This window comes from Macaca thibetana, chromosome 8, assembly GCF_024542745.1.
Source record: "Macaca thibetana thibetana isolate TM-01 chromosome 8, ASM2454274v1, whole genome shotgun sequence".
NCBI classification, from domain to species: Eukaryota; Metazoa; Chordata; class Mammalia; order Primates; family Cercopithecidae; genus Macaca; species Macaca thibetana.
This window is the reverse complement of record NC_065585.1, coordinates 51,211,986-51,272,933: the sequence shown is the minus strand read 5'-3', so window position 1 is coordinate 51,272,933 and position 60,948 is coordinate 51,211,986. Positions and strand designations below refer to the sequence as shown.

The window sequence follows — 60,948 nt, the reverse complement described above, 5'->3', positions numbered from 1 at the left end:
GCAACCTGTTCCATTCTCCCTTGACCTCCACATCCTAATAGTTAGGAAGTCCATACTGAAAACAAAAGGAATTGGTACACCTGAGGCCTAGAGAAGACAGTGATGATCCAGGAAAGCTAAGAAGAGAAAGTAGAATTAGAAATGGGCAGTGAAGGGGAATAAAAGATTATTTTTTACAAGCAAGATTGGAAAACCTTAAGGGTCTACTGTGGAAAGCAGAGGAATGAAATATTAGGAAGGGCCTGCGCCATTGGGTTTCAGGTAAATTGCAAGATAATAAATGACATTTCATTGAGTGGTCTGCCAAGTTTTATTATTGTTCATTCCTTTGTATTTTTGGATATTCCCTGAATTTTTTCTGAATCACATCAGGCATGGTCCAGAAATTTTCTTTAAATGTTATTACAGCTTCAGTAACTTGACAATGAATTTCTTTGAAATGCAGATAGTTCAAGGTGGAAAAAAGCATACCTTAATTGATTCAAAGAAACAGAGGCTTGGATAATCATATCATTTATTTAGTATAAACCCAGACTAATATTCCTGTCTAGGCTGGGGCTTAGCTGGAAGAAATGACTTTAAATCTGAGAACCTCAAAGGAACATGGAGGCCATTTTATTCAATCTCTGAATTTCCTTCTGTGACCCATAGGGACTCAGCATGTTTCCTACAAGAATACTGACCAGTCGGGTGGGCACGGTGACTTATGCCTGTAATCCCAGCACTTGGGGAGGCCAAGGCAGGTGGATCACTTGAGGTCGGAGTTTGAGACCAGCCTGGCCAAGATGGCAAAATCCCGTCTCTACTAAAAATACAAAAATTAGCTGGGCATCATGGTGCATGCCTGTAGTCCCAGCTACTCGGGATACTGAAGCCAGGAGAATCCTTTGAACCTGGGAGGTGGAGATTGCAATGAGCTGAGATTGCGCCACTGCACTCCAGCCTGAGGGACAGAGCAAGATTTAGTATCAAAAAAAAAAAAAAAAAAAAAAAAGGATACCCAACAGCCACAGGCCATGGCAGTGAACGTCCCGGGTCACAGTTGTTGGAGCCAATGCTTTGGGCATTCCTGCTGTCTGTGGCCGTAGAGTACAAAATCCCAACCCAGAGACTGACTTGTCTCAGGAAAGAAAAACAAACAAACAAAAAATACAAAGTCTGGAAAGATTAACAAGCTTGCTTAGTTAAAAAACAAAAAGGTTTATATAGGAAAAAAACACAATATAAATAGAAGTAGAAAAGACAAAGAAAATAATGTTTGTAAAATATATGACAAAGGAATAGTGTTTGTAATATGTTTTAAAACTTCTAAAAATTGATTTAAAGTGAATAAGCCAGCAGGGCATGGTGGTTCACGCCTGAAATGCCAGCACTTTGGGAGGCTAAGGCAGGAGGATTGCTTGAGGCCAGGGGTTCGAGATCTACCTGTGCAACATAGTGAGACTCCATCTTTATCAAAACCGAAAGAAAAAATTATCAGGGCATGGTGACACACACTTGTAGCCCCAGCTGCTGGGGAGACTGAGGTAGGAGGATCACTTGAGCCTAGCAGTTTGAGGCTGCAGTGAGCTATAATCATGCCACTGCACTCCAGCCTGGGTGTCAGAGCAAGATCCTGTCTCTATTATAAGAGAGAGAGAGAAAACAAACCAATAGAAATGTAGGCTTCTACTCTCCCACAAAAACTTGGAGATAGGGGCACTATTTTTCTCAGTGATTACATTTTTTTTTTCCTTGAGACAGAGTCTTGCTCTGTGGCCCAGGCTAAAGTGCAGTGGCACGATCTTGACTTACTGCAACCTCCGCCTCCTGGTACAAGCAATTCTCCTGCCTCAGCCTCCCAAGTAACTGGGATTACAGGTGCCCACCACCATGCCCAGCTAATTTTTGTATTTTTAGTAGAGACGGGGTTTCACCATATTGGCCAGGCTGGTCTTGAACTCCTGACCTCAGATGATCCACCCACCTCGGCCTCTCAAAGTGCTGGGATTACAGGCGTGGGTCACCGTGCCCAGCCAAAACAATGATTACATTTTAAAATGATGGCTCCCAGGTCCTTGGGAAGTCATTCCTAGGCCAAAAGCTGACAACAGGTTTATTTAGCTTTTAAAACAGTTTACATACATCTCAGGGTGGGAGAGAAAGAAAGTGGTCACCCTAATTCCCAAGTGACTTTACAATGAACTCCGTGTGGCAAATGGTGCTGTCAAGCCCTCTTACTTGAGGACTAGTTACTGTTCATCTTGAGAACACGCATGGACGGGGTTGTATCTGCTCGCCTGTATAAAGGGTGAGGCTTCTTTCTGTCTCTGCCGTCTTTTTAGCAGTTTGCCTGTGATGCGCATTACATTCTGGTTTAATGTTTGCTGAATAATAAGACGGTTTCCTTTCTCCTCTACTTTTGTGGAGAGGTTTTCTAGGTTGGCAGGAAGTTTTGTTTTTAGTAATATTTCACTAACAGAAATCATTCATTGACAATGAGAAGGGCTCATTGCTTGGTCCCTGGATTCTCTCCACGTAGGAGAATCTTCAGGGAAGCCAAATTGTCTCTAGAAGATTCCTTGGTGTTATAGGTTGAACTGTGCTCCTCTAAAAATATATGTTAGAGTGCTAACCCCCCCAGTACCTCAGAATATGAACTTACGTGGAGATAGGTTCTTTACAGAGGTAATCAAGTTAAGTGAGGTCATTAGTGTGGGCCTCAACTGATGTCTTTATTTGGATTTTGCATGCAGGGTCAGGCTCACATAGAGGGAAGATGATATGAAGAGACCCAGAGAGAAGGCAGCTATCCACAGCTATCTAGAGAGTCCTGGAACAGATCCTTCCTTCACTGCCCTCAGAAGGAACCAAACCTATTAACACCTTGATTTTGGACTTCTGGCCTCCAGAACTGCCAGAGAAAAAATTTCTGTTATTTAAGCCACTCAGTAGACTTTTTGTGTGTGGGTGGTATTTTGTTATGGCAACCCTAGCAAGCTAATACACTGAGTGTGGAATCAGAGCAAGGAGATACGACTGTATGAGTTAAATCCAAAATGGCGTTGGCTGTCCAAGGCCCTCCCCTCCATGAGAGAAATGCCCTTCACCTGAAAACAAGACAGTTGTGCATCAGCAACCACCGCATTACCTCTATTCCCATCCCCACAGGGCCGGGGAGACACAGTGTCCCATCTTGGCCTATGAGTTTCTTTCTCTTTTCTTTTTTTTTTTGGATAGGTCTTTCTCTGTTGCCGGGGCTGGAGTGCAGTGGCGTGATCATGGCTTACTGAGCCTTACCTCCTGCGCTCATATGATCCTCCCGCCTCAGCCTCCAGAGTGGCTGGGACCATAGGCATGAGTCACTACACCCTGCTAATTTTTTGTATTTTTTTGTAGAGACAGGGTTTCACCATTTGCTCAGGCTGGTCTTGAACTCCTGCACTCGAGCAATTGTCCTGCCTTGGCCTCCCAAAGTGCTGGGATTACAGGCGTGAGCCACCGCATGGGGGCTGGGTTCCTTTTTCTAGCTTTGTGCAGACCGCTCCCAGGTCACTACTCAATTACGTGAAGTCCTGAATGTTATTAAGTTCATTGCAGAGCCATGAGATCAAAGTAAATAACACACTGACATTGAATTCAGATATGTGCTTAGAGATTGCAAGAAGCTTTATTCTAAGGTGTCTCTGTCCCCAAACAAGATAATTCGGTCTGATGGTCTTCACGTAAGTGCATTTTGGGGAGTATACTTTTACATTTAGTTTAAAATATTTTATAAATGAAATTAAGTTGCAGTTTTTGGGGATTTGCAGCATGAAGGGGCAGGCCAGGACTCCCACGGTCCCATGTTGGGACTTTGTGAGGGGAGCAGCCCTGCAGGTGCCTTTGAGCAAAGAGTGAGCCTCCTCTTCCCTCTGGGCAGGTGCAGCCCCACACCTGGGCATGGTGACCGAGATATGGACGGGGTTTCCCCTCCCCTGTGTGCCCCCGTCTCTGGGATGCCTTCGTGCAGCACATAAACTGTACCACCTGCCCAGGGAATGCAGACTGGAAACCAGTGGTGTCTGTAATCAAACTCCATGCTGTTCCACCATAGCAGCAAATCCTGCTGACAGTAATAGAATCGTGGGAAGGGGAGGGTCTCAAGGCAGGTCAGCTTTGATGTTAAGGTGGTTCCACGCCGGCCGCGTGGCTTTTGAAGCCAGGTCATTCCTTTGAACTCTGTAGGCCCTATAGATATTCGAGGAGATTCCCAGGCCTGTCCCCCCAACCCCTACTTCTCTTTCCTGGTCCTGTTCTCCCTCTCCTTTTGCTTTGATCTCATTCCTCTTCAACTCCCAGCTCTTCTGTGTGACCCCTTCACTTGTCTCCACTGCCGGCCGCTCTCCACTTACTGTAGGCTCACATGCTTCCTGATTTGGGGCTTGAGGCTTTCTCCTGTGTACTGTGGCTTGACACCTTGGCTGGTGTGGGAATGTTCTCAACCTCAGCTTCCACAATCCAAGTCCAGTTCTGGGACACTCAGCTGGCATCTGGCAGCCCAGCCCTGCCGGCCTCCCCTTCTCCCCTCTTTCCTTCAGGGTGAGAAACAGATGCAACTCATCTCTGAGAGGACTTGCAGTGGTGTGGAACTCCCAGGAGTTCTGCCCAGTGGCCGGGCATGCTGGAAATGTGCCTGCTCTGTGAAGGTTGTCCAGCCCTGAGATTCAAACAGTATGCAACAGGCCCTTCTATTTTTGAAGCTCCCCCGCTCTGTTAGTTCCAGCATGGTTGCTATTGTGTTCTATTTCATCTTTTACATCAAATAGGTTGATATTTGCTTACTGCCCCCAAAGCCCTGTAACAGTAATATACTTTGAGAATGGAAAGGTTTTCCACACACACACACACACACACACACACACACACACACACACACACTTAATTCTCATAAAATCTCTGGGAGGAAGGCGTTGTTCTTCCATTTACAAAAAAGAAACCATTTACTTCCATTTACAAAAAAGTACTGGGACAGGGAATTTATACTCCTACCCAACCTGAGTTTGCTGGTTTATTCAGTCATTGTTTTGAACTAAAATGTGGGTCTAATACCCGTGACAAAAACAAAAACCCCACACGTCACTGGCAACATGGCACCAGGCATTTCATTTAGTGGAAGATGTGTATCAAGTTGTACCTTCTGAATAACAAAGCTGACCTTTATGGAGGAGATATTTCAGGTGAATGAGGAAAATGCAGTGTCCCAAGTCAATTTCAGAGGTTTCTCCTTGTTATTATTTATTAAATGTCAAGTTTATTCCAGAGGACGCAACACAGAGCACATTTTCTCATATGAAATCTACCACTTTGGTGAACTAGCTACACACAGGGCTCTAGGTATCCTACATTGTACAGCAGCTTCTATCTGCCTGAGGAAACAAGGTCCAGGCAATAGGTAAGTTGAGAAGAATGGAAAGTTAATTGTCTGTCTCAAATTCATTTCCTCCCTTCTTCCTTAGAAATGGAACTTCCACTATTCTGGTACTTGATATTCTAGATATTCTACCTACTCCAGAATTTTACGTTTTTTTTTTTTTTTGAAACGGAGTCTCAATCTGTCACCCAGGCTGGAGTGTAGTGGCGCAACCTTGGCTCACTGCAACCTCCGCCTCCCAGGTTCAAGCGATTCTCCTACCTCAGCCTCCCGAGCAGCTGGTACTACAGGTGCCCACCACTGCACCCAGCTAATTTTTGTTGTATTTCAGTAGAGACGGGGTTTCACCCTGCTGCCCAGGCTGGTTGTGAACTCCTGGAATTTTACAGTTTATATCTTGCAGCCAAGTGTGCTCCTGTGACTAAGTTTCGGCCAATGGAATAGAAATGGAGGTGTGATAAGCAACTTCCAGAAAGTGTTGGGGTGGGGTGAACACACATGCCCCGCATTGGCTCTTCCTCCTGCCAGCTAGCTGGAATACAGATGCAATGCAATGGCTATGTTGGAGGGTGACAAAGCAAGATAAAAAGAGCCGGGGTCCTTGGTGATCATGGTTTGGCTGTATCAGCTGTAGACACCCTTATCTAAACTCCTCTACATGAGTGAAAATCAAACTTCTATCTTCCTGAAATCTCTGTTATTTGTAAATTTTTGTTTTGTTTTCTTATGTATCCAAGGCTATTCCTGATATGTCTTAGAAATCTATATAAATTGTGCTCCTGCTGAGGAACGAAATTCTTTGTGCACTATTTCCCCTTAAAATATTTATTTAAAAAATGAATGACGGTTGGTTGACTTATGAACTAATTTTGTGAGTGGCTCATTCTAGTAGGCTTGAAGTTCCCAAAGGCATCATATTCATTTCTTCATGCTTACTGAGTACCTGCTCTGAGAAGGCCTCTGTACTAGATGCAAGAAAGAAGTTAAAGAAGAGAAAGCAGCCAAGTGTGATGGCTCACGCCTGTAGTCCCAGCACTTTGGGAGGCTGAGGCAGGCAGATCACCTGAGGTCAGGAGTTCAAGACCAGCTTGGCCAACAACGTGAAACCCCGTCTCTACAAAAATACAAAAATTAGCCAGGAATGAAGGCAGGTGCCTGTAATCCCAGCTACTCAGGAGGCTGTGGCGGGAGAATCACTTGAACCTGGGAGGTGGAGGTTGCAGTGAGCCGAGATCGTGCCATTGCACTCCAGCCTGGGTGACAGAGCGAGACTCCATCTCAAAAGAAAAAAACTAACAAACAAAAAGAAAGCCCCTGCTCTAGATGCACCTGCACTCTAGTTTTAGAAAGAGATGTATTAAAAATTAAACTGTGGACTATAGTAAATACTACAATAGAGGTATAAAAGTACTATCAGTACCAGTAAGAGAGTAATTAATTCTGCATGGAAGAATCCAGAAGGTTTCATGGAAGTAGTGTGACTTCTTTTAAATCTGGAAGGATAAGTAGGATTTCCACAGGGGACTAAGCAAAGTCCCAAAATAAAGAAAGAGTTCAACAAATAATCCTGTGTGGTTAGAATACAAGGTACTTGAAGAGGAATGACAGGAGATAAATCTGGAAGGGGGCCAGGAGTCAGGTCCTGTCATCTTTCCTACATCAGTGGAGTAACGTGTGCAAATATGCATTTTAAAATAACAATGCTGACGATGAGATGGCCCTTGAGTCAGGGTTGAGAAAGTATCTTACTCATTTGTGTGCTCCTCAGAGAGCATCTTTAGCATCATTAGACCTTTACTCATCCAGAGTAGAGGTTTCTTAAACATTTTCGAAAATGAATGAGGCCAGGCATGGTGGCTCACACCTGTAATCCCAGCACTTTGGGAGGCTGAGGTGGGCAGGTCACTTGAGGTCAGGAGTTTGAGACCAGTCTGGCCAACATGTTAGTAGCAACATAGGGAAACCCTGTTGCTACTAACGACACAAAGAAAAAATTAGCTGGGCGTGGTGGTGGTCACCTGTAATCCCAGCTACTCGGGAGGATGAGGCAGGAGAATCACTTGAACCCAGGAGACAGAGGTTGCAGTGAGCTGAGATCGCACCATTGCGCTCCAGCCTGGACAACAGAGTGAGACTCTGTCTCAACAAAAGAAAAGAAAAGAAAAGAGAAAAGAAAATGAATGAATGGATGAATGAATATATGAATGAAGGTAATAGTATTGGATTTTTTTTTTCTTTGAGATGGAGTCTCACTCTGTCACCCAGGCTGGAGTGCAGTGGCGAGATCTTGGCTCACTGCAACCTCTGCCTCTTGGGTTCAAGCAAGTCTCCTGCCTCAGTATTGCATTTTTTTTTTTTCTTTTCCAGGATCTCACACTGTCGCCCAGGCTGGAGTGCAGTGACACTCACTGCAACCTCCGCCTCCTGGGTTCAAGCGATTCTCCTGCCTCAGCCTCCCGAGTAACTGGGATTACAGGCACCTGCCACCAAGCCCAGCTAATTTTTTGTATTTTTTAGTAGAGATAGGGTTTCACTATGTTAGCCAGGCTGGTCTCAAACTCCTGACCTCGTGATCCACCCACCTCAGCCTCCCAAAGTGCTGGGATTACAGGTGTGAGCCACCGTGCCTGGCCTTGTATTGGATTTTTAAACACAGGATATTGTAACGGATATTGTAACTGTTACCAGAAAGAGGTCCTGATCCAGATCCCAAGAAAGGGTTCTTGGAACTTGTGCAAGCAAAAAATGCAGAGTGAGTCCACAGAATAAAGTGAAAACAAGTTTATTAGAGAAGTGAAGAAACAAAAGAATGGCTACTCCATAGACAGAGCAGCCCTGAGGGCTGCTAGTTGTATGTTTTTTATGGTTATTTCTTGATCATATGCTAAACAAGGAGTGGATTATTCATGGGATTTCTGGGAAAGGGTCAGGGATTTCCCAGAACTGAGGGTTCCTCCCCCTTTTAGATCATATAGGGTAATTTCTGTACATTGCCATGGCATTTGTAAACTATCATGGCACTAGTGAGAGTGTCTTTTAGCATGCTAATACATTACAATTAGTGTATGTGAGCAGTGAGGACAGCCAGAGGTCACTTGGTTTTGGCGGTTTCAGCTGGCTTCTTTATTGCATGCTGTTTTATCAGCAAGGTCTTTGTGAGGTGTATCTTGTGACTCCTATCTCATCCTGCGACTAAGAATGCCTAACCTCCTAGGAATGCAGCCCAGCAGGTCTCAGCCTCATTTTATCCACCCCCTATTCAAGATGAAGTCACTCTAGTTCAAACGCCTGGCATAACTACCCAGTGGGTTCTTCTTGCGCACTTGCCCACTGCCCACTGCCCAGATAGAGGTGATTTATCAAGGCAGGGGAACTGCAATAGAGAAAGAGTTTTACACATGTAAAGCCAACTAAATGGGAAACTGGAGTTTTATTACTACTCAAATCAGTCTCTCCAAGAATTTGGGGGCTAGAGGTTTTTGAAGGTAGTTTGGGAGAAGAGGTCAAGGTAGCTAGGCAATGGGTGCTTGCTGCTGATTGGTTGGGGGTGCAATTATACAGGTGTGGGAAATGGTCCTCCTGCTCGTTGAGTCACTTCTGGGTGGGGTCACAGCAGCAGGTGGCAGGTCCAAGTGGAGCCATCAGTCATCAGACACACAAAAAGCCTGAAAAGATATCTCAAAAAACCAATCTTAGGATCTACAAGAGTGATGTTATCTGCAGGAGTAATTGAGGAAGTTGCGTATCTTGTCACCTCTGGAGTAGTGTCTGGCAATCCTTTATGTCTACACCTTAGCTGAATTCAGGTTCCTCTATCCTCCTAGCCTGGCGGTCTCTCATTAGGTTTACAAAGGCAGTTGAGTTTTGGGAAAGGGCTAGTTTCCGCACAAAGTTAGCTTGGCCCAAGCCCAGGGATAATTAAGGGCAGCTAAAGGAAAGGTGAGGGCTGGTTAAATCCCATCTCTTTCACTACCATAATTTTCTCACTGTTGTGACTTTTGCAAAGGTGGTTTCAATATCTGTTTTAGTTTGCTAGGGCTTCCACAACAACAAACAGAGACTGGATGGCTCAAACCAGTGGTTTCCAACCTTTTTGGCACCAGGGACCAGTTTCGTGGAAGACAGTTTTTCCAAGTAGGCTGGTAGGATGGTAGAGGTGGGTTGGTGGTGGGTGATGGCTTTGGAATGAAACTGCTTCACCTCTGATCATCACACATTAGATTCTCATAAGGAGTGTGCAATCTAGATCCCTCGCGTGCGCATTTCGCAATAGCATTACCACCTGAGCTTTGCCTTCTGTCAGATGAGCAGCAGCATTAGATTCTCGGGAGAATCTAACTGTCATCATCTTGGTTTTAGCGGTTTCAGCTGGCTTCTCATCATGTTCTTATGCGAATCTAATGCTGCTGCTCATCTGCCAGGAGGCAGAGCTCAGGGGGTAATGCTCCCTTGCCTACTGCTCACCTCCTGCTGTGTGGCCTGGGTTCATAACAGGCCACAGGCTGATACTGGTCTACAGCCCGGGGGTTGGGGACCCCTGACTTAAACAATAAAAACTTACTTCTGCCAGGCGTGGTGGTTAACGTCTATAATCCCAGCACTTTGGGAGGCCAAGGCGGGTGGATCACCTGAGGTTGGGAATTTGAGACCAACCTGACCAACGTGGAGAAACCCTGTCTCTACTAAAACTACAAAACTAGCCAAGCGTGGTGGTTCATGCCTGTAATCCCAGCTACTCGGGAGGCTGAGGCAGAATTGCTTGAATCTGGGAGTTAGAGGTTGCAGTTAGCCGAGATCACATCATTGCACTCCAGCCTGGGCAACAAGAGTGAAACTCTATCTCAAAAAAAACAAAAACAAAAACAAAACCAAAAAACTTACTTCTTACATTTCTGGAGGCTGGGAAGTATAAGATCAAGGTGGTGCTGGCAAGGCAGGTTTCAAACTGAGGCCTCTTCTCTTGCCTGGTGGACAGCCACCACCTTGCTGTGTGCTGACATGACTTCTTTGTGCAGATGTTGGGGGTGGGGAGGTCCCTTCCTTTTATAAAGATAACAGTCCCATCAGATCAGGGCCCCACCCTTATGCCTTCACTTAACTGTAATGACCTCTTCAAAGATCCTGTCTCCAAATACAGTCACATTGGAGGTTAGGGCTTCAATATATGAATTTGGGGCATTGAGGGGGACACAATTTGATCCATAACTATACTATTCTGCGTAATGTAAAAACAATCCAAATTAGCATAAGCCCTCTCAGAGATTACCACTATAAAGGGGAGACACTGATATAAACAACAAACACATGGATATAAAATGATCAAACAACTCCAGGCTGGTGAGACTATTGTAGATAATGATCGTCATCTGACAGGACTAGGGCAAGTTTGTCCAACCTGTGGCCCAACATAAGTTGGCAAACTTTCTTAAAACATTATGAGATTTTTCTGCAATTTTTAAAAAAGTTCATCAGCTATTGTTAGTGTTAGTATATTCTATGTGTGGCATAAGACAATTCTTCTTCTTCCAGTCTGGCTGAGGGAAGCCAAAAATTGTATACCTCTGGACTGGGGTAAGGGTGGGTGAGTTGCCGAGGCTTCACATTTAAGGAGGCACTTAGTCTCAGGGTCATGTGAATGCACAGTTGGCATTTGCACCACCCAGAGAGTGAGCACCTAGTCCTGGCCCTGTTTCCAAGTCTCCACCAAAGAAAAAACTTTGAAACAGTCTTAGTTTGGGATCCTGTAGAGGCAGACTCTGAGAGAGAGACTTGAGTGCAGGTGGTTTATTGGGGAGATGCAAGGGCTGCTGGTAGGAAAGTGGGAAAGTGACAGAGAAGGGAAGGCAGCCAACAATGTGTGAGTTATGAGACTGGTCACCCTAGGGAGTGATTAGACCTTAACCCATGGAGAAGCCCTGGTGTGAAGCATACTCCTCAGAATCATACCACCTGAGGGGTGAGGGAGCTGGGGTATTTATATACCACCTCCCCATCAGCTTTTGTTAAGAGCTACTCTGGGGACTGTGGCACCTCTGAGCAAAAAAGGGGCCAAAAACTCTCAGGCACAGAAGATGCAGATACTGCAAGTTTAGGGTCCAAAGGATAGGCAGTGATGCGGGTGGGTGGCGAGGGGGAGGACTGAAGGCATTGACACTGGGTGCTGCAGAAACAAAACTTAGATATTACTGAAAAAACCTTCTACCTCCCCGAAAGCATGGGCACTAGGTTTGACCTAGATCTGGCCATTGGGTTGTTCCCAAGACTAGGCCTTTAGTTGCCCTTGGCTGTCGAGCCTGGTGCTAAAGAGGTTGATTCAAAAATACTGCACTGAGAAGAAGTCAAATGAAAACCAAAAAGGAAGAAGAATCTGGGAGTGCTGTCAATAGGGGGGAGGCTGGGAACTTCCAGACAAGAGGTTTGAAGCAAGCAGAGGATGGGAAATGAAGCCTGGAGCAAATCCTGTATCACAAGAGAGGAAATACAGCCACAGTGGCTTTGTACATTCTCCCCATGACCCTGGACAAGGGCAGGGCAGGAATATAATGATGACAATGAACAAACAACTGCCTGTGAGAGCAGAAGGGAACACAGGGAGTCTTTAGACCATGCAATATTAGGGCCCAGAGGACCTGAAAAATCATATGCCCAAAACTCTTAGGTTACTGAAGCCCCAGTTTCTCCTACTTGGGCTCACAAGTACCTGGGCTCACTGTGACCTCCCGTTGTCGCTCCTCAGGCTGCTCCTGTCCCCAGCGGGGAGTTTGCAGAAGGCTGATCATGGAAAACATGGTTCCTTTTCTCTCTTCCTCTCTACTTAGCCAAAATTCATGAGGTTCTTCTGGGATGGCTGTGCCTACTTTCTCACCTCTCGTTCACTCCTTGCCTCTACCACTCATTCATTTATTTGCATTCATTCAGCAAACTTTGTGTGTGTGTGTGTGTATATGTGTGTGTGTGTGTGTGTGTGTGTGTGTGTATATATATATATGCACCAGGCATTCTGCTAGGTTCTATGGATACAAAGAAAAGATAAGGTACTTCCTATTCTTATAATGCACATGGTCTTGGGGAAAGAACTTCAAGTTGTATTGGACAGTGGTTAGGAGCACAGGTTTAAAAGTCCAAACGCTTGGCTTTGAATCTTCCCTCAGCTACTTACTAATTGTGCCCTTGGGCAAATTACCTCTTCACACTACAGTTTTCTCATCAGTATAATGGAGTTCCTCACAGTACCTGTCACTGGCATCCATGTGAAGAGACCACCAAACAGGCTTTGTGTGAGCAATAAAGTTTTTTAATCACCTGGGTGCAGGCGGGCTGAGTCCAAAAAGAGAGTCAGCAAAGGGAGTTAGGGGTGGGGAAGTTTCATAGGATTTGGGTAGGCAGTGGAAAATTACAGTCAAAGGGGGGTGTTCTCTTGGGGGCAGGGGCAGGGGTCACAAAGTGCTCAGTGAGGGAGCTTCTGAGCCAGGAGAAGGAATTTCACAAGGTAATGTCATCAGTTAAGGCAAGAACTGACCATTTTCACTTATTTTGTGATTCTTCAGTTGCTTCAGGCCATCTGGATGTATACATGCAGGCTTGGGCTCAGAGGCCTGACAGTACCTACCACCTGTGGTCATTACAAGGATTATAGGAGAGGCCTCTAATGCATTTAGCACAGAGCCTGGCAGATTGTGAATGGTCAATGATGGTGAGCAGTCACTGTTACCACCATGTATGGGGGATAAGAGTCAAATAGGCGAGTGCAGGGGATGCTTTGGAACACATGGGCATGTTTCTTAACCTAGACCAGGTAGGGAAGTGATTTCAGGGAATGTTTTCTAGAACAGGAGAATGGCCTAAAATGAGTCTTGCTGTTTCCATTTTGGATCCTAAGGGCCTACCATATAATAGGGACTCAAGTCCTAAGTACTGAAATGCTGAGCATAAACAGATATACAAAAACATGGATAGAAGGATGAAGAGATGAAGAAAGCAGGAGTGGTGGTTAGACCCCACTGGTCACAGCTCATGCTCCTCTTTAAATGTTCTCTTAAATGAACATTATGATTCTCTTCCCCAGCAATGGTAGACATTGCATTCCAATAATAGCCAATAATCAATTATGAAATTGTTTACAAAAGATTTTTTTTCTTTTAGTCTTGTGAAGTTTCATTCAGTTTCTGTAACCAAAATAGGTTCATCGCCCGATGCACACAGCAAGTCAATATGCAGAGACACCAGGTTGCAGCAGAGAAAGAAGGCCACCAAATGAGGATATGGGAGGGAGCCTCAAATCCGTCTCCCAGAGAGGTCTGGGGATAGGGTTTTTAAGGGTTTTGAAGTGGGCCAAAGTGTGGAGATGGTTGACTGGTTGAAGAGTGCAGGGTGGAGTCATGTGAAAGGGAGAGAAAGAAGCTGGATTCTCATGCTGATTCCATTCCTCTGTGGGGCTCTTCAAACTGGCTGCTAGAATGTGGGGGTCTGAAAACTATCTTAAGGTCCTTAAACAAAGGGTTGCTTATAGCTTGAAGCAGGCAGAGAATGGGAAATGAAAGCTGGAGCAAGTCCTGTATCAAAAGAGAGGAGCAATGGGGATGCAAACCAATTCTTAAGCAGTCTTATGACCCTGCTGTCAGGAAACCTATCTACAGGAAGAATGGGGAGGCAAATGGTCAGTATCTATTGCTACCTAACTTTTAGCAACAAGGAAGTGGGGTGGACGGCAGCCTACTAATGCTTAATCATAACAATATTTCCATCCAGAATCAGGCATGCAATTTTTTATCAACCCCATGGGGATGGTTTCATTTCTATTTGGGCTTGAAGAGCCTTGGCTGATTTCAGAGACTGCTGTCCTCTGTCTTTTATTTTGTATTGGAGAAATTTCAAGAAATTATTCTGGTGCTTCCAGGACATTTGTTCGTAGCATCATTTAATGTAAAGTTAACATTTTAGGGATGATAGAATTTCTGAATAATGTTCTTGGATCTTTGGAATTATAATTAAATACATGTTCAGGATGTTAAAAATTCAAGCACTATGGCTCGTACCAGAGTGTGGAAAGACTATAGAGGCGTTATGCTTTTTAACGGAAGTTGGCAAAATATGATGTCAAGATTAAAGAACAGGCAGATTTATTTTGGCAGCTGACAATCCTAGGCTTAGTGAATTTCCCATCACAACCCATTAAGCAAGAGGAGAAAAAGCCTAAGTGTAGGATCTTTAGAATGAAGCCACAGCAGGAGCAGCAAAGGTTGGTTTAATTATGTTAAAAGCAACCCTAAGACCGGAAAAAGCTTTTTAACATTCCTAGCACATAAAAATAGTTAGTTTTGATGTTTTGCTGCTGAGCAATTGGGGAAATGAGTGTTTCTATTGTGGCCAAAAGCCTACATATTTCTTTTATGACTCATCTCATGTCTGAATTATAAAAGTTTGGCATGCAGAAGGGCGTGAAAGCCTCACATCTTCATTTCCAGTTAACCCCTGTCAGTATAAAGTCGGGCTGTACTTCAGGATGAAATTGTGTGACAATTCAACTCAGAGTATATTTTCTGGGACCCTTTGGTATTTGGAGTAAGGAATGATATCTCATCTCTAAATGTTTTTTAAAAGGAGACATAGGCTGGGCGTGGTGGCTCACACCTGTAATCCCAGCACTTTTGGAGGCTGAGGCATGCAGATGAACTGAGGTCAGGAGTTCAGGACCAGCCTGGCCAACGTGGTGAAACCCCATCTCTACTAAAAATACAAAAATTAGCTGGGTGTGGTGGCGGACGCCTGTAGTTCCAGCTACTCAGGAGGCTGAGGCAGGAGAATCGCTTGAACCTGGGAGGCAGGATTGCAGTGAGCCAAGATTGCTGCCAATGCACTCCAGCCTGGGTGACAAGAACGAAATTCTGTCTCAAAAAAAAAACAAAAACAAACAAAAACGTAGATATAATGTTGTATGCAAACAATAGCAGTAACTACAACACACACTCCCCTCTTGCTTTCTATACTGATTATAAAGATCTGGCTGATTGTAAAGATTAGTGCCCTGATGTTGGGAAGCAATGATTATTGCTGAGTTTTATTTTCTTATTTATAAAATGTGAATAATATCTGCCTGGCTTGTTTGTTGTGGGAATTAAATAAGTGAATATATGTGACTAGCTTAGTACAATGTCTGACTCATACTCATTGTTTAATAAACAGTAGCTGTTGTGAATGTTGATGTAGTTAGTATTATTAATAATGCAATGGGAAAAACATTGGCCTAGAAATCAAAAGGCTCAGTTTTCTCTAAGTAATTATTTAACCCATTGCCTAACCTGTTTTGCTTACTGAATCTACTTTGAGCCATAATTTTTCTCATCTTAAAAGCAGGAGTTTGGCCCAGATAACTTTCTAACTTTAGTATTAATGATTCTATGAATAACTGGTGGTCAGTATGGTAAAGTCCTCTCTGCTCCACCCCTTCAAGTCCCTGCGTCTTTCCTGAAATAATATTCTTCAACCACAAGCAAGTCTTGTTTCTGGCGTTCTGGGAGGAGAGCTTGAGCTGCACACTGGCCAGCTCTGTGTGGGTGCAGAATAGCTCTGCACTGCGGAAGGAAGGACTTTTTTTGGGAATGAATTCTCAGTCCAAGGACATAATGTCTAGAAGTGTCTTTTGGTACTAGTGGGTACACAGATAAAGTTCAGACTTGTCTCCAGGAGATACTGTTCCATTGTGAGAGCAAAGATCGATGGTTTTGTCCCATAGACCTTGATGGAATTTAACCATTTTAATTTGACAACAACGACGTTTTCACCTGGGGAGATAGAATTCCCCAGACTGGCTCCAGTTAAGAGCAGGCAACCATAACAGCATAATAATTAGCCCTTGCATCTGCATAGTTTGTTGCCTCTACAAATTCCTTTGTCATACATTATGTCATTCCATCCCCACAACAACTGTATAAGATAGGGAGGGCAGCTATGAATATCCCCATTGCTTCAATAAGGAAATGGATCTTCAGAGAGGTTGGTGACTTGCCGGGGGTTGCACAGCTCGTGCTAAGCCAGAGATGCTGGGCTTACTGGCTATGTGGGGCACCTACACACCTCCTAACACCATGTCTGAATAGCAGCAACTCAGCCTTCTCCACTGGTTTCCCTGGAAACTGGCAAAATGTCTCAGCATCTCCATCATATAACACTAAGCAAAGAAAAAATTTCAAAGAAGGGTCTGTGAGGGCAGTAGACTGGTCAAATAAGCAGAAAGGCTAAGGAGAGAGGAGATGTCACCCTCATTCTGTATCAACAGGCTCCATATAATCCTTATCAATAAACATTTTTAAAAGGGCTGTTAAGTTATAGACATCCAAATATGCATTAGAAAATCACCTATCAAGGGCAACACTCAATTCAAAAGCACAGTTTTTTAAGACATTTTAAGGAGAAACATATCTGTTTATTGTAAAGAAAAAAGAGCATGTAAATATTTTATTAATTGAATAAATCAAATGCTAGAACAACAGATTCAAATTCAACAATCGGAACAAAAATCATTCTTGGACTATTCATAATTTTGCTTAGTCAGTTCTGCAGAGAGAAGATAATGGCATTTGCCTTGCTTCTCTCTGATTTTCCTTGCTCGGGTTTGAAAAAGAATCCCCTGTGGCTTCTCTCCCCCACGTTCCAGGAGGCTTCCTGTTCACTCAGGATGGTGTAGTGGGAGTGCACTCACTGAGGAGTCTTGGGGGTATTGAATAGGCTCTCCTATCACTTACTCTGACAAGGGACCACAAACACACAATGCTAGTTCTCGAACCTTCTGGAAGCTGAACTGGATGATCCAGAGCGCCCTTCTGGCTAGAATGCCAGAGATGTCCTTTTCCCCTCCCAGGAATCAGACAGCTGAGAGGGTCCAAATCCGTCCTTCTACTCCCAGCAGGCACCGTGCTCCCCAAATCAAGGGAAAGATAAAACTCCCAGAAACCCTCACTTGATTTCCGCCTCACCTTGTCACGTGAAGACCTACAACTATGATCTGTGTGCTGGGAGAGAGAGCTGTGTCGTGTTTAAATATCCTACAAAGCCTTAGGAGACATGGCAGGTGGTGAGGTTTGAGAAAGACAGAATCCCCACATAGCTTTGCTGGCTGTGCCACGTGTGAGAACCTTCCTGATGCTGCCAGGCCTGAAATGCCCCAGAAGTACATAGAAATGCTCTACTGTGAACCCATTTAACCAGTTTCCCAAAGGTTAGGATTGCTTTATTTCATCTTCACAAGAAAGACCTCAAAGTAGCTTTTTTTCACTATGGATTTCAACCTGTCAATCTGTACAATGTCTGATTTAGCAAAATCTAACGGCATCTGAATAAAAGGCCTACAGACAAATTGTGAATGCACTCCTATTAAACCCTTGGACAGATTTAAAGGCAATAATGATCTCCTCTTACCAAGGACCGACTTTGCACAGGAGCGGCACTTTCGTCTTTCATCTTCTCAGAAACCCCAGGAGGTAGGTGTTACTACTGTTCTCACTTCAAAGTTGAGGACGTTGAACCAGATAAGGTAGATTAATTAAGTTCACATAGGTAGTAAAAGCAGGAGCCGTACATAAACCCAGGCTCTTGCCTGTAGGCAACATTGCCTTCTGTATGGACAGGAAGGAACAGAGCTTCAGGCTAAAGAGAGATCTGGAACTTGGGACTAGTTCATCAGCGTGGCTGAGTGCTACTTTTTTCCGTTCCTTGCTGCCTCCACATCCGCTCTGATCTATACTCCATATTCGATAAATGCAAGAGCCCCACAATTTCTCTTAGAGGCATCTGGAAATATATAGGTCAAACTTAGAAAGGAGGAAAGTTAAAAAAAAGATTCATGGGGGGTTTCCTGGGGCTCAGTATGAAAGCATGTGTGTGTGTCATATGCACGCACGCACATGCTCTGAGCCTCGAATGCGGCCTCCCCACTGTGCACGTGAAGAGGAGAGCAAGACCTCTCTGAGCTGCAACAGCTCTGTGAGTGCTGCCCAGAGCAGCTGTGGCCTCCCGGCCTCGTCACGTCACAGAGCAGCATCTCAGTTACAGCCCGCCACCCCGCCTTGATGCTTCCAACTCCCAGCTCTTCTCTTTTTTTTCTCTCCTGACCTCTCTATCCTTGCTGTGGATTAGTTCTGTGTGGCTAGCTTGGTCTGTACTTCCGCAAATTGAATCCCATTTCCTCTCTCCTGCTCTGAACCAGCTTTTTCGGATGTCTGTGCTGGTTTCCTCCTCCGGCCTTTGCAGTACCCACTGTGCCTGCACTCTTCCAGGCTATTCAGAGTAGGTGTCAAACGAGGACAGCCAAGACCAGGTCTTCCGCTGGATGCTTCTCTGGAGCCAGCTACCAGCTCTCCCCCAAGATGGGTACAGAGATGCCAGTGCTTAGCCTCGAAGGCTTGCTCTGAATTCCAGCTCTGTCACTCGGACCAGTACTTCACTTCCTGAGTCTCAGTTTTCTTATCTGTCTGATGGGTATAGCGATTGGTTTGATGATATGATGGGTGCAACAGTCTCTTCCTCAAAGTGCTGGGAGAAGTGGGTGAGATAATGGTATAAAACACTTGGCAGGGGCAGCTACAGAGAGGGTTCTAGCTATTAATATGATCAGTATGTTGTGACTGGTTCCTCACCATTCACAGGACACGAACTGCCTCATTTTCACTTCCTCCTTTTACATTTTTTTCCTTTTAAACATACATTACCTGAGTAACCTTTACACGTAGGTGTTATTACCCCAATTTATAAGGAAGAAAACAAAGCCACGGACAGGTTATGTAACTCTCCCAAGGTCACGTCGTTGGAAAGAAGAGCAGCTGGGATTCAGTGGTCCACTCTGACTCCTTCAGGAGACCAGCAGCAGGGTGCTTCAGGGGCGGTGAACTTTGCTGGGGACTGAGAAGACCAGGTGATCAGACAATGCCCTGCAGATGGGGCCCAGACAAAAGGAGAAACAGGCAGGTAAACAGATAATTACGGAATAGTGGGATAAAGGTATCCAAGTAGGCAGTCAGGGTCCTGGGACCCCCCCCCGGAGGCAGGTCTCCAGAGCCCATGTTTTTTCCACCACTACTGTACTGATCACAACTCAAGCTAGATTATTTCCTGCTAGATTATGGGACACGTTTGAGGAGAGAAAGAGTAATTCTGACACAGGGTAGGGGATGGGGTAGCAATGGAGAAGGCCATATAAGAGTAGGTGGCCTTATTAGAGTCAGTTTTTGAGGAAGGGACATAGGTAGAGAAGGTAGGAAAAGGCATTTCTAGGTGGTGAGACTAGCATGAACAAAGGCAGAGGGGCTGAAGTACATAGGATTCATGGTGGGCCAGAACGTGAAAAGCCTAGAATGCCATGGTAAGCAGCGTGGGCTTTATTTTGAAGTTAAAAATAGAACCACCTAAAAGGTAGGTCAAGATTGAAGCTATTTTGGGTGGCAGCATGTGTGTGGAGGCTGGACAGGAGAGAAGAACGTTTCAGGCAGGAAAACCAAGAAGGTCTATACATTCTTTTTTTTTTTTTTTTTTTTTTTTTTTTAAAGAGATGGGATTCACTGCAGCCTTGAAATCCTGGGCTCAAGCAATCTTCCCACCTCAGCCTACTGATTAGCTAGGACTACAGGCATATGCCACCATGTCCAGCTAATTTTTAAAGTTTTTTTAGAGATGGGGTCTTGCTATGTTGTCCAGGCTGGTCTCAAACTTCTGACCTCAGCCTCCCAAAGCACTGGGATTATAGGCATGAGCCACTGTGTCCAGATTAAATCTAACATTTTAATCCAGGTCAGTCTGAGTTACTATGACAGAGATGGTAGTGGTGGTATAAAATTCTCAGGACATAGGTTAGATATGAGAAGGGATGGGGAGATTAAGAGGGTCCAGTCAGAGCTCTGCTATGTTGACTAATCAAGCCAGCACCCAGTGGAGGAGTACAGTAAATCACAGTCAACTTGAACACAAAATATTTCCTAGGCCCAAAACAGGAAGAGCAAGAACATGACTGTAGGTATTGCACTGTCAAAAGAAGAAATGTATCGTGGAAGGGGAACTGCCATTGCAGAAACAATTAAAAAGAAAATAAATACAAGTGCAGAGATGAAGAAGTTGGCAGCTCCAGGAGAAGGGGCCCCATGACCCCCAAATTCAACCGTCTCATTCCTGAAGTGCGTGTATTTTGACCTAAGTGTGGGTCTTTATGTCATTAGCCTTTTAATTTATATCACTGACTCTCCTTGCTCTGACTTAATACTCACCAAACCATCTATTGATTATAATTCTCCTTTTTATATAGATCCTCCTACAGAGGAACAGAAACCCCTGAGCAGCCAACATGAATGTCCAGCACATTTGGCAAAAGGCAGTAGAGTGTGGCAGTAAAGAGCACGGGCCAACACGCTTGAGTTTGAAACTTTCCAGCTGTGTGGCTTTGGACAAGTTATTTCAAAGCTCTGCAACTCAATTTCCCTGTCTGTAAAATAGGGAAGTTAATCGTACCCTCTCAAAGGGTCATTGTAAGAATCAAATGACGAAATGCATGTAGACACCTGGAAGAGTGCCTGCAAGTAGTAGATGCTCAATAAACAATGATTGTTGTTATTACAGATCTCATTGCCAACTGATAAATGGTGGCATTGTGGTTATTTAAAACATCAGTCTCTCATGAAGATGGTAAGTGTGAGTTGGTCTTCAAGGGTGTGCTTTCCTATGAGACTGATAAGATTGAGTTTCTGGGCCAGGCGTGGTGGCTCACGCCTGTAATCCCAGCAACTTTGGGGGTCCAAGGTGGGCGGATCACCTGAGGTCAGAAGTTCGAGACCAGTCTGGCCAACATGGCAAAACCCTGTCTCTACTAAAAATACAAAAAAAAAAAAAAAAATTAGCCGGGTGTGTGGCACATGCCTGTAATCCCAGCTGAGGCAGGAGAATTGCTTGAACCTGCGAGGTGGAGGTTGCAGTGAGCTGAGATCATGCCACTGCACTCCAGCCTGGCAACAGAGCAAGACCCTGTCTCAAAAAAAAAAAACCCAAAAAACCAAAAAAAAAAAAAAAAACCACACAAACAAACACAAAAACCCCTGAGAACCTTATCCTCTACTATGGTGAATGTGTTTGCTTGTCTGTTTCCCATAAAACATTTGCAAGTCCTTGAGAGGAGAGTTTGTGCCTCATTGTCTCAAATCCCAAGTGCCCAGAATGGTAGCTGGCACATGGTAAGTGGTTAATACATTTTTATAGACTTTATAGCTATGATCCCAATATTGTCGCTGGCCTATTTCAGATCTGTCCAATAGAAAAGTAATTGAGCTATATTGAAATGTATAATTTTCAATTTTGTAGTAGCCACATTAAAAAAAGTTAAAAGATGAAGTAAAAGTAATTTGGGGAATATTTTTTATATTGCATTCTTACCTCATACCATATTTAAAAATATTAGCTTGTAACAGTTCAAAGACCTAAATGTAAGAGCCAATACTATAAAACACTTAGGAGGAAAAATGGGTGTAAATTTTCATGACCATGGATGAAGCAACAGGTTATTTGAGATGACACTAAAAGCATAAAAAACAGAAGGAAAAATAAATCGGATTTCATCAAAATTTAAAACGTTTATATGCTAAAGGATACTGTCAAGAAAGTGAAAAGACAACCCACAGAAAATACTTTTCTATTGGACAGATCTGAAATAAGCCAGCGACAATATTGGGATCATAGCTATAAAGTCTATAAAAATGTATTAGCCACTTACCATGTACCAGCTACCATTCTGGGCACTTGGGATTTGAGACAATGAGGCACAAACTCTCCTCTCAAGGACTTGTAAATGTTTTATGGGAAACAGACAAGCAAACACATTCACCATAGTAGAGGATCAGGTTCTCAGGGGTTTTTTGTTTGTTTGTGGGGTTTTTTTGTTTTTTGTTTTTTGGTTTTTTTTTGAGACAGAGTCTTGCTCTGTCACCAAGCTGGAGTGCAGTGGCATGATCTCGGCTCACTGCAACCCACAGAAAAAAGTATTTGTATCCAGAATATATAAGGAACACTTACAAATAAACAATAAAAAGACAACCCAATTTTTAAAATGGGCAAAGGATTTGAGACACTTCTCTAAAGAAGATATACCAATGGCCAATACTCACGTGAAAGGGTGTTCCATGTCATGAGTCATTAGGGAAATGCAAGTCAAAAACCATGTGAGCTACCACTTTATACGCATTAGGATGGCTATAATTTAAAAACAGAAAAAGACAGAAAATCACAATTGTTGATGAGGATGTAGAGAAATTGGAATCCTTACACATTGGTGGTGGGAATGTAAAATGCTGTGGAAAATGATTTGGTAGTTCCTCAAAAAGTTAAACATAGAGTTATCATATATTCCAGCAATTCCACTCCTAAGTTTATACCCAAGAAAATTGAAAACATGTACATACAAAAACTTGTATACTTGGCCAGGCGTGGTGGCTCACGCCTGTAATCCCAGCACTTTGGGAGGTCAAGCTGGGTGGATCACCTGAGGTCAGGAGTTCAAGACCAGCCTGGGCAACATGGCAAAACCCCATCTCTATCAAAAATACAAAAATTAGCCGGGTGCAGTGGCGCGTTCCTGTAATCCCAGCAACTCAGCAACTCAAGAGGCTGAGGCAGGAGAATCACTTGAGCCCGGGAGGCAGAGGTTGCAGTGAGCCGAGATTGCGCCATTGTACTCTAGCCTGGAAACAGAAGAGACCCTATCTCAAAAAAAAAACAACAACTACTAGTACACTAATTCATAGCAGCATTACTCATGGTAGTGAATAAGTAGAAACAACCCAAATGTTAACTGATGAACTGATAAATAAAATATGGTATATCCATGAAAGGAAATATTATTCAGCTAGAAAAAGAATGAAGTACTAATACATATTACAACATGGAAAAATCTTGAAAACATTATGTTCATGGAAATAAGCCAGACACAACAGTCCACATATTGTATGATTCTATTTATATGAAACATCCAAAATAGGGAAATCTATAGAGACAGAAAGTAGACTAGTGGTTGCCAGTGTTTGAGGGGAGGCTCAAACGGGGAGTAACTGCTAACTTGCAATGGGGTTTCTTTTTAGAGCGGTAGAAATGTCCTGGAGGCTGAGCCCGGTGGCTCACGCCTGTAATCTCAACACATTGGGAGGCCAAGGCAGGCGGATCACGAGGTCAGCAGTTTGAGACCAGCCTGGCCAACATGGTGAAACCCCATCTCTACTAAAAACACAAAAATTCCCGGGAGTGGTGGCATGTGCCTGTAATCCCAGCTACTTGGGAGTCTGGGGCAAGAGAATCGCATGAGTCCGGGAGGCAGAGGTTGCAGTGAGCCGAGATCTCACACTGCACTCCAGCCTGGGTGGCAGAGCCAGACTCCATCTCGGGGACAGGGCCGGGGGATGCGGGGAACAAAACAAAACAGAAATGTCCTGGCATTCCACAGTGGTAAGAGTTTCACAGCTTTGTTAATATACTAAAAACCACTGCATTTAACATTTTTAAAGGGTGATTTTAATATAATGTGAAATTTTATATTATATGAATTATATCTTAGGTTTTATTAAAACCAATGTATCTAAAATATTACAGGTTGACTATCCCTAATCTGAAAATCCAAAATGCTCAATGGAGCATTTTGGGTTGTGTGTTTTCAGATTAGGGATGCTCAGCTGGTAATGTAAATATTCCAAAATCAGAGAAAATTCAAAACCTGAAACACTTTTGGAGTGTTTCTAAAGTGTCCCTTTAAAATAAGGAATACTCAACCTGTATCATTTTAACATGTAATTGATATAAAAAGTTATTAATGAGATAATTTACATTTTTCCCATGCTAAGTCTTTGAAATTCTGTGTATATTTTATACTTCCAGCACATCTCAATCTGAATGCTACATTTTCTTTTGAAATATTGTACTTAGATTTCATAAAATTTACAATGAAAAAAGTAGACTCACAAGCCTAAGTTGTCTCAAGCAGGCTTCAAAGTTTTCCAGTAACGGAATCAAGTGTCAGTGTTTAAATTTTTGTTTTAATTAAAATGAAATAAAATTTAAATTGCACTAGACACATTTCAAGTACTCAATGGCCACATGTGGCTAGTGACCACCTGAATGCACAATGCAGGTCTAAGGTAGACTACTAAGCCTATCTCTTTCTGCTATTATCATTCTAAACTAGTGTTTTTGTTTTTCCCCAGTACCATTCAACTGTGATTGTTTCAGTCGCTGTCCTAGTTAAAGCAGAACTATATTTGGGGAAAAGCGTCTTTCAAGATTCTTCCTACTCCCCTGGCCCTTCCTCCTTCCCTGCTTCTTTACTCTGGAAGCATAGGAAGCTTGTGTTGATGTCATGGTGGTGGGTTGCCCTCTGATATCCCTCCCCTCCACCTCTCTTAGTAACCTCTCAATTTGTTTTGGGCAGCAATGCACAAATGGAATGACATAGTCTTGGCTCGTGAGGTATTAGAGAAGCCCAACCCATCCATAGAAGAGGGATTCACTGGTCTATGTGAATAGACCAGTGGGTTGGTGGTGATACAGCTGTTCCCATCTAGCCTTTGAACATGCACCAATATCATCTACCTATGTACTGAGCCTCTCCTCATCCCAAATCACTTCTTACCCACTCGGACTTTCATGTAGTCCCAGCAGGACAGATAGCAATCTCTGGACCACCTGCACACCACGCGCTGGTCCTTTCTCTGCCTGACCATGCCACATTGCCCTTTCTGCTCTTTTGCAGCCTTCCTGGGTGAGGAGGGCTCCTCTCAGATTTCCAGACTGTAAATGGGACACAGGCCCCTTCTACCTTTGGCTTTCCCCTTAATCTAGCAGGGGACTGCATTGTTTCCTGTCTTAGCGCTTGTGGGAAACCGTTTACGCATACCTCCTAGATGTGCTTTTGAGGCCACCTCTAAACTAGAAGAAATAAATGAAATACAACACAGATGACCTTCACTTTGGGTTTCCTTTCAATGAGCTTAGGCTGCACTACACCCATTTGCATAGGGGGATATCTCAAGAATTCTGAACATGCATAATTGAATATTCTTCTACTGCAGCACAACTGAGTTAGATTCTAGCAAAATGCTCCAATTTAATCTATGTTTAATATTTTTCTGTTGCTCACCAAACAATTAATTTGGCAATATATTGCAAAAAGAAGTGCTTAAAAATAATTTCCAAAAAAAGGCAATATATCAAGAGCCAGACTTTCAAAAAGATAATCATAGCAAATTAAATCTTAGAGTACTTCTTTAACTTTTAAAAAGATTCTTTCATATCTACTACAATAAAGCCTTTATTTAACTAGAACAAAGTATTTTACTCACATTACCTGGTTAAAAAGTAAGCAAGCCTGAACCAATGCATCACTTAGAAATATATTTGGCTACAAGTAAGAGAGACCCTGACTCAACTGACTTAAAAAAATAAGGATTATTATTCCACATAATGGTGAGCCCAGAGTTGGGTGGTGTCAGAGTTTCAGCAGTTCAGTGATATCACCTAGATCCAAATTATTTGTATCTTTTTACTGTAACATCCTCAGAAAGTTGGCTTCAGTAGCAGCAGCAGCTTCCTGAGTTGCCAAAATGTGGCACAAGCCCAGGTATCCTCTCATCACACAGCAAGTCTCAAGGCATTTATGCAGTCATCCTCTGTCAAGAACAAGGAGACCCTTCCCCTAGAAGTCCCCATAGAACTCTCAGGTCTCTTTGGCCATAATCACATCACAAGCCATGATTGGCTTAGAATAACCAATAATTATTCCTTAGGCTCAGCGTGGCCTTGTCCTAAACCCATGAAGATTAAGCAAAATTCGAGTTCTATTAGCAACAAGAAAGGGGGCTGGCTGGTGGGTGGGTGGTCAACCAAAAATACCTGTCAAAAGCATCCTTTTTTGTTTGTTTGTTTTTTTGGTTCAAATGTTTGGCTAATCTTCCTTTCATGTGTGGTGGTCCACATTCTGCCTTTTTGATAACTGGGGATGTTGAAATAACCTCAGTTCACTAAACTGTGAGCATCAATTTTTCATTATAATGGGCTGTAGGATTAGGAGGTTTGGAATAATGGGCTGAATTTTTATTGGCTACTGGCTTATATTTTGGAAGGTGCACATTTTGGGCACATGATCAACATTTGTTTCTTTGGCTATGATTTACTGTTTAACTCCAAAAGCAGAGTGCTGAAAAATGTTGCTGACTGTACTGCCAGCCTCCCGTTTTAGTTGTTTGGCTATTGGTCACTTTCATTTGATTCCATAACAATCTACAAAGTAGGGTAAGTACTACAACTTCTAACTAGGGTCAGAGAAGTAAAATAACTCTCCTAAGGCCACGTAGCAAGTTTTAGGCTTCCTAGCTGCAGACTTCTCACTAAGTATAGTGTGATGAGCAAAATAGCCTGAAAATAACCCTGGCAGCTCTCTCCGATTACCAGTACAACAAGCTAGAAAGGATGCAAGACCTTTTTCTCCCAGCAGAAGGGGCTGCACTCAAGTACAATATTCCAAAGGACTGGTGGTGTCCTCCTCACTGCAGGACCGTAGCATCCTATGGATCCCGAGGTCCCCAGATGCTAGGCAGCTGGATTTCCTAGCTACTCCTGTAAGCAGCCAAGCCCCCAAATCTAGACTGCCTGGACCAAGCTGCCTAGGTATCCCTTCACTGACAAGGCAGCTTTCTCAAGCTGGCTTTATAGAAAAGGTAGAATTGGGGGGATATTTTTCCTCTGTTAGAATATGGACTCACACTACATGTCTTGCAGAGCACTGTAACTTACTTTATAGGTTTACCCTTTCCCCAATAAAGCCTATTTCTTAACCCAAACTAGGTGAGCTTGTAGAACTCAATGGCTGCATACCAGGTGGTGACTCAGAAGGGACCCAATTTACACAACAGACACCTGCTTCTTTTATGTAGGTAGAAGGATGTGTCATCCAACTGTCCCTACAAGTGCAAAGCTGTTAATATAGTGCTGCATTAAAAAAAAACTCATGGAAAAATTGTTTTACCCTTAAAGTTATGCTTTCTAGTTATATTGCATGCATCCATTTAAGTCATCCAATCTTGCCTCTACAAGATAGAGTATGTATAAACACATATCAATAAATGTTATATATCATACTTTGTTTTGAGACTTTTTCTTTCTGCTTTTTGTTACCCCCATTTTAGATACACACACACACACACACACACACACACACACATCCCACTCATGAATTTTCTGACAACTCACCAATGCTATTGCTAAAGCAGCTTGATTTCTCTAGTGATTCTGAATATTGAGATTCTAGGGGCACATGGGAACATTCTCCTCTCCAAATTCTTGTGATCCTACAATTTCTCTTATGTCTCAACCACAGTGATCTAAGACAAAGTAGCTTTTTTTTTTTTTTTTTTTTTTTTAACTAAACAATCTCACTGTCATCCAGGCTGGAGTGCAGTGGTGTCATCTTGGCTCACTGCAGCCTTGACCTCCTGGGCCCAAGCAATTCTCCTGCCTCAGCCTCCCAAGTAGCTGGAACTACAGGTGCATACCACCAGGCCCGGCCAATTTTTGCATTTTTTGCAGAGACAGGGTTTCGCCATGATGGCCAGGCTGGTCTTGAACTCCTGGACTCAAGTGATCTGCCCACCTCAGCCTCACAAATTGTTGGTAAAACAGGTGTGACTGCCCAACAAAAGTAAAGGAGCAGGTTTCTCAGTAAAGCATTAGTCTACCCTCATGCGTTTTCCTTTGATTACTCTTTGGGATACTCTCCATCTTAATCACATATGCTAGAGACCAGGAGTTTAAGACCAGTCTGGACAACATCGCAAGATCTCTGTCTCTGCCAAAAAAAAAAAATCAAATCAGAAAAACAACAACAAAAAAATAATGGTTTATTTCATTGTCCTCCTAAGGTTTTCTTAAAATTGATTTTTAAGTGTTCGTTACTTTTTACATTATTCATCTACCAAAATGACTAAAATAAGACAAACTGCCAATACTAAATGTGGAGGAGGATATAGAGCCACTGGAATGTCCATACGTTGTTGGTTGGGTAACATGATACAGCCACTTTTGAAAAAGGCCTGGCAGTTTCTTTTAAAATTAAAGATACAGCTACCGTATGATCCAACAATTCTATTACTAGGTATTTACCCAAGAAAATAACAACATATGTCCACAAAAGACTTATATAAGAATATTCATAGCAGCTTTATTCATAATAGCCAAAATGTAGAGATAGCCCAGATATTGTCAGTGGGAAAATAGATATACCAACTGTAGTAACTTTAACAATTGGAATGCAGTTTAGCAACAAAAAGGGAGCAAACCAGAGACATATGCAATAACATAAACAAATGTCTAAATTGTGCAATGTGAAAGAAGTTTTGCATAATGAGTAGAGTCTGCACTGTATGATTCCAACTATATGAAGTTCTAGAACAGGCAAAACTAATCCATAGTGAATAAAATTAGAACAGTGGTTCTTTTTTTTTCAGATGAAATCTCACTCTGTCTCCCAGGCTGGAGTGCAATGGCGCCGTCTTGGCTCACTGCAACCTCCGCCTCCCGGGTTCAAGCAATTCTCTTGCCTCAGCCGCCTGAGTAGCTGGGACTACAGGCACGTGTCACCATGCCCAGGTAACTTTTTTGTATTTTTAGTCGAGATGGGGATTCACCATGTTGGCCAGGATGGTCTCGAACTTCTGACCTCAGGTGATCCGCCTGCCTCGGCCTCCCAAAGTGCTGGGATTACAGGCGTGAGCCACTGCGCCCAGCCCGAACAGTGGTTCTTTCTGGGGTAGTTAGAATGGAGATTGACTGAGACAGGTCATGAGACATTTTGGGGTGATCATTGTTATTTTGATAGGGATCTCAGTTACATAAGTGTATGGATTTGTCAAAAAGAGAATGTTCACTTAAAATTTGTACATATCATTATGCATTCCTTAACAATAACTATAAATAAAATTAAACTCTAATGAAATGTATGCTGAACTATTTAGGGAGAAGTGATGTCTGCAACTCATTTTGAAATGTATCAATAAATTAGATGGATTGATGGATGGATAGGGATGAATAGTTAGGTAAATATGTGATAAAGCAAGTATAGTAACAAGCTATGATAGAATCTAGGTGGTGGGTATATGAATGTTTAGTGTTAAATTCTTCCATATTTTATTCTACTGAAACCCTGTGTTTCTGAAAATTTTCATAACTTATATTGGATATAAGTTCATTAGCTTCTTTCATCTTCCAAAATCGGTACATCCTCCTCTTCGCACTTCCTTTGGTTCTCACGGTTTCTGGAGGCAGAGACAGCCTTGAGACTACAGCTACCCATGCAGTGCTATTTGAGGGACTCCAGAAGGCTTCTCTGCTCAGCATCCCCCCTCACCTCCTTCTCCTACCAGTCACAACAGAAGGTTTCTACTAAGCATTTACTTCTTTAGACCTAGAGGGAGTTTAGGTCATCACAAATCTCCTATCAATATGCAAATATGCCCATGTCAGGGAAGTAATTTAAACCTGGAGGGACTTACTTGTCAAATAAAGGAAAGCAGAGTCTTTTGTGACATGACAGTAAATAAAATATACAGGAGATACGGACAAGAAAGAGAAAGACAGAATCTATGTGGGAGGCTAAGACATATCAAAGCCAAACTACAATATACAGTTTTGCCTAGAGTCAGGAGTTTGAGACCTGGCTCAAACCTTAAAAAAGTACCATTTATCTATAGGGAACAACTCTAATCCCTGTTCTTCAAGGGATAACAGTCAGAACCTAGAAACAGAGTCAAGATCATGGTCATCAAAAAACACCTCTCTGGCCCCAGCCTTGCTTGCTCTACAGAACTGAAGTTCCTCAATTTCCTCCACTTCATTCTGGGAGGCATTAGACAATGTCTTGTGCACGCCTGAGGATGAATCCTCTCTCGCTCCTTGACCTGCTGAGGCTGTGAGTTTCTCCTGGGTATGCCCCCAAGGCCTGTGCCAAAGGTCTGGATGCCTGCCTGGAGCTGATTTCCTCTCCCATGCCATCTCTGGTCCAGAACTAGGCTTGGTTCAGCCCATGCCTCTGCTCAGCTGCTTCGCCCCTTCTGAGTTCTAAGACCTGAATGAGGAATGTTCCCTTTGTCCTCTAAATCCCCAGGTTTTCCCTAGAAACTTCACTGAAACCCTGTTTTGCATATACATATATACACACACACACACACACACACATTTATATACACACACACGTGTGTGTGTGTGTGTGTGTGTGTATATATATATATATATATATTTTTTTTTTTTAAGACGGAGTCTCTGTCACCCAGGCTGGAGTACAATGGTGTGGTCTCGGCTCACTGCAACCTACGCCTCCCGGGTTCAAGGATTCTCCTGCCTCAGCCTCCTGAGTAGCTGGGACCACAGGCGCATACCACCACACCTGGCTAATTTTTTTGTATTTTTCTTTTTTTTTTTTTTTTTTTGAGATGGAGTCTTGCTCTGTCACCCAGGCTGGAGTGCAGTGGCGCGATCTCGGCTCACTGCAAGCTCCACCTCCCGGGTTCACGCCATTCTCCTGTCTCAGCCTCCAGAGTAGCTGGGACTACAGGTGCCCACTACCACGCCCGGCTAATTTTTTTGTATCTTTAGTAGAGACGGGATCCCACTATGTTGGCCAGACGAACTCCTGACCTTGTGACCGCCTGCCTCGGCCTCCCAAAGTGCTGGGATTATAGGTGTGAGCCACTGTACCCGGGCTCCTGTTTTGCATTTTCGATTGCAGCCTCTTCTCTTCAAGGCTTGGGTACAGTTCATGGGGTCAAGCCTGGGGCCACCTGTGGGACAGACTAGGGCTGTACTGACAGAGCCACCCCTTATCACTGACTCAGTTTTCTTGAACTATCTTGCAACTCTCTTCTCTTTCCTCAGGATGAATTCTGAGTTCATTCTAAGGAAAGAGAAGAGAGTTGCAAGATAGTCCAAGAACTAAGGCTTTTTGGTCCTTCATGTAAGTAGGCCACCCATAAGTGTTTCCCCTTCTGTTTCTTTTGAGGCAAGACTGAATAATAAGGAGATCCCAGCTGAAGCTATCAGGATGGGACACTAGTTTCTGAATAAAAATAAATGGATGCAGACTTCAAGTTACATTACTGCATTCCACTGAGAGAGAGTCTTATATCTTCACCTCCTTGCTTATGAGCTTGGCCATGTGATTTGCTCTGGCCAATGACACATTGGCATATGTGACACAGAGTCTTGGAAACAGTTCTACAATGGGAGCTGCCTTCTTTTCTTCTTTTGGAAGACAGTAGCCAGTAGCCTGAGGTACCTGCTAGATGCTGCAGACACAGGCCCAGTTGCCTTTGCACCATAGCCAACCACCAGATGTGTGAGTGGGGCCATATCTGATCAATCAGTTTCTGGCTGACCTGCCAGCTGACTGCAGCCACATGCGTGAGCCCAGGCGGTGCCAACAGAAGAACCACCTAGCTAAGCTCAGTTCATATTGCCAACACCTGGAATCATGAGCTGCTCAGTAACTGTTGTTTTAAACCACTACATTCTGGATTGATTTGTAAGGCAGAAACAAATAAATGATACACTGTTGGGTGGGCAGAAGAGGGAATGTGGAATTGATGGAATAAGCATCCATAATTGATTGATAAGACCTAAGGTCCTCTTCAGATTCTAAAATTATATGATTTGGTGAGAAAATCCCAATGTCTGCAATAAGTATAATGCATGTAATTTAATTTAAGAACTTCTCTTCTCCTCTCTTTTACATTTAAAATCCCACAGATATGTGACTGATTATCTACACAGGGATCTTATTACTTCTTGGCCATGCCTTGTTCTGTTGCCACCAAGTACTCCAAGTACACAACCTCTCTTAAATGTGCACTGTTTGTAAACTTTAACTTTGCATGATTCATATCCTAATCTTGAATAAGAGCTATACACATAAAAAAGAGTTGAGACTTATGTATGAATTAATTTTTTAAATAAAAAGATATTGAGATCACTTGCGAAGTCACACACAACCATAAAAAAATGCGGCTGCCATAACATTAAAGGAAATTACCTCTAGGCTTCTATCCAGTATGATGCAATTTTCAAGGACTAAGACAGAGGCCTTGAAAATGAGCGGTAATAATGGAAATGCTGACGTATCCATAACTCTCACTGTTTAAGGAATGGCAAAGAAAGACTAGAATAATAATGACACATTGTGAATCCCCAGTATTTTTACCTAGTGTTGGCAGCAAGTGATGGAACAGGTTTTCATAATAACATTATAATTAAACTACAAATTGTTTGTCTAAATAATTTCTGAAAGTCAAGAAAAACAGTGCTGTATTTAATTTGGGATAAGATTTCATTTTGCTGAGGTTTTTGCTTCCTGCTCCCAAGTGAGAGGTTTCTCAGATAAGACACCACCCTGTCCTGGTTTACATACCTGGTGTCCATGGAGGGAAATGCAGGACGGAGGCAGATGCATCTTTGTAAACAACTGGTAGTGTCGCATTAAGGACTGTAGGCCTGGAGCTCTTGGAAAACGTCCTTTTTCACCTCCCCCCTCGCCTTCCCTGGTTTTGACATAGTTTTCTCTTTGAAAACACAGGGCTATCAGGAAAGACTGTGAACAGAGTCTCATCTCCATTTATGCTCTCCCTGTACCCCCTGCTCTGCTTGCAAGTCCCCCGAGGACCTCAAAGGGTGTCCTCCTCCAGATACTGAGAGCTGACCCAGCAGGAGGGGCCCAGGATAGTTTGAAGGTGCAGCCACCCTTATTCATTACAGAATGTCCTCTCTTCTTATCTTGCCTTTTTTTAGCCTGAAGGACAAAGAAAAAGAGAGGAGTCTCGATTTTCCTTGTTAATCTGCTCCAGCTGGCAGCCTGTCCAACATTTGAAATCATCTGTGATGTAACAATTATTTTTTTAAAACACTAACATCCCATTTTATGTAATTTGATGGGATAACAGGATGGCAATTCAGCTTAGAAAACATTTTGACCAGCAATCATTCAGACAAATAAAAATGAGGACAAAAAGGATGACTGTGACAAGCAAACTAGAACAGCCTGCTATGCCAAGAACTTCACATGAATCATGCTTTCCAAAGGCCACATTGCTTATCTGTTCTATAATAACCTGGAACCTCCTCCTCATCAAGTCTCTCTTGGGCTCCTTAGTAGCCCAAGGTTGGCAGATGTACGGACTTAGAACAGATGGATACCCAGAACCTCAGACTCACAGCTCAAGGGACCTCAGCGTTCATTTTTGTTCACCACGGATTCCCCATGCCAGTTCGGGAGTTGGAGAAATTGGTGTAGAGTGGACTGGGTTGAATTGTGCCCTCCAAAAGGATATGTTAAAGTCCTAACACCGAGTACCCATGAATGTGACTTTCTTTGGAAATAGTGTCTTTGCAGAGGTAATCAAGGTTAAGACGAGGTCATTAGGGTGGGCACTAACAGGACTGGTGTCCTTAAAAGAGGAGAAGAGATACTGGAACAGAAACACATGAGGGGAGAACTCCATGTAATGACAGATAAAGAGGCTGAATATTGCAGTTGCAGGCCAGGGCGTGCCAAGAATTGTGGGGAAACTACCAGCAGCTAGGAAGAGGCAAGGAAGGATCTTGTGCTACAGGTTTCAGAGAGGGAAGGGCCAGCAGACACCTTCATGTTGGGCTTTTGGCCAACAGAACTGTGAGACAGTAAGTACCTATTGTTTTTGTTGTTGTTGTTGTTGTTGTTTTTCTGGAGATGAAGTTTCGTTCTTGTTGCCCAGGCTAGAGTGCAGTGGCGCCATCTCGGCTCACTGCAACCTCTGCCTCCCGGGTTCAAGCGATTCCCCTGCCTCAGTCTCCCAAGTAGCTGGGACTATAGGCATGCGCCACCACACCTGGCTAATTTTTTTTTTTTTTTTTTTTTGTATTTTTAGTAGAGACAGGGTTGCTCCATGTTGGTCAGGCTGGTCTCGAACTCTGACCTCAGGTGATCCACCCACCTCAGCTTCCCAAAGTGCTGGGATTACAGGCGTGAGCCACTGAGCCTGGCCTAATAAATACCTATTGTTTTGGTGATGGCAGCCCGAAGAAATGAAGACAGAGAGCTTAGGCAAATGTCCACGATCACACAGCCTGTGATGACAGAGAAGACTGGCGAGTGTAGGCCCTGCCATCCCCATTCCAGAGCTCTGTCCTTTGTCCAGGGCTTTCTTCCTCTGAGGCTTCATGCATCAGTTGTCTGTGTATGTTTTCTCTAGCTCTTATTTTTGTTCTGGATTTCTATAATAATTTCCTTCAAATACACTTTTCTTGTCTCCTGACCCCTGCTACATACAACTTTTTATTTGGAAAAATTTAAAACCTAAGATAAATTCAGAGAATAAGTCAACGAACACTCCTTTCACCCTGATTCACCGATTCACATCGTGCCATGTCTGTTTCCCTCTCTTTTACTTTCTCCCATGTGTATTTACTTTTTTCTGGAACCATCTGAAAGTTGCAGGTCTCATGACATTTCATATCTAAAATATTTCAGCATGCATCTCCTAAGGACAAAGACACTCTCATAACAATCAGATTCAGAAAATTTAACACCAATTCAAAATCATTACCTAATAAAATGACCATATTCAGATTTCTTCAATTGTCCCCTAAATGTCCTTTGTAGATATTTCTTCCTTTCTTCCATTTCTTCCCCTCTACTTTCCTTTCCTTCATTTTTACACCCACTACCCAATCACCCAGCCATCACGTCTCTTTAGTCTCTTTTAATTTGGAGCATTCTCCCACCTTATGTTTATTTATCTATTTTTTCTTTGTCTTTCACAATATTGACATTTTTGAAGGGTCCAAGACATTTGCCCTACATTATGTCCCACAATGTGAATTTGTCTGCTTGTTTCCTCATAATTAGATTTGGATTAGATATTCTGTGGTAAGAATTTTACCTAGGTGATGCTGATTACATAGGCGATTGTATCTCACTGGGAAGAACAGGATGTCAGTCAATCATCACCCTTATTACTGATGGTTAGACTCACTGGTTATGGTGGTACCTGTCAGATAGTCCCAATGTAAAGATATTTTTTTCCTCATTGTAATTAATCAATAATCTGTGTGAGATATTTGAGAGAAGACTTGTTCTTACTCATTTAATAGAGTACATCCAGAGTTAAAAACAATATTGACTTGATATTAGATATCTCTCCATAGCTGAAATGCAAACCCTAACATGTCCTTTTATTGTGTGTGTGTGTGTATGTGTGTGTGTGTGTGTGTGTTTTACAAGGGGTGGAGGTTGGGTTAGGTTAAAACTAACCTTCCTCTTTTATAAACCACCAGCCTACAGACATCTGAAGGTCATTCTCATGCCTTTATCAGTACATGTATAATATTATCCAGGTTTTGGCCTCATCTAAGCTTTCTGACCCCTATTAAAATTTGTGTGGAAACTTCTTAAGTTTATGCCTTCTTAAGGCATAAAAGGTAAAGTGTATCTTTAAAGGTAAGTTATGTATATAAAAAGGTAAGTACATCAAATAACAAAATGCTAGGTAGGTAACCCCAAGGCTTAAAGCATAAAATGACATTATGTAAATCAAAGTTTTGCTTCTCAGCATGTCAAGGCCGAAGGATCACGGATAACATAGAGCTTATTCTATGACACTAGCAGCAGGGTGATATTTTCCTTGCTGGCTACCACAAAGGACGTGAACTTGAGAATGCAGAACAAAAATAGATCTCCAAAGCCATGTCAATCATTTTTGAGAGGTCAAAAATACTCTCTGCTTTAAGTGGAAGTTACTGCTTTGGTAATCAGTGTAACAACATTAAAAACGCACACCTGTCTCTGAGTGAGTCTCAAACACAGTGCTCAGAGTGGAAAACACACCAAGCCCACCCTCAGAGCATTCCTTTGCCACTGTGGGGCTGCATCTGCTGTGGGATTCCTGTGGAATTCTTTTTGTATCATTTCCCCACTAGGTTGCAAGTTCCATGAGAACAGGATCTTTGTCCTGTTTTATCTCCAGTGTCAAGAACACTGTCTGCCACACATTGGGTGTCCAATAATTATTGGCTGGATGAATTAGTGACTAAAAGTAGTGCTCTTCAAAGTTAGGTCAACTCAACCTTTCCCTAGACTTTCTAAGCAGCAGATGTAACCTTCTGTCTCCTCCACTCCCTTTTAACTTAATTACAAAATTTGTTTCTGGGGAGTGTGTAAAGGAGGATAAAGGAGCCCTTCTCAGTTTCTCTCTCTCAACCTCTAACCGCTCAGCTAGTCATTTCAGGCAAGACAGGCTTCAAGGCACAGCCCTGTGTGCCAGATCAGGTTAGGATTGCTCTCCTAGAGGCCATGTATCTTCTTTTCTTTGCAAAGCTGGAACCAGGAAGGACTCACCCATCCTCACTGGTGAGCTCACCTCTTTCCAGTATTTTCATTGCTGAGTTGCTAAAGGTCATGAGGAGAGGGCAGCCTCAGCATTGTTGATAGAATATGTAATTTGTCTAAAACTTTATATTATTTCCCAGCATGACTTTGTCTAGAAGTAATGCAATATCAAATTTTAATTTGCTTAAATATGTGACAGCTAACCAAAATAAATTATCTGCCTTTTGACGATTAGCACATTTATTGTTCATGTGTAGATGCCTTTGTTTCAAGGAACCTGAAAGAACCAACCAGTGCATACGAATCAGCATCCTCCAGACTCAAAGATAGTAGGTAGCCAGTGAACAGGAGAGGACAGAGAGGGCAGGAGAGAAGCACTCCTTCCAGAAGAAACAGCAATAATACCACTTAAAATATAAAAAGTAGTATCATGTGCTAGTGCATGTATAAAACTTCTGTTTACAAGAGGCCTGTGAAATAAGAACCATTATTCCCATTATAGAGAGCAGGAAACTGAGGCTTAGCAAGGCTGTGACTTGACAGTAGCAAGGGGTGGAGCAAGTATTTGATGGAGCAGGTCTGACCTCAGAGCCCTCGCTTCACCACATGCATGAGGAGTGTGTCCAAGTGTACGGTAGAGATGGAAGCCTGTTATTTACTATTGTTGTCTGGCAAGTTTTCAAGGAAATCTTTTTGATCATTTCTTAAAATGCTTACATCGGGAGAAACCCAGGACAGATGAACTCCTGTTAGATTACTGCCTCAGAGTTCAGATAGAGGAATCCCTATACTCTTCGTAAGCATCTTTTTGACTATTTAGTCCTTTTATCATCATTGTGGTTCTCCTTGAATCGCACTTCAAAGATGACACATTCCCGAAAAGTATGGATATAGTTCAATTCCAGAGAGGCATTTATGTGCGAATCCATGCAAAGCTCTGCTATTATAGGTGCATTGAATGAAGGACACTGGGCACAGTCAGCCTTCATCATGGCCAAGTTAAAGATTATATTACTGCTGACTTGCTTAGACACCCGGATCCAATGGCTCATCCCTTCTCTCTTCCCCTTGCAAAACATCAGAGGGAAAAAAGACCCATATATACAAAGGTCCTTTTTATTTTTTAGCCTAACACCTAGAAATAAGTAGAAGGTTTACATTCATCAGGCCTAATTTTACCTAAACTGTATAAGATTTTATGGGGGGGGAAATCCTTCCCAAACCAGTTTCGTTTCCATGTTGGCAACAGTCGCTTTCCACAACTGCAGTTCACATTCTCTACCACTGTGGACACAAGTTCCCTTTCCCACTACTCACCTTCCCCCTCACTCCCCGAGACACATACAAGAAAAGCATTGAAAACCCGTTCTAAAAAGCAAGCACAGGCTAGGCGTGGTGGCTCACACCTGTAACCCCAGCACTTTGGGAGGCCGAGGCATGTCCTTGAAATCCAAAAAGTTAGGAGCCATGTTATAAACGATTACATTTAAGCTGGAGTTGGAAGAGACATGCTCCTATATCAAAGAGTTCCTGCAATTTGCTTGTCAGTGGCTTCACCACATCTGGGTTAAGGGGAAATTAATTTGCAAGAAATAAAAAAAAATGCTTGCTTTTTTCTTTTTTTTTTTTTTTTCCTTGAGACAGAGTTTCGCTCTTGTTACCCAGGCTGGATTGCAATGGCACGATCTCAGCTCACTGAAACCTCCGTCTCCTGGGTTCAAGCGATTCTCCTGTCTCAGCCTCCTGAGTAGCTGGATTATAGGTGCCCACCACCATGCCCAGCTAATTGTTTTGTATTTTTAGTAGAGACAGGGTTTCATCATGTTGACCAGGCTGGTCTTGAACTCCTGTCCTCAAGTGATTCGCCCACCTCGGCCTCCCAAAGTGCTGGAATTATAAGCGTGAGCCGCCACGCTTGGCCAAATTTTTAAAGGCATAAAGACTATGTCTTACTCTTTTCTCCATTTGCAGAACACAGCAAACACCCTAGAACACAAACATTCGAAGAATATTTATCCAAGTAGTTTGCATAGAACTAAGTCAAATGTAAAGAGAAGTTTCTCTCCCTAGACAAAACTGATCACCTTATTTGCAAACTGGCATACCACAACAGGCCCTGAAGGGAAGCCCCAAGATGTAAAGAAAGTTATAAGAACATTCAAATACCACAGGCACATAGCAATGGCTTGAGAATTGAAATTGAAATTGAAATTGAGCTAATTAGTAAACACCATTGTTCAGAACAGTCTTGGCTAAGTAATAGGGGTTGTGTTTAAACCTTCAGGGTGACATCCATTTATACATACTTCAAGTGGTAATGGAATTTCCAGACGCAGAATAGAATAAGTGCCATCAAAAGGGAGGGTAATTGCCAACTGCAACTGAGATCCTCAGTGTTCATTTATCCAGGTCATTGATTCGTGAGTCATGGATTCGTGGAATGAAAACCGAACACTGAGCCAGCAGTTCCCTGAAACTAGGAAAACAACAAGTTCTTATTTCCCTGACAAAATCTGGCTACAGTTCAGCAATGCAGTAAAAAATATGCTCCATAAAAACATCTTTATGGATTTTCTCATTACATTGACAATTTCCCCTCATGGAGGGTGGAATCACCAAAAACTTGTATCCTCTATATGCATACATTTCCCATGAACATAAAAAGTACACAGAATAAAATTATAATCAATCGTTTCATACTCTACCAAATTCAGAGAATATAAGCATACATAGTGTTATTGGTTTTTTTTTTTTTTTTTTTTTTCATTAACAGATAGAGTCTTGCTCTGTCACCCAGGCTACAGTACAGTGGTATGATCATAGCTCATTGCAGTCTCAGACTCCTGGACTCAAGCCATCTTCTTACCTCGGCCCCCAAGGTTCATGCCTGCTGGAATTACAGGCATGAACCACTCTGTACCTGGTCCATTAGCTATTATTTTAACTCCTTAGTGGTATCCAAACATTCAGTTGTTTACTGTTGACTTGAGGTTCTTGGACTTACTTTTAGTAGTGATTAAGCGGAGATGTGAGGCTACACAAAACTATATGGATGAAATTGTGGCAGCACTGGCAATTGTAAGCAGGGTCAGAGAAAGAAAACTAGAAACCCAGAACATCACCACTTGCTGGTGCTTATTTCCCTAGTTTTCAAGATGAAAGGAATAGAAATGGCTCTTCTAATCTAACACTTCTGCAAAAGCAGCATCACACAGGTTCCGCTACATCATGTACTCACTGTGATTGGCAGCCTCCAAGATGGCCTCCAGTGATTTCTGCTGGAATTCATACCCCTGTGGAATGCTTTCTCAAATTTTACCAGGGTACAAAAGTAATTGTATTTCACTTCCAAGATAGTTGTAAAAGATGTTGTAGCTTCTGTCTTGGTCTCTCTCTCGTTGTCTGTCTCTCTCAGATTACTCGCTCTGGGGAAAGCCAGCTGCCATGTTGTGAGCAGCCCTACAGAAAGGCCCATGTGGCAAGAAATGAAAATGTTCAGCCATGTGAGTGAGCTGGAAGCATATTCGTCAGCCTCAGACAAGCGTTCAGGTGACTCTGCAGCCCTGGCTGATGGCTTGACTGCAAACTCAAGAGACCCTGAGCTAGAACCACTCGGGGAAGCTGCTCCCAGATTCCTGACCCTCAGAAACAGAGTGAGGTCACAAATGTTTGTTGTTTCAAGCTGATTTCGGTGGTGATTTGTTATCCAGCAATAGGTAATAGACCCGCTGTAATCTTGGGCAAGTTAGATAAATTAAGCGCCTGTTCCTCATCTATAAAGCGAGGACTATGATAAATAAAAATACATTTATATTCCTCTCCTTTATTCCAGAATGAATTTATGACTACTGTTAGGGATATATAAAATAAAAGATAGCATAAGTTAAATGAGAAGGTAGGCAGAAAAACAAGGGTGGGGACATGGAACAGAAACAGGAAAGAGGTTTAAAAAATAATATATTGCACACATTCCATAACTGAGTCACAATTCTGGCTCTAAAACTTTGAATAATTCCTTTTACCTCCTCCCCTACCCCTCTAAACACAGAGAGATACAGTCTTTTATTCAGTTCAGGGTCCAAGAATTTTTAAAAGAATCCAATCACTTCTGAGACTTATAATTATCCTTAATACTAACATGAGTGGGAATTTTCCTTGGGCGCTGCCCTGAAGCAGACACTGTGTGGAGTACGAGCTGATGCCTTCATACTTATGGGTAACTGCATGAAATGGGATGATACATACAAAGTGTCTCATATCATGTAGGCTCATAATGGGCTCATACAAGGTGCTACTATAACTATTACTACTCAGTGTCAGGTTTTACCAGTATAACAGCTCACCGCTTAAAAATGTGTGCCCTTCACAGGCTAGTACTCTTGAGGGTTTTTTTTTTTTTTTTTTTTTTTTTTTTTTTTTTTTTTTTTTTTTGAGATGGAGTCTCACTCTGTCTCCCAGGTTGGAGTGCAGTGGCGCGATCTCAGCTCACTGCAAGCTCTGCCTCCCAGGTTCACGCCACTGTCCTGCCTCAGCCTCCCGAGTAGCTGGTACTACAGGTTGCCACCACCACACCCGGCTAATTTTTGTATTTTTAGTAGAGACGGGGTTTCACCGTGTTAGCCAGGATGATCTCGATTTCCTGACCTCGTGATCCGCCCGCCTCGGCCTCCCAAAGTGCTGGGATTACAGGTGTGAGCCACCATGCTTGGCAATACTCTTGACTTTCTATCCTCATACATATTCAAAACAACCCACTTTAGTCATGAACTGAATGGAAACAGTTTGGGAAAAATCCTGGATATTTTGGATATTTGTCCATATTACTTCCATCTCAATAAGAAAGTTTGACATAAATTTTGTCCATCCTCGTGGCCACCCATGCACAAAGCTTTGGGCCTCTTTGATACCTTCCCCTTTTCACCCTTTCTCATTTACCTCGCCAACAAGTCCTGATTTTTTAGTAACATATCTTCCTATCTGTTCCCTCCTTTACATCCTTGCTGCCATTGTCTAGTTCTGCATTTTAACTCCTTACACCCACGTTTAGGCAATCACTTTCAGTTATTGCCAATCAGCTATGATGTATATCATTGTCAGAGCAATTTTCTCCTTTGATCATAATTCAGTCAAGTGTCAATCTGCGTCCCAACGGCAGAATGAGGAAGCCCAACATCCTTGAAATTAAAGACCTTCAAGAATCAAGACCCAGACTCTGCCCCAACTCTAACTCCCATTCTTCACCCAACACAACTCCTCGACTCAGATTTGCTGTCCTCTTGGGCTGTTCTGCACTGTGGTTCCCACCTAGAATGCGCCACCACTCCCACCCCCTTTCTGGATCTCAATTAAATTCACTAAACCTAGCTCAGATCCTAGCTCAGAGAACTGAGAGTCCCAGAGTTGAAGGGACTCTGACGGTCATTCTGTCCAACTCTCAACCTCACCCATGCATCATCCATTTACCTAGCCAACATTTGTTAGCTACCTCCTAAGCCAAGTTAAAAACATATATGATAGATTCAGCCTAGGAAGAGGTCACATCTATACAGGGAGACTGGCCTGCAAATGAAGATAATGTAAGTATAAAGTTCAAGACACAAACAAAGTGCTTTGAGAGCACATTCTTTGTCATTTGTTGTCTACATTCTATTTGAATACCTTCAGTAACAGCAAAATCATTGTCTCAAGGGGTAGCTCATTCCATTTTCAGAAAACTGTAACCACTTTAAAATTATCATACTGAGTTTAAATCTAACTTCCACACCCTTATTCTAACTTTTTCTTTTTTCTTTCTTTTCTTTTTGAGATGGAGTTTCGCACTTGTTGCTCAGGTTGGAGTACAGTGGCGCGATCTCAGCTCACCACAACCTCTGCCTCCCAGGTTCAAGCGATTCTCCTGCCTAGTAGCTGGGATTACAGGTGTGCGCCACCATGCCTGGCTAATTTTGTATTTTTAGTAGAGATGAGGTTTCTCCATGTTGGTCAGGCTGGTCTCGAACTCCCGACCTCAGGTGATCCGCCTACCTCGACCTCCCAAAGTGCTGGGATTATAGGCATGAGCCACCATGCCTGGCCGTTTTTTCTTTGTTGTTGTTTGAGAAAGTCTTACTCTGTTGCTCAGGCTAGAGTGCAGTGGCTGATCTAAGCTCACTACAACCACTGCCTCTTAGGTTCAAGCAATTCTTGTGCCTCAGCCTCCTAAGAAGCTGGGATTACAGGTACACGCCACCACACCTGGCTAATATTTGTATTTTTGGTAGAGGTGGAGTTTTGCCATGTTGGTCAGGCTGGTCTCGAACTCCTGACCTCAAGTGATCCGTTTGCCTCAGCCTTCCAAAGTGCCGAGATTAGAGGTGTGAGTCACTGCACCTGGCCCAGTTTTTTCAAACTCCAGTGTTTTCAAAGACAAAGCTAGCTGTCTTTTCATATAACTGTCATTAAAGAATTTGAAGAGCATGCCATGAATATCTCTAAACTTCTCAGATGTTCTGATTCTAAACTTTTTCTCCTGCTGGTAGCCCTCCTCTGGCTACACTGTAGATTTTTTTTATGCCCTTCAAAGTTTGGTGGGGATTCAACAAGGCAGAATGGAGGGAGGCTATCAGCTCCTTTGTTCCTAACTCAACCTAAAATCACATTTACCTTTTGAAGAGGGAAGGGGGCATTCTCATTACATTGCTGCTTTTAGACAATCAAAATTTCCTATGACTTCTTTTTTCCTTCTCTCATACACCTAAGTGCTCTCTAAAAGCCTGTAGCGAAAATGTGTTGGTTTTTGTTTTCTTTTTGTTTGTTTTTGAGTGCACTGGCACAATCACAGCTCACTGTAGCCTCGAGCTCCTAGGCTCAAGTGATCCTCCCGCCTCTGCCTCCCAAGTAATGGGGCCTACAGATGTGTGCCACCATGCCTGGCTAATGTTTAAAATTTTTTTTGTAGAGACGAGGTCTCACTGTGTTGCCTAGGCTGGTCTTGAACTCCTAGGCTCAAGCAATCCTCCCACCTTGGCCTCTCAAAGTGCTGGGATTATAGGCATGAGCCACAAGGTCCGGCCTGTGACACAAATTTGAATGGCTCATATTGGAGCTTGTTGCTTGCTGCCTTGTACTGTTGGTTAATGTCTTTTACATATATTTAAGCTCTCCACCTAAATATTAGGTTTCTTGAGGAAAAAAAAATATTATTCATTTTCCTTTAATAAATGTATTAATAAATACATGAGTGTTAAGGGAGAAAAATGCTGTGGTATGCAGAATAATGTCCCCTCTCTCCCAGAAAAAAAAGATGTCCACATCATAATCCCAGAACCTGTGAGTATGCTATGTTACCTGGTAAAGGAGAATTAAGGTTGCACATGGAATTAAGGTTGCTAGTCAGCTGATTTTAAAATAAAAAGATAATCCTCAATTATCATAGTGTATCCAATGTCATCATCAAGATCTTTTTAAAATGAAGAGGAGGAAGTCAAAGTCAGAGAGTGGCTGGAAGGTGCTACTCTGCTACCACTGAAGATGGAGAAAGGAGCTATCAGCTAAGGAATGTGGGCAGCTTCTCAAAGCTGAGAAAGGAAAGAAAATGGATTCTCCCTTAGAGTCCCCAGAAGGAAACACAGCCCTGCTGACGCCTTGATTTGAGATCAGTGAGACCCATTTCAGACTTCTGACCTTCAGAACTGAAAGATAATATATGTGTTATTTTAAGCTACTGAATTCGTGGTCATTTGTTACAGCAGCAATAGAAAATTCATTTTAAAGTACTAACATTTGGCATTATTTGCCAGTTATCATTTGGCTAATTCCCAATCCTTATAACACACATTAGATTTTTTTAAAAGTTGAAGTTATTGGGTAAATTTTGAAGGATGAACCCAGAAAATAAGAAGCACAGCTAGAGTTTGAACTCAAGTGTCTCTGATTCCAACTCACACTCATTCCACAAAACCAGTATGCCTTAAGGAGGGATAACATCAAAATGCAGATATTGCACCTGAGTATTTCTCTGAATGTTCTGATTAGAGTTCCAGAGCCCATCCTTTCTGGCAGAAACTGGATGTATAATTCAATATCTATTATTCCTCTTTAATTCATTGCTTTTTTTCTCTCCTTGAACTTTTCTCTCTCCAGTCAATACTGCTTAAACATAAAAGTAACACTTTGAACTGGATATTAACTTACTGCTTTTAACAAATCAAATTGTTCACTTCAAATCATACTATCAACTATAATTATATCAGAATGTGAGTTGAATACAGTAGGTATTCACCTACAAATACAGTATCTGAGAAAATATATTTCTAAGGAAAATATGGTTTTATAAGGTACGATTGGTTCTCCTGATAAACTATATTCAAACCCTGCAGCTCTCTAACAAGAGTGGCTATTCAGTGGTGATACACTTAGCTGTGCAAACTTTACTGCTGGTTACAGACACATTAAGCATGGGTGGAAATTCTCCAATTGTAAGGATGCAGTTTGCCCTCAACCCCATAATGAAAACATAAAACTTTCTTTAGTTTTCACAAAGCTAGAATTAATTAAATCCTAATCCTGACATAAGCCCTTCTGAAACCTAAGGAATAAAAGGTGACATATTCATTTATTCATTCATGAAGTATTTTCATTCACCTGTTGAAACATGTCGTTTTCTTTTCCTTCATTTAAAACAAGTCCATTCATCATCGAGCTCCTATTATACACAGTGGTCACTATACTATAACATAGTGCCTTGGCGCGCAAGCTCTGGAGTAGATGGCTCCACAACTTCTCACTTATGCGATCCTGGGGCAAATTACCCTCACTGAGATTCAGTTTCCTCTCCTGTGAAACAGATATAAGAAAAATGCCTGCCTCATAAGGAGTCAGTGCACTTAGAGCAGAGGATGATAGAAAGGAAGCATCTGCTACCTGTTAGTTTTCACTATATGCCAGGTCATGGGTTTGTATTGGTGGGTAAAAAGACATGTTCCCTGTTCTTGAAAAGCTTATACTCTAAGTAGTTAAGATAAGCAAAGAATTATAGCTTTTAAAAAGTATGCAGATCGACCACTACTATTTTTGAGTTCACAGCTTGGTGACTCCTACTGAAGTCTGTAGATTGGCAGGACCTGCTTCAGGGCAGCCATGACTGGCACCTACTGTAAGAAGTGCTCTAGACACACCCCACTGTCTCAGCTCCCCTGAAGCCTGTCCTCTACCTCATATCCTCTGTGCTTTGGGGAATCCACCTACAGAATTATACTAAATAAAAAATTAATCTTGCCAAATTGTCTGATGCCCAGATAGTAACACCGACACTTCCCCTTTCATCTCTCCCCTCTTGCCCATACATGTCATCTTTAGTATTTGAAGACAGCCTAACTAACAGGAATTTTTGAAGTCTGTGCCAATCTCAGGTCCATCGGCATGCAATCCTCTTGGTAAAGCACTTGAATTCTATCATTAAGCAACCCCAGACACCTACTTTTTGTATTCTTTGTCATGTTCAATTAGTACACAGAAACTTCCTGCCTGCCAGCCAAGAGCCTTTGGTCCCTCATTTTGCAAGAGAATAAAGCTTTCTTCTCCCTTGAACATTCTACTGTCTCATGAATTCTGATGAGAATGGATTCCTTTTCAAATATGAAATGAGACAAATGTGAAAGCATCTAGAACAGTCTCTGGTCCAAAGGAGATGAACCACAGTACATGTTGTTTCTTTTGTATAGATGATTCGTCAATCTCACTGCTAACTCCAAACAACTTAATTTCCAAGAAGCAACTCCTGACACTGAGATGGTAATTAAACAGGTAGCCATTCTTTAGTTACTTAGCAATTTCTTGCTGATTTCCTAGCCAAGACCTGTAGGGAAACAGGTGCTAGAGGGGTATGGTAAGCCAGCCTCTTTTCCCTGTGACTGCTGATTTTGGCAAAGGCCACAGTAAATCAGTAACCATCAGGGTAAGAGCATCTCAGACCCACATGCAGATCTATTTTAAGCTTCTTGGCTGGCACCACTAAGACTGCTGGATCATCTCAATGTTGTCAAAGCTAACCTCCAATACCCCTAAGGGTCTAAGGGTCTTACCACCTGCCCACAAGAACATCAGGCCAATCTGGTCAAGCATTGCTCATTTTCGAATCTGTCCTAGGGCAAATAGATGACTAAATGTTAAGGTTCACATTCAGGAAATGTCATTGCATTTTTGATTATCACAGAAAGCATTTGTGTAAACAGGTGATTTCGCACAGTGCTTTCTTAGTACCATACTATTTTTGAAGCCCCTTCCTCTCTCCTTCCCTACCTTCTCGACAAACGATCCTGGGTTGTTTCAGTGCTGCTTTTCAACACTTTCCAATGTTGAGGTATCAACAGGTGCTCTGGTGGCTAAGACAGTCTGGGGTCAACGCAGTAAACCCAAGGACCTGTCCTGACCCTGGCCAGATGGCCATGTGATAACGAACAGTACTTTTGAAGCAAGCCCATTGGGTGGCTAAATGGAGCTCCATCTAGAAACAGGAACAAAGCCAGGCCAGAGGAGAATCAAGGTTGAGATACTAAAGAATCTTCTCCAGTTGTACCAGCGGTTGGTACCTTTGCATAAGGGTAGTTTATTTATATATACCTCTCACTGAACTATACAACTTTACAACCAGAGGACAAAACTTATACCTGTAAATGAGATTATTTCAAAGCCATCACTTTAGGCTTTATTCTGATTTCAAAAATACCTTGGCATTCAATACTTATGTCAAAATTCTTTTGACTATATTTAGTGGTGGCAAATACCAGTTTTTTTGAGAGTGGGTGTTATTTTTAGAAATATCCAGGTCATTCAGAACTAAGAAGAATAAGATGGGAAATCAATACTATTCTGGTATAAAACCAAAGTGTTGGTTATAGTAAAACAGGTTGGAGTTTCCTGTGCAGATCTGAAAACAATTTGAAAAGGGAGTTTTAAAAGTGCTCTGAATAATGGCAATGTCAGTGTGGAATAAGGGTTGCTACTAAGGTAACAGCTTTGAAGAGGTCATTTGATATGGATGTTGGATTCTTTTTTTTTTTGGAGATGGAGTCTCACTCTGTTGCCCAGGCTGGAGTGCAGTGCTGCAATCTCGGCTCACTGCAACCTCCATCTCCCAGGTTCAAGCAATTCTCCTGCCTCAGCCTCCCGAGTAGCTGTGATTACAGATGCCCACCACCACACCCAGCTAATTCTTTGTGTTTTTAGTAGAGACAGGGTTTCACCATGTTGGCCAGGCTGGTCTCAAACTCCTGCCCTCAAGCAATCCACCCGCCTCAGCCTCCCAAAGTGCTGGGATTATAGGCGTGAGCCACCACATCTGGCCTGGATGTTGGATTCTTACTACTCTATTTCACGACCATTTAAAAAAATGTTTTTTTTTTTGTTTTTTTTTTTGTTTTGAGACAGGGACTTGTGTAGTCGTCTAGGCTGGAGTGCAGTAAAGCTACAGCAGCCTTGGCTTCATGGATCAAGCAAGCCTTCTGAGTAGCTGAGACTACAGGCGTGCACCACCACACCCAGATAATTTTTTAAAAAAATTTTTGTAGAGATGAGGTCTCACTATGTTGCTCAGGTTGGTCTCTGGGCTCAAGCAATTCTTCCGTCCCGGCCTCCCAAAGTGCTGGGATTACAGGCAGGAGCCCACCAAGCCTGGCCAGGAAAAAGCTGGTAAGACAACAGAGAAGTCTAGTATGTACTTCATTTCTGGGTCATAAAGCAGAAACTCTTAAAATTCATCTCATAGCTTCAGTTAAGTGGTCTTAAGGGAGGAGACCACTACTAGTCCGGCTGCCCTCCTCCCCCCACCTTGACTACTTCACAAGACAGGAGGAAAGCGAGAAAGAAACAAAATTAAGATATATAGCCAGACAACCTTGGCACCACCACCCGGCCCTAGGAGTTAAACAAAGTAATAATTATAACATCAACCCCTGGCCTAAACTACTTGTGTTATCTGTAAATTCCAGACACTATACGAAAAAAGCATTGTAAAACTTTCTGTTCTGTTAGCTGATGCATGTAGTCCCCAGTCATGTTTCCCACGCTTGCTTGATTTATCACGACCCTTTCACGTGGATCCCTTAAAACTGTAAGACTTTAAAAAGGCCACGTATTTCTTTTTCGGAGAGCTCGGCTCTTAAGACAAAAAACCTCTTCCTTCTTTAATCCGGTGTCTCAGGAGTTTTGTCTGCGGCTCATCCTGCTACAGTCTCCATGTCCACAAAGTAAGGGTTAAGAGGCAGAGATCCTACGTATAAATGAATTTAAACTGATATTCTAAGGTTCTAAGATTCTCCATTCTTTTAATAACTTATTAGTACCTAACTACAGAATATAATGCACTTGGGGGCCTGGGTCTCTACTTGCCAGGAGTTCTTAATCTAAAACACTGACCTGGACATGTCGATAATATCAAGAATAGCTAACACTTAATAACACTACATGCTATGCACTTTCTTAGCAAGCTATATATGTCAACTCTCTTAATACAGCCCTGTCATTACTTTTTACATTTTTATCTTACATATGAGAGAACTGAGCCATGCAGAGTTGCCCATTACCACACAGAAAGCTGCAGAGCTGGGAATGGAACCAAGCCAGCCTGGCTCCAGCTGCACTCTTAATCACTAGGCTACACCACCCTATGCATCTATGAAGAAGAAACCAGATACATAAATTAAATAATAGGAAAAGGGCAGTGAAGAATACTTGCAAATTTATGGGAAGCCCATTTGAGAAGCAAAAAGGAGAGGATGAAGGGAGGCAGATGGACCTGTAAAAACTGGGGTGAAGGCCAGACACACTAGCCACAAAAGTTCCATGGGCAATCTGGGAATGGGCAGAAAGAGTCTCCTCTAGTTTATTTAGAGAACAGAGAATACAGCAACTTGAAAGATCCAGGAGTTATAAAGGACCAGTTTGGGTATATGACGTTTTTTATTACATAAACATCAGGTAATTCACTCCACATCATTTTGTAAACCTGACTGGCTAGTAATAAGTTATGTGTAATAAATCAAAGTCAACTTATTGGTGAACACTAGGGAAGATAAGTGCAATGCTCTACCTGCCATCTCCAAGGAAGCTCTTAGAAGCCACTATCCCGTAAAAGGGATGTATGGATGGAAGTCACTGAAGAGCCCTCGAGATATCTTCTGTTTTCCCACAGCCAATACCAATGCCACCTTAAGTCTAATCTCATCTGAGGTGGAAACAATCTCATGGAGCAGAAATGGGACTTAGAGCAGGGAATGACTCGGATGAAGGTCTTCTGACTCCAAGTCCAGTGTTCTTTCCTTGTAACCATTCAGGGCAACGGGGCCAATATTGATTTCAAAACTCCTCGGAGAACGTGAGCACACATCTATGCTACAGAGAGAATTCCCTCATCACAGTTCCGTCTTGCTGCTGTCTACACCTGCTTCATCTCCCTGGGACGACAGAAAACATGATGGGCGTTAATGCTTCTAAAATCTGCAACACACCAAATGAACGAAGCAACAGCTACTCTCGAGGTTCTTTGCTACGCCTTGTACCGCAGGCTGCGGTGAGCCGCAGGGAGTTGAGATTCCCGTGAGGCTGAGAGCCGCTCCCGTAGCCTACCCTGGGAAGCCCCCACCCAACTGCGAGGCGCGGGGGAGGCTTGGCCGCTGGGCCGGCCACCCACACCACCGCATCCCCGCCGAGATGCAAGGGATTCGAGGAAGCCTGCACGGCAGGGGAGCAGCCCGTTCCTCGCGCCCCACGCACACGAAGACGTTGGAGCCGGTCCAGGCGCCTCCCCTCTCCCGATCTCGGAGCCTGCTCCGCCAACGCCGCCCGGCTCCACAGACCACCGCCTAGCGCCGCACAGCCACACCTTCCACCCGCTAAAGGGAGGGGTCACGTGAGGCGGGCCCGGGGAACCAATGGGCGGCTCGCGCCGAATGGAAGGGATTGTCTGACCCCCGTGACGTCACAAAGCTGGCAAGGAGCGCGCTCCTCTTCCGCCCCCGCCCCACCCCCGGCCGCGGCCCTCTCCGCCTTCCCGCCCACTCGCCACTGCGCAGCCAATCGGGAGGCGGGAAGCACTCCAGCCCGAACGTGCGGGCGGGGCGGGGCGGGGTGGCGGCCCCGCAGGGTAGGGGAGCAGAGTGGGCCGGCTGGGGGCGAGGGCCCGCGCTCCGGGAGCTGCACGGGGCTGAGTGGAAAAAGCGCGGAGCGGCGGCGTCGTTGTTGCCCCCTCCTCCTCGGGACAATCGTTTGGTTTCCTGCGGTGCCCGGTTCGTATTCCCTACTCCCGGCCACGAGCCGCCCCGTCCGGGATCCTCCACCCGTCCAAAGTTGTGAGGGGGCGCCGGGCGTGCTCGCGGATCGGCGGCCGCGGGCGTGCGGAGGGCGGGACGAGCCCTGGAGCGCCAGGTGCGCACCGGGGGGTCGGGGCTGTAGGGCGGGAGCGGTGGCGCTGGGGGCCGTCGGGGGGCTGGGGGCTGGGGGCTTGGGGCGGGGGCGGGGCCGCCGTGCAGCCCTAGCGTCTTCCGGCCTCGGCGCACCGGCTGTCAGCACCAAGGGCGCCGCGGGGACCGCGGCAGTGCGAGCTCCGGGGAGGCTGTAGGGCTGCGGCTCTGCCTGAGTGTCTCCCTGATGCACCCCGGGTCCGGGCTGGCCCCGCTGGCAGCTTGCCGCCGGCCGGTCCCTGTTAGTCTGGACTGAAGCGGGCACCCGTGGGGCCGGGCCGGGCGGGGCGGGACAGGACTGGGCGGGCAGCGGGCGGGGCTGCCGTACGCGTCCATGGGCTTCGCGCCCCGACTGGATGGAGGGGCTGGCCCTTGGGGCGCGCCCCTGCTCGCGCCTGGGCCGCGCTGTCTTGGGCTGTGGCTCTGCCTCCCCGGCGGGGTGGGTTGGTTTGGTTGGCTTCCTTGTTCTCTCCACCCCTTTATCCCTCCTCCATTCTCTTCCCCCCTCCCAGCCCATTCACCGGGCTGGAGCGAGACCTCGCCCCTCCTCCGCTCCCGCCTCCCCGCCGCCGCCTCCTCTAATGAGCATCTCTGCCTTGCTTTCAATGGGCCGGTGCTGCTGTCGCTGCTGCTGCCCGCGCGGGTTGTGGATGTTGTCGGCTCCGTGTTGTGATGACAGGAGAATGTGTGTGTGTCCCGGGCCCAGACGAATTGGTAGGTATTCACTTAACTACCTGCGTTGGGTACCCAGGAAGGATGGTGACAGATTTTTGTGTATGGATGGTTTTAGGTGGGTCAGCGTTGTATTAAGGGATGAGATAGATTGGAAAAAGGAACAAGGGCGTCTTGGATTGGGAGAGCTTTGATGCCTTTGTGAGTGCAATTTTTCAGGTAGCCACAAAGGAAACTAATCAAACAGGTACTGGCTTGGTGCTTCGTATCATTCTTCATTCATGTAAAAAGATAGCAGGAGCTGTGAAATGGCTAGGCATTTCCAGAAAAATGTTGAAAAATCGTGGATGGTCTTTAGGTAGAGTGTTTAATGCAATCGGATTACATAAACTGGGGTTCTGACACATTAAATGATTAGCATAGCTTTTCTTTTTCATTTACATCAGAAGCTTTGCAAAGCTAAAGGGCTCCGGAGTCGGTGCCTTAATAGCGTTTGCTAATTAATTTGGTCCGTAGGTCTATTGATGGAGTGGAAAAAATGTCTTGGCACAGGCTCTGCTAAGCACATCAGTAAGAATGGATGGGTCTCTTTCCTGTTTCTGGTTGCAGTGCATCTTTCTTTATTAGTCATTGGCAAAATCAGCCAAATCTGCCTGGGACGAAGATGCTGCGTATAACGTGGCTGAGTCTAGATCATGGAATAGGAACTTTTCCGTGAAAATTGTGATCAGGAATAACTTGAAAATTTGACACTGCTCTGTTTTACCAACAGTTGTACCTGGATGCTGTTCTTATTGCCTGATCAAGAGCCTTCTACACTAATTTAACAAGCTTGTCAGCAAAAGTTTTGATGTAGAGGGTTTTCTTGTTGTATCAGTGGATATTCTGAAGGATAATTAAGAGTTTTCCAGTGCTCACTTATTGTTTATGAAAGCATTTTAAAGTACTTTGACTCCCAAGGGTATCTGATCTGATGGAGAGAATATATCACTTGTACCGATGAGGATAGAACGCTCATTGATCACAGCACAGTTTTCATAAATTCCAACTTCCCTAGGAATTTTGTCTTTTGAAGGCATGTTAGGAGTTGGGGCATTAGGATATAATCTCAGTCCATGTGCTAAGCCTCTGCATAACTGAAAGATACAGTCAATAAAATTCACTCTTTTTTTGTTTTTAATCGCAAGAACTTTTGCCTCGAAGGAAAAATGTAGTGGAGAATTTGTTTGATGTTTGAATATAAGTATTATTAAAAGCACCTGCTGTGTGAATCATTAGCTTTTTGTCACTAGATTTCATTCATTTTGCAGTGAACTACAAAAGTAGAAAAGATGTCAAACCAAGCCGGATGCGGTGGCTCATCCCTGTAACCCCAGCACTTTGGGAGGCTGAGGCGGGTGGATGGCCTGAGGTCAGGAGTTGGAAACCAACCTGACCAACATGGTGAAACCCCATCTCTACTGAAAATACAGAATTATCCGGGCGTGGTAATCCCAGCTACTCGGGAGGCTGAGGCGGGAGAATCGCTTAAACCCGGGAGGCAGAGGTTGCAGTGAGCCGAGATCACGCCATTGCACTCCAACTCCTCCTCCCGTCCCCCCGCCACACACCCAGAAAAATGACGAAGCAAAGGAATTTAAGTAAAGTGCAGGTTTCCTGGATTTGTTATTCCTCAGACAATCAAACACTGTTATGCATCTGTCAACCCTCCCTCCCCCATACACAAATAGTATTTTGAGTCAATTTACATTCCATAGAGGCACATTTTCTTTTTCTTTTTTTTTCTGTAAGATTCTTAAGTTTTAAAGAAAGAGCAAATGCAGTCATAAAATTATGAAGAAAAATTGTTTTCATTAAGATTACGTTCGTTTACATTTTTAATGATAGGAAACCTTTATACAAAGCACAAAATGAGTTGATATGCTTTCTGCGTGCAAACCTAAAAAGAGATACGGTTTAAGTGTGGAAGCCGCTGTCATGTGGCCCAACATTTGAGCACATCTTCTGGCTCAGTCATGTACACTTAACCTCTGGATGACTTTCAGGTATTCAGTTTGAAGTGCTTTTATTTAAATGGTTACTCCTGATGGATTCCTGTTTTTCTGGAATTTCTGTTTTTCATTAGTGCATTTCAGAATACTTTTTTAGTTACAGATTCTTATTTCCAAAATTATAGCCATTACTTTCTATTGCCTGATCTTGTCTTCATTTCCGTAAACAAATCCCTTCTTAGATAGTGCAGTTAAAATGATGGTACTTTATGCTACTTGCAGAAGAGAATCTGTGTGGCTGGCTTATGTAGTGCTTTTTACAGAAGCAAACAAGAATCAGTGATTATTCGGTGTTTAGTTTTCTTTGCTTCCCGCTACCCCAGTTTATCACTTTTTCTCAAATTATTCTTCAAAAAATGTATATGAAAATAATATATAGCTAACACTTGCTATGATATTTGTAAATTCTTTTGTTTCTTAATGAGTTTAGCCCTGGGAAGGAATAGTTGCTATTAACTCAGATGGTTTTATTTTCCATGTTCCTTTTTGTTTATTGCATTTGTTTATTTAAAGTATTTCTAAAGTGTGTTTCTTTGTAGTCCAAAAGACTATTTTGAAGCAGTATCTCAAGAATTCAGGGAAAATATATTTTATTGAGGAAGAAGAGGGATTTTTTCTTGCTTGAATTATCTAGATTAATGATATATTTATTAAATTTTCCAAATAAATGCCCAGAAATTATTTTCAGTGCATATAGTGAGTGATAGGATTTTTTTAAAGTTTGTAATTATATTGCTGTACCTTTTCAATCCAAACCTTAGACTATTATTTGACTATACTGCTTTCCTGGAGCAAATAAATAGCTTTTTTTTTTCTTTAATGTGAGAAAAAACATTTTTGGTTTTTTGAAATTTATTTTAAATTTACAATTGACACATAATAGTATATATTTATGGGATACACTGTGATGTTTCAGTGTGTGTATATTGGTAGACATTGTGTAATGATGAAATCACAGTAATTACCATATCCAAGAAAACATTTTTCTAGGGGTTAATTCTACTTTGGATCCATAGTAGATGAAAATACTTACATGGTTTTTCCTTATGGCTGCTAAGCAGGGGACATTGTTAGTAGGTAAATTAAGTTCTAGGACTGAAGTCATTTATGTTACTAACAAAGCTTTAGAGCTACTACAATACTTAAACTTTTTTTTTTTTTTTTAAATCATGAATGGCACGGTAGAATTCAACAGTGAATAAATGAAACCTGAATTTTATTTCAAAGCCTCACTTCCATAAGCATAAAGGCATGAATCCTAGAAAAGCCTTAGATAGCATCTGTTCCATTGTGTTCATTTACAAGTTAGAAGAGTGAGACTCAAAGATGTGAGCTGACTTTTCCAAGATTATTTGGGAGTTGGTGGCAGACCTATGCCCATTAGCCTGGCAAATTGCCACAGTGGTCTAGAGAAGCAAGTTTTGCAAGACCATCTACTGGGGTACAGGAGAGAAATACTGGAATTTCTTTTTTTATTTAATTATGTAGAAATTTTTCTGTGTATGTTACAATGCATATTACTATAGCAAAATATGTATATGATGTACAAACGTCTCTGTTGTTCCTCACCCTACATTCCTCAGAGTCGACTGAGATACACACCGCATCCAGCATATGCTACCTTTTGCAGGCCAAAGGAGAACTGGTGGCAGTAATTCATGAATATACATATGTTTGGGCTGCATCTTAACACTTTTGATCATAGCCATGTGTAATCATGCCAAAATTGACCACAGGTCTATGTAAAGGATCTTCATAAATTGAAGAAGTCCCTGTGTAAAATGGGAGATTTCAAGGCATTTTTTAAGGATAGGGAGATAGAAGGATGATTGGTCAGGTAGACTGCTACTGCATAATGTTATATAACCTTCATCTCCTCAGCTTTCCCCAGCCAAATCTGTTGTACATTCTGCACAGTTTGTACTGCACAAAGAAGAACAAAGAAAAGAGAAAATTGAAGTTTGAGTACAGGAGCCAGGAGTTCAGTCCTGGTTCCACGAATAATTGGGAGTTGTGCCTACCAGAATACACCCTGTAGAAATAGTACATGATGTGTGTATAAAATGTAGTACCTTCTAACAAAGGCTTAGCATGTAGATTGACTTGCTTAATATTTGTTATGAAGGCAAAGCTAGATTAAGTATCCTGAAATGTAACTCTTTTCTTTGTGTACATCTGTCTAATTTGCTGTCTAGGAATCCCAGTCAGAAGTTCCAGCCTGCCACTGTTCTCTGATGCCATGCCAGCACCAACTCAACTGTTTTTTCCTCTGATCCGTAACTGTGAACTGAGCAGGATCTATGGCACTGCATGTTACTGCCACCACAAACATCTCTGTTGTTCCTCACCCTACGTTCCTCAGAGTCGACTGAGATATACACCTCATCCAGCATATGCTACCTTTTGCAGGCCAAAGGAGAACTGGTGGCAGTACACCCAAGGAAGGAGATATGCTTCCACACCACAGAAATTTTACCTCACACCTCCACAAGTCAATAGCATCCTTAAAGCTAATGAATACAGTTTCAAAGTGCCAGAATTTGATGGCAAAAATGTCAGTTCTATCCTTGGATTTGACAGCAATCAGCTGCCTGCAAATGCGCCCATTGAGGACCGGAGAAGTGCAGCAACCTGCCTGCAGACCAGAGGGATGCTTTTGGGGGTTTTTGATGGCCATGCAGGTTGTGCTTGTTCCCAGGCAGTCAGTGAGAGACTTTTTTATTATATTGCTGTCTCTTTGTTACCCCATGAGACTTTGCTAGAGATTGAAAATGCAGTGGAGAGTGGCCGGGCACTGCTACCCATTCTCCAGTGGCACAAGCACCCCAATGATTACTTTAGTAAGGAGGCATCCAAATTGTACTTTAACAGCTTGAGGACTTACTGGCAAGAGCTTATAGACCTCAACACTGGTGAGTCAACTGATATTGATGTTAAGGAGGCCCTAATTAATGCTTTCAAGAGGCTTGATAATGACATCTCCTTGGAGGCACAAGTTGGTGATCCTAATTCCTTCCTCAACTATCTGGTGCTTCGAGTGGCATTTTCTGGAGCCACTGCTTGTGTGGCCCATGTGGATGGTGTTGACCTTCATGTGGCCAATACTGGCGATAGCAGAGCCATGCTGGGTGTGCAGGAAGAGGACGGCTCATGGTCAGCAGTCACGCTGTCTAATGACCACAATGCTCAGAATGAAAGAGAACTAGAACGGCTGAAATTGGAACATCCAAAGAGTGAGGCCAAGAGTGTGGTGAAACAGGATCGGCTGCTTGGCTTGCTGATGCCATTTAGGGCTTTTGGAGATGTAAAGTTCAAATGGAGCATTGACCTTCAAAAGAGAGTGATAGAATCTGGCCCAGACCAGTTGAATGACAATGAATATACCAAATTTATTCCTCCTAATTATCACACACCTCCTTATCTCACTGCTGAGCCAGAGGTAACTTACCACCGATTAAGGCCACAGGATAAGTTTCTGGTGTTGGCTACTGATGGGTTGTGGGAGACTATGCATAGGCAGGATGTGGTTAGGATTGTGGGTGAGTACTTAACTGGCATGCATCACCAACAGCCAATAGCTGTTGGTGGCTACAAGGTGACTCTGGGACAGATGCACGGCCTTTTAACAGAAAGGAGAACCAAAATGTCCTCGGTATTTGAGGATCAGAATGCAGCAACCCATCTCATTCGCCATGCTGTGGGCAACAACGAGTTTGGGACTGTTGATCATGAGCGCCTCTCCAAAATGCTTAGTCTTCCTGAAGAGCTTGCTCGAATGTACAGAGATGACATTACAATCATTGTAGTTCAGTTCAATTCTCATGTCGTAGGGGCGTATCAAAACCAAGAATAGTGAGTGGCTCTTTCACTGGCAATTCTCAAATGATATGCATTTAAAGGGCAGATTTTTAAAAAAGATACTACTATAATAAACATTTCCAGTTGGTCATTCTAAGCATTTACCCGTTTGATACTCTAGCTAGTCAGGTACTTTAAATTGACTTTGCAGCAGGGTGGCAGGGTCAGGAGAGTCTGGTTCTGCCTAGCTCAGATTTCATGGCACCTGCACTTGAAGCAAGTCACTTCTTTATCACAGGTGTCTTGAAACATTGGCTTCTTTTACCAACCTGAGAAAATTAGGATGACCTGGCAAATAAGATCTTGAATAGGCCAAAAGCAAGTATCTTGCTGTGTGTAGTCTCTTGGTTAAAGTGAAGAAACAGTACTGTTCACACCTACAGACCCCTTTCTTCACTGAGATTCCAGTGTACGTGAGAACATATATTTATTGCATGATTTTCTAGGTACACAGTCTGTGCATTATTCATATACATTTATTTTAGCCTGAAGTGGTTTTCAAATCCAATTCTTTAAGCCATAAATGACCAAGATCCAAGCAATCTGAATTCGTTTTTGTGATTATTTGACTGGAATGCTTCTTAAGTGGAATAACTATACTCCGTTATCCACCCGATTTCCTAATGTAATTGAAACATTTTCTATTTTGCCACACACTTGGAGACAATAAGGGTTTTTAGTTTTATCTACTCTTCTATTGAAGTTAAATAAAGAAAAAAAGATTTTTTATTTGTATTAATGAAAAGCTTTAGTTTAAAATAAGGAGATCCAGAATAAAAAGAAGAGACTGACCTCTTCAATTATTGTCATCTGTAGCCACCAGCACAACACTCTTACATAATCCCCAAAGGCTTGGCATGCTGTAAGTGTGTGGTGGGTAGACTGCTGCCGGGGAATCGTACTTCTTATTTAGTAGTGATAAGACTTTTCATCATTTTTGGAATTTTAAAGATGACATATATAAAATAAGTTTATCAATTTGGGGAATAAGGTTTAATATTACCATTGGGTATTGAGACAGGAGAAAGTTTTTGTTTTTCTCCATTTAGACATAGGTCAATTAAAATATTTGGGTTTAAAATGACTAAATGCTTTAAACATATTGTAGCTTAAGATATACGTGTTAAGATATATACATGAGAAACTTTAAAAGGTAACTACTGTGCATGCCTGATGCTTAATAGAACACTTACTTAGTGACATCAAATGTTTGCAGCAGTCTCCATAATTATATTCAGTCCCTTCTAATACTGTATCAACGTAAATGAAATAAATATATTCAAATTGGCTTTTTGGGAGCTTATTTACTATGCATCAAATGGCATTTTGTTCCTGTGTTTAGTAGTGATCTGTATACAGCTGTGCATATACTTTCATCACTTATTCTAGCATCACTGTTAAAAAATGGCTGTGATTATGTTTGATATTCACCTGGATTTTAATACAAGCCAATATCAGCTTCCCATTGTGTAATAACTTGGGTGTTTAGGAGTCTTTTCACATTTTTGGGGGATATGAACTAGATGTTCAAGGACTCCTTCTGGAGTGTGGATACTGAATCAGTGTAGTATTGGCTGCAGAATTTGCTTCAATTGAAAATAGACTCAGGAAGATTGCTGCTCAGAATATCATATAATGTTTATTTTTTGAGGTGTTTTTGTTTTTATTTGTGGGTTTTTTTTTTTTTTTTGGAAGTCAGCTTGGAATTTTTTTCCTGGGAAGTATTTGGGAGAGGGAAAGGCTGTACTATATATTTATTTCTAAATGTTTTGACTGGGCCTTTTTCTTTTAATGATATATGTGGACTGCTCTAGCAAACCCTATTTTCAGCTACTATTTGAATGTTCTTGAACACCACCACTGAAGAGTTTCATATTATACACCAAATAATGTCTCATCTCTATATAGTATAGGGAATATAAAATTGGTTTCCTGTGGTCATGATCAAGATAGTAATATTATTACACAAGAAACTTGGTCTGCAGTCTGAAAGCTGGTCTACTCTCTATAGAAATGAAAATGCAGCATGGAGTTGACATTGTAGAAATGAAAGTAATTGGGTATTAGAAATCTGAATGTACTGTCATCTAAAAGCAATTGTGATTTTATTGTAATTGGTTGTCACTGTGATACGGTGTCTAGAATTAAAGAATACATGTAAACTTTCATGGTATTTAGCCTTTCTTAAATTTTTGTAAAATTTAAACTTTCTAATGTATGTATTCAACTTCTGTATTTATATTTAATCAGTGGTTCATGATACATAATACACCCTTAACTAGTTAAATGGAATGTTGGTATGGTACAGAGTACCGTATTGGTAAGAAAACTGTCTTATAAAAGATGTATGTGTGTGAAGACATGAAAGTTTAATGTACAGAATGGTTGGAGAAATGCCCATGGTGAATTAAAGCTTTCATATCTGCTTTCTGAATGTCCTGTGTTGGTTTTTAATAACAAGATTCATTAGATGCTTCCTATGCATGGTAGATTATGTTTAACTTTAGGATCCAGTAGATACATAGTACTTCAAATCTGTAAAAATTAAGGTAAATTTTTGTTTTTTTCTTTTTGAGACAGAGTCTCGCTTTGTCGCCAAAGCTGGAGTGCAGTGGCACGATCTCGTCTTACTGCAACCTCTGCCTCTTGGGTTCAAGCAGTTCTTTTGCCTCAGCCTCCTGAGTAGCTGGGACTACAGGTGCATGCCACCATGCCTGGCTAATTTATGTATTTTTAGTAGAGACGGGGTTTCATCATATTGGCCAGGCTGGTCTTGAACTCCTGACCTTGTGATCCACCCGATTCCCAAAGTGCTGGGTTTACGGGCATGAACCACCACGCCAAACCAAAATTGAGGTATAATTTAAACAAAATGCACAGATTTAAAATTTGCGATGTAACATTTGGTAACACCCCAATAAAGATATAAAACTTTTCCTTCAGAAAATTCCCTATGCCCCTTTCCCATTAATCCCTCTCATAACTATCGTTCCACTTTTCTCACTATAATTTTGCTTCTAGAAATTTATGTAAATCATACATGTACTTTTTTTTTTTTCAGACAGTCTTGCTCTGTCGCCCTGGCTGGAGTGCATGATCTCGGCTCACTGCAGCCTCCACCTCCTGGGTTCG

At 42.8% G+C, this 60,948-nt stretch overlaps 1 protein-coding gene and 2 long non-coding RNA genes across 7 annotated transcripts; 1 reads left to right on the top strand and 2 right to left on the bottom strand.

Moving 5' to 3' along the window:
- Positions 1-18,336: 18,336 nt before the first annotated feature.
- LOC126960866 (uncharacterized) lies at positions 18,337-46,584 on the bottom strand. The gene is made up of 5 exons (XR_007728131.1): positions 45,423-46,584; positions 40,039-40,259; positions 39,107-39,276; positions 22,525-22,609; positions 18,337-19,314 (listed from the first exon to the last, which is right to left on the bottom strand). It is a non-coding gene; the product is annotated as an uncharacterized LOC126960866 (long non-coding RNA).
- Positions 46,585-49,717: 3,133 nt separating this feature from the next.
- LOC126960868 (uncharacterized) lies at positions 49,718-50,719 on the bottom strand. Its single transcript, XR_007728133.1, has 2 exons — positions 50,550-50,719; positions 49,718-50,273 (listed from the first exon to the last, which is right to left on the bottom strand). It is a non-coding gene; the product is annotated as an uncharacterized LOC126960868 (long non-coding RNA).
- Positions 50,720-50,792: 73 nt separating this feature from the next.
- PDP1 (pyruvate dehydrogenase phosphatase catalytic subunit 1) lies at positions 50,793-60,250 on the top strand. Of its 5 annotated transcripts, none has more exons than XM_050800504.1 (3): positions 50,906-51,061; positions 51,915-51,949; positions 56,154-60,250. In XM_050800504.1, the coding sequence occupies exons 2-3, from the start codon at positions 51,919-51,921 to the stop codon at positions 57,809-57,811; spliced, it is 1,689 nt and encodes a 562-aa protein (XP_050656461.1). In that variant the 5' UTR covers positions 50,906-51,061; positions 51,915-51,918; the 3' UTR covers positions 57,812-60,250. The 5 variants fall into 5 exon arrangements, with proteins under 5 accessions (XP_050656463.1, XP_050656461.1, XP_050656462.1 ...); XM_050800505.1 differs by having other exon boundaries at positions 50,906-51,200; XM_050800506.1 differs by lacking the exon at positions 51,915-51,949 and having other exon boundaries at positions 50,793-51,061.
- Positions 60,251-60,948: the final 698 nt, after the last annotated feature.

Excerpts from the sequence above, each read along its gene's own strand:
- PDP1 (XM_050800503.1), top strand. The coding sequence starts at position 51,592 with ATGGAGGGGCTGGCCCTTGGGGCGCGCCCCTGCTCGCGCCTGGGCCGC. Across the intron at positions 51,950-56,153 it reads TCCCGGGCCCAGACGAATTG|GAATCCCAGTCAGAAGTTCC; the intron begins GTAGGTATTCAC and ends TTTGCTGTCTAG.